Genomic DNA, 72,089 nt, shown 5'->3' with positions numbered 1-72,089 from the left:
TTCCAATCCAAGAACATGGTATATCTCTCCATCTATTTGTATCATGTTTAATTTCTTTCATCAGTGTCTTATAATTTTCTGCATACAGGTCTTTTGTCTCCTTAGGTAGGTTTATTCCTAGATATTTAATTCTTTTTGATGCAATGGTAAATGGGAGTGTTTTCTTAATTTCACTTTCAGATTTTTCATCATTAGTGTATAAGAATGCCAGGGATTTCCGTGCACTAATTTGGTATCCAGCTACTTTACCAAATTCATTGATTAGCTCTAGTAGTTTTCTGCTAGCATCTTTAGGATTCTTTATGTATAGTATCATGTCATCTGAAAACAGTGACAGCTTTACTTATTTTCCGATTTGGATTCCTTTTATTTCTTTTTCTTCTCTGATTGCTGTGGCTAGAACTTCCAAAACTATGTTGAATAAGAGTGGTGAGAGTGGGCAACCTTGTCTTGTTCCTGATCTTAGTGGAAATGGTTTCAGTTTTTCACCATTGAGGACGATGCTGGCTGTGGGTTTATCATATATGGCCTTTATTATGTTGAGGAAAGTTCCCTCTATGCCAACTTTCTGCAGGGTTTTTATCATAAATGGGTGTTGAATTTTGTCGAAAGCTTTCTCTGCATCTATTGAGATGATCATATGGTTTTTCTCCTTCAGTTTGTTAATATGGTATATCACGTTGATTGATTTGCGTATATTGAAGAATCCTTTCATTCCTGGAATAAACCCCACTTGATCATGGTGTATGATCCTTTTAATGTGCTGTTGGATTCTGTTTGCTAGTATTTTGTTGAGGATTTTTGCATCTATGTTCATCAGTGATATTGGCCTGCAGTTTTTTTTCTTTGTGACATCTTTGTCTGGTTTTGGTATTAGGGTGATGGTGGCTTCATAGAATGAATTTGGGAGTGTTCCTCCCTCTGCTGTATTTTGGAAGAGTTTGAGAAGGATAGGTATTAGTCTTCTCTAAATGTTTGATAGAATTTGCCTGTGAAGCCATTTGGTCCTGGGCTTTTGTTTGTTGGAAGTTTTTTTTTTTTTTTTTTTTTTTTTTCCCGTACAAGGGCCTCTCACTGCTGTGGCCTCTCCTATCGCGGAGCACAGGCTCCGGACGCGCAGGCTCAGCGGCCATGACTCATGGGCCCAGCCGCTCCGCAGCATGCGGGATCCTCCCGGACCAGGGCACGAACCCGTGTCCCCTGCATTGGCAGGCAGACTCAACCACTGCGCCACCAGGGAAGCCCTGTTGGATGATTTTTAATCGCAGTTTCAATTTCAATGCTTGTGATTGGTCTATTCATATTTTCTATTTCTTCCTGAGTCAGTCTTGGCAGGTTGTGCATTTCTAAGAATTTGTCCATTTCTTCCAGGTTGTCCATTTTATTGGCATAGAGTTGCTTGTAGTAATCTCTCATGATCTTTCGTATTTCTGCAGTATCAGTTGTTACTTCTCCTTTTTCATTTCTAATTCTATTGATTTGAGTCTTCTCCCTTTTTTTCTTGATGAGTCTGGCTAATGGTTTATCAATTTTGTTTATCTTCTCAAAGAACCAGCTTTTAGTTTTATTGATCTTTGTTATCATTTCCTTTTCATTTATTTCTGATCTGATCTTTATGATTTCTTTCCTTCTGCTAAATTTGGAGTTTTTTTGTTCTTCTTTCTCTAATTGCTTTAGGTGCAAGGTTAAGTTGTTTATTTGAGGTGTTTCCTGTTTCTTAAGGTAGGATTGTATTGCTATAAACTTCCCTCTTAGAACTGCTTTTGCTGCATCCCATAGGTTTTGGGTCGTCGTGTCTCCATTGTCATTTGTTTCTAGGTATTTTTTTATTTCCTCTTTGATTTCTTCAGTGATCACTTCGTTATTAAGTAGTGGTTTTTTGTTTTTTTTTTTTTTTTTGCGGTACGCGGGCCTCTCATTGTTGTGGCCTCTCCCATTTTGGAGCACAGGCTCCGGACGTGCAGGCTGAGTGGCCATGGCTCACGGGCCCAGCTGCTCCACGGCATGTGGGATCCTCCCGGACCGGGGCATGAACCCATGTCCCCTGCATCGGCAGGCAGACTTTCAACCACTGCGCCACCAGGGAAGGCCAAGTAGTGTATTTTTTAGCCTCCATGTGTTTGTATTTTTTACATACCTTTTCCTGTAATTGATATCTAGTCTCATAGCATTGTGGTCAGGAAAGATACTTGATACAATTTCAATTTTCTTAAATTTACCGGGGCTAGATTTGTGACCCAAGATATGAGCTATCCTGGAGAATGTTCCATGAGCATTTGAGAAAAGTGTGTATTCTGTTGTTTTTGGATGGAATGTCCTATAAATATCAATTAAGTCCATCTTGTTTAATGTATCGTTTAAAGCTTGTGTTTCCTTATTTATTTTCATTTTGGATGATCTGTCCATTGGTGAAAGTGGGGTGTTGAAGTCCCCTACTATGATTGTGTTACTGTCGATTTCCCCTTTTATGGCTGTTAGTATTTGCCTCATGTATTGAGGTGCTCCTATTTTGGATGCATAAATATTTACAATTGTTATATCTTCTTCTTGGATTGATCCCTTGATCATTATGTAGTGTCCTTCTTTGTCTCTTGTAATAGTCTTTATTTTAAAGTCTGTTTTGTCTGATACGAGAATTGCTACTCCAGCTTTCTTCTGATTTCCATTTGCATGGAATATCTTTTTCCATCCCCTCACTTTCAGTCTGTATGTGTCCCTGGGTCTGAAGTGGGTCTCTTGTAGAAAGCATATATATGGGTCTTGGTTTTTTTTTTTGGGGTACGCGAGCCTCTCACTGTTCTGGCCTCTCCCGTTGCAGAGCACAGGCTCCGGTCACAAAGGCTCAGCAGCCATGGCTAACGGGCCTAGCTGCTCCGCGGCATGTGGGATCTTCCCGGACCGGGGCACGAACCCATGTCGCCTGCATCGGCAGGAGGACTCTCAACCACTGCGCCACCAGGGAAGCCCCGGGTCTTGTTTTTGTATCCATTCAGCCAGTCTGTGTCTTTTGGTGGGAGCATTTAATCCATTTACATTTAAGGTAATTATCGATATGTATGTTCCTATTCCCATATACTGAATTGTTTTCGGTTTGTTGTTGTAGGTCTTTTCCTTCTCTTGTGTTTCTTGCCTAGAGAAGTTCCTTTAGCATTTGTTGTAAAGCTGGTTTGGTGGTGCTGAAGTCTCTCAGCTTTTGCTTGTCTGTAAAGGTTTAAATTTCTCCATCAAATCTGAATGAGATCCTTGCTGGGTAGAGTAATCTTGGTGGTAGGTTTTTCTCCTTCATCACTTTAAATATGTCCTGCCACTCCCGTCTGGCTTGCAGAGTTTCTGCTGAAAGATCAGCTGTTAACCTTATGGGAATTCCCTTGTGTGTTATTTGTTGTTTTTCCCTTGCTGCTTTGAATATGTTTCCTTTGTATTTAGTTTTTGATAGTTTGATTAATATGTGTCTTGGCTTGTTTCTCCTTGGATTTATCCTGTATGGGACTCTCTGTGCTTCCTAGACTTGATTAACTATTTCCTTTCCCATATTAGGGAAGTTTCCAACTATAATCTCTTCAAATATTTTCTCAGTCCCTTTCTTTTTCTCTTCTTCTTCTGGTACCCCTATAATTCGAATGTTGGTGCATTTAATGTTGTCCCAGAGGTCTCTGAGACTGTCCTCAGTTCTTTTCATTCTTTTTTGTTTATTCTGCTCTGCAGTAGTTATTTCCACTATTTTATCTTCCAGGTCACTTATCCGTTCTTCCTCCTCAGTTATTCTGCTATTGATCCCTTCTAGAGTATTTTTCATTTCATTTATTGTGTTGTTCATCATTGCTTGTTTCCTGTTTAGTTCTTCTAGGTCCTTGTTAAATGTTTCTTGCATTTTCTCTATTCTATTTCCAAGATTTTGGATCATCTTTGGTTTTGTTTTTTTTTTTTGCGGTACACGGGCCTCTCACTGTTGTGGCCTCTCCCTTTGCGGAGCACAGGCTCTGGACGCACAGGCTTAGTGGCCATGGCTCATGGGCCCAGCCGCTCCACGGCATGTGGGATCCTCCCGGACCGGGGCACGAACCCGTGTTCCCTGCATCGGCAGGCGGACTCTCAACCACTGTGCCACCAGGGAAGCCCTTTGGATCGTCTTTACTATCATTATTCTGAATTCTTTTTCAGGTAGATTGCCTATTTCCTCTTCATTTGTTAGGTCTGGTGGGTTTTTATCTTGCTCCTTCTCCTGCTGTGTGTTTTTCTGTCTTTTCATTTTGCTTATCTTACTGTGTTTGGTGTCTCCTTTTTGCAGGCTGCAGGTTTGTAGTTCCCGTTGTTTTTGGTGTCTGCCCCCAGTGGCTAAGGTTGGTTCAGTGAATTGTGTACGTTTACTGGTGGAGGGGACTAGTGCCTGTGTTCTGGTGGATGAGCCTGGATATTGTCTTTCTGGTAGGCAGGTCCATGTCTGGTGGTGTCTTTTGGGGTGTCTGTAGCCTTATTATGATTTTAGGCAGCCTCTCTGCTAATGGATGGGGCTGTGTTCCTGTCTTGCTAGTTGTTTGGCGTAGGGTGTCTAGCACTGTAGCTTGGTGGTCGTTGACTGAAGCTGGGTCTTGGCATTGAGATGGAGATCTCTGGGAGGTTTTTGCCATTTGATATTACATGGAGCTGGGAGGTCTCTTGTGGACCAGTGTCCTGAAGTTGGCTCTCCTACCTCAGAGGCACAGCAGTGACTCCTGGCTGGAATACCAAGAGCCTGTCCTCCACATGGCTCAGAATAAAAGGGAGGAAAAAGAGAAAGGAAGAAAGAAAGAGGATAAAATAAAGTAAGATAAAATAAAATAAAGTTATTAAAATAAAAAGTAAAAAATAATTATTAAGAAAAAAATTTTTTTAAGTAAAAGAAAAAAATACCGGATGGTCAGAACCCTAGGATAAATGGTGAAAGCAAAGCTATACAGACAAAATCACACATAGAAGCATATACATACACACTCACAAAAAGAGGAAAAGGGGAAAAAATAATATATCTTGCTCCCAAAGTCCGCCTCCTGAATTTGCGATGATTCGTTGTCTCTTCAGTTATTCCACAGATGCAGGGTACATCAAGTTGATTATGGAGATTTCATCCGCTGCTCCTGAGGCTGCTGGGAGAAATTTCCCTTTCTCTTCTTTGTTCGCACAGCTCCCGGGGTTCAGCTTTGGATTTGGACCCGCCTCTGCGTTTAGGTCACCGGAGGGCGTCTGTTGTTTGCTCAGACAGGATGGGGTTAAAGAAGCCGCTGAATCGGGGGCTCTGGCTCAGTCAGGCCGGGGGTAGGGAGGGGTACGGATGCGGGGCGAGCCTGCGGCGGCAGAGGCCAGCGTGACGTTGCACCAGCCTGAGGCGCGCCGTGCGTTCTCCCGGGGAAGTTGTCCCTAGGCCACGGGACCCTGGCAGTGGCGGACTGCACCAGGCTCCTGGGTGCAGAGGTGTGGATAGTGACCTGTGCTTGCACACAGGCTTCTTGGTGGCTGCAGCAGCAGCCTTAGCTTCTCATGCCCGTCTCTGGGGGAAGAGGATATTTACATGGTCTCAAACTCTCTTCTGAATCAGGAACTCTGGGGCTGGAACCCAGTCATCTGTGTTTTCACAGGTCCTCCTGGGGATTCTGATGCACGCTAGACAAAATATGAGAACCAGTGATCTGCTAGTGTTGCAGGGCCTCCTGAAGAGGCGGGGGGTGGCTGTGCCTCACCGTGAGGACAAGAACACTGGTAGAAGAAGTTCTGGGAAGTACTCCTTGGCATGAGCCCTCCCGGAGTCCGCCATTAGCCTCACCAAGGAGCCTGTAGCCTTCAGTGCTGGGTTGCCTCAGGTCGCCCAAACTACCCTATTGTGTTTTTTTGGGAATCCATCTTTGCCCTTTGTGATCCAGTCAAGGACATAATCTTGGCTTCAGTCTCCAGGGGAAGTATTCTGTATGTTCTGTGAGTGTTGATTTCAGGAAGAACACAGCTAGATATTTCTGTAGGGGATTAATTTTTCTTATTCTAAGGATAGTTGTATGATGGATATTAAACTGATTATTTTCTTGGACTGAATAAGAACTGCATGTCACTACAGATATGAGTAGGACCTAAAAGTCTTGTCTTGCTGAAATCTGAAATCTTGATTAGCCTATACTGAGCTGCCAGATATATATAGGATCCTCACTCCCTCAGCAGTCAAGATGGCATAATACACTTGTTTTTCTCTGGAGAATAGTGGGCAGTGACTGAAAATTTCTCAAGGATCACTCATGATGGGGTTGTACCTCTCCATCTTGAAATTTCTGAAAATCATTTAGTTAAAAGATAAAAAACATGTTGCAAGGGCATTCGTACTTCTGGCCATGATAGAGTAACTGAGACCTATCTAACCTTCCTGAATAGATAAATAGAAGTAGATGAAATTTGTGAAACTACTACTTTCAGAAATTGGACACCAGGCAGTGCAGGACTCTGATCCCCAAGAGAAAGGAAAATAGCAATGAACCACATACAACCACCACTTTCAGGCTTTCTCTTGGGAGGCTATCTTAGCTTGGGCTGCCATAACAAAATCCCACAGACTGGGTGCCTGGAGCAACAGGAATTTATGTTCTCACAGTTCTGGAGACTAGAAAGAAGTAGTCAAGGTGCTATCAGGGTTGGTTTCTGGTGAGGCTTGTAGGTAACCGTCTTCTCACTATGTCCTCACATGACCTTTCTTCTCTGCCTATGTGGAGAGAGAGATCTGTTATCTCTTACAAGGACACCAAGCCTATAGGATTGGGGCTCTACATTTATGAATTTGTTTAACTTTACCTCCCTGAAGGCCCTCTCTCTGATGTATAGTCACAGTGAGTGTTAGGGCTTCAACATGAATTTCAGGGGAAGACAATTCAGTTCATAACAAAGGCACTTTCCAGGCTAAGATGCAGAGAAGGGGGATCCCCATCAAAGCACAGTCATGTTACTAAGTTGAGGCAGATTGGAATTCATGGAGGGGGCTAGAATTTGTAGGGCAGACAGCCATAGAAGAAGGAGCTATGCAAAGAAACGGCCACAAAAGTCTCCATAGGAGTTTCCTTGAGTGTATTGCTGAAACCTCATAAGACTGGGCAAAGAATGGGGCGTTGGCAAGCTGAACAATTACCTGAGCTCAAAAAGGCTGGGAAACATTCATGTTCTGAGCTGCTAGAATGGAGAGTTATACATTTAGGGCATTCAGTAGAGACCTCATAAGGGTCACATCTTGGCAGTAGGGCTAAACTGCCCAGAGTAAAGATTATCTTAAACTCACAGCCATGAATTTAATAACAGGCCTTGAAAGGTTCAACATGATCCAAAAGTAACCAAACTGCCTCACTGAACAGTCTTACACCTTTTGAAGGAATCAACAAAATTCAACACTCCCCAGTGCAGAATTTGCAATGTCAATCCATTAAAAATTTACTATACATAGAAAGAAGCTGGAAAATGTGAACCATAGCAGAAAAACTAATAAATAGAAAGCACCCAGAAATGACTAATGATAGGATTAGCAGACAAAGATTTTAAAATAGCTTTTATACATATGCTCAGATACTTAAAGAGAAACATGAACACAATGATAAGAGGAATTGGAGATACAAAAATGGAACCAAATGGAACTTCTAGCAGTGAAACCATACAATATCTTATATGAATAATTCCCTGGAGGGGCTTAAAAGAATATTAGATACTGATGAAAAAGATCAATGAACTTGAAGACATAGCAAAAGAAAGTAAACTGAAGAAAGAAAAATCCAAAGTGGCTACACCAGTTTACATTCTTACCAGCAGTGTTCCAATTTATCTACATATTCACCAACACTTGTTATTTTATCTGACTTTTTGATTGTAGCCATCCTAGTGTCAGTGAAGTGGTAGTTCATTGTGGTTTTATCCGAAATTTTGATAACTAATGATGTTGAAAATATTTTCATGTGCTTATTGGCCATTGTATATCTTACTTGAAGAAATGTCTATTCATATCTTTTGCCCATTTTTAATTGGGTTGTTACTTATTAAGTTATAAGAGTTCTTTATATATTCTACATTCTAGACTTCTATCAGATATATGATTTGCAGGTTTTCTTTTTTTCATGGGTTGTCTTTTTTACTTAATTGTGTCCTTCTAAGCACAAAAATTTTTAATATTGGTGAAGTTCAATTTATCTTTTTTTGTTGTTACTTTGCTTTTGGCATCATATCTGAAAAACCATTGCCTAATTCAAGGTCATCAAGATTTATGCCTATTTTTTTTGTAAGAGTTTTATAGTTTTAGTTCTTAAAGTTGGGTCTTTGATCCATTTTGCATTAATTTTTGTATATGGTTTAAGGAGGGTTCCAACTTCATTTTTTGCATGTGGAATACATTTGCTGAAAAGATTGTTGTTTCCTCATTGAATTGTGTCGTCACCTTGTCAAAATCCCTTGACCATTCTCAATTCTATTCCATTGTCTAGCCTTATACCATTAGGGCACTATCTTGATTACTGTAGCTTTATAGTATGTTTTGAATAGGGTTTGATGAGTCTTCCAACTTTGTTCTTCCTTTTCAAGATCGTCTGGGCTATTCTGGGTCCCTTGGCATTTCCATATGAGCTTTAGGATCAACTTGTCAGTTTCTGCAAAAAAACTAGCCAGGATCTTGATAGAGATTGTTAATCTGTAGATTATGTTAAATCAGTTTGAAGAGTATTGTCGTCTTAACAATATCAAGTCTCCTGATCTGAGAACATGGGTGTCATTCCATTTATTTAGGTCTTTAATTTTTTTCAACAATGTTTTTGTAGTTTTCAGTGTACAGGTCTTGAATTCTTTTGTTAAAATGGTACCCAGATATTTTATTGATGGTATCATAAATGGAATTGTTTTCTTAATTTCATACTTAGAATGTTCATTGCTAGTGTGTAGAAATACAATTTATTTTTGTACATTAATCCTATATTCTATAACTTTGCTTAACTCATTTATTGGTTCTAATATTTGCGTGTGTGTGTGGATTACTTAGGGTTTTCTATGTATAAGATCATTCCATCTGCAGATAGAGATAGTTTTACTTCTTTTCTTTCAGATCTGGATGCCTTTTCTTTCTTTCTCTTGTCCTGACGAGAACCTCTCGTACAGTGCTAAGCAGGAGTGGCCAGAGCAGACATCCTTGCATGTTCTTGATTTTGGTGGAAAGCATCCAGTCTTTCACCATTAAGTATGATGTTACTTAAAGCTGTGAAGTTCTCATAGATGTCCTTTATCAGGGTGAGGAAGTTCCCTGCTTTTTCTGCATTTATTTAAACCATCATGTCTCTTCCTCCCCCCTTACTCTACACTATTGTCTGTTATATTAATTGATTTCCAGATGTTAAACCAACCTCATATTCCTGGGATAAATTTCATTTGGCCATGGTGTGGTGTATAATCTTCTTTATATGTTACTAGATTTGGTTTGCTAGTATTTATTGAGAATTTTTGCATCACTATTCATAAACAATATAGATCTTTAGTTTCTCTTCTTGTGCTATCTTTGATTTGGTATCAGGGTAAAACTGGCCTCATAGAATGTGTTGGGAGCTGTCTGCTCCTCTTCTGTTTTTCAGATCAATTTGTGAAGAATTTGTATCAATTCTTTTCTGGATGTTTGGTAAAATTCACTAGTGAAGCCATCTGGGCCTCAGCTTTTCTTCGTGGAAATTTAAAAACTACTAATTTTATCTCTTGTAGGCCAAGTCATATTTTCCGTTTCTTCTTATATCAGTTTCAGTATTTTGTGTATTCCTGGGAATTTGTGCATTTCATATATCTATTTTGTTAGCATAGTCCATAGTATTCCCTTATAATCCTTTTCATATCTGTAAGTTTCATGTCTCCTCTTTTGTTCCTGTTTTAGGTAATTTGAGTCTTTTCTGTTTTTTCCCTTGGCTGGTCTAACTCAAGGCTTGTCAATTTTGTTGATATTTTCAAGGAAACAACTTTTGGTTTATTGATTTTTTTTCTGTTGTTTTTCTATCTGCTGAAAACCAATAATAAAGAGAAAAACCTTATAAAGCAGCCAGAGGAAAACAAGACACATTGCTTATAGAGGAAGAGGAAGCCCTCCAATACAGAAGATAAGGACACTACACTTAAAATGAATGCATTGAATTTCTTGTAAAAATTTGGTTTAAAAAAAACACAACACGTTTCCTTTGAGTCTGAATACTGTCAGTTTGATCTCTGCATGAGACAGTATGCTTTACAGGGAAGAGCCCTTTCCCTGTCCCCGAATTCCCAGACAATACCATGTCCCAGAGTTCTTCATGGTGGAGGTGATGGTTTTACCTTCCAGTACAAAAGGAAAAAACAACAACAAAAAAAGCAGGCCCTGCTGAGTGTAGGCAGGAGTCTGTGCTGATTATGATGCTTTTAGGGAATTTTTTTTCTCCCTTCTTTTAGCCCTAATCCAGTCATTATCAGCCTCAGCTGCACTTTAGAATCAGCTGGGGAGCTTTAAAAAACTACTGAAGCCGATCTCCATCCTAGACCAACTTAAATTTAGAATCAGATGGTGGAGCCAGCCATCTGAGGTGTGTGTGTCTCTGTGTGTGTATAAATATAAAATATATGTATGTGTATATATAAATATAAAATATATGTGTATATTTTGTGTATATATAAATATAAAATATATATGTATATTTTATATGTATGTATATGTATATTGTGGTTTTTTCACTTACATGAAAATTTTTAAATATATACTGAAGAGGTAAGAGTAGTGATCTTTAAACTGGGGATATGAGGACACCCAGGGGTGAAGGATTCTCCAGGGGATCAGCTTTAGCTGAATATCCAGGGTAGAATTGACACCCCAAATATACTTTGTCCAGTTTCCCCACCATATGAGGTGCAAAATGGAGATGGTTCTTGGTCATGAAACATATACTATTACACATACACGCACAAACACTGTTGGGAGGAAAAATTTCCTTTTGTCACCTTAGGTCCTAGTGGTTGGGGCCTGTGTATTAATTGACAGCCACCAGTTTGAAGATCACTGTCAAGGGGTTTGCAATTCTTTGCTTTAAATCAAATTTGAAAAGGGTGAGTCATAAATTTCCACTGAAATTTTACTTTCAATTAAAATTTGTCATGTTGTTTTGATCAATTATATGTTACTAGTAATGGTAATGTTAACTCAAAATAATTTTTTTGAACACTTAAAACCTTAAGATCATAGGAAGTGAAGTTTAAAAATTTTTTAAATATATACTTTTGTAGTCAAGAAGTATGAGCAGATGATCAGTAGTAGATCTTCAAGCATAAAAATATATCACAGTCCAGTAAACTTCTTTGAAGGAAATAGGGTGAAAGTGTAAGTTCAAAAAGAAAAAAAAAGAATGATGTTAAGAAGAGTTAGTTCAGGGACTTCCCTGTTGGCGCAGTGGTTAAGAATCCGCCTCCCAATGCAGGGGACACGGGTTTGAGCCCTGGTCCAGGAAGATTCCACATGCTGCAGAGCAACTAAGCCCGAGCACCACAACTACTGAGCCTGCACTCTAGAGCCCCCCGAGCCACAACTACCGAGCCCATGTGCCACAACTACTGAAGCCCGTGTGCCTGGAGCCTGTGCTCTGCAACAAGAGAGGCCACCGCAATGAGAAGCCCGCGCACCGCAATGAAGAATAGCCTCTGCTCGCTGCAATTAGAGAAAGCCTGCGCGCAGCAACGAAGACCCAATGCAGCCAAAAATAAATAAAAATTTTAAAAATTCATATATTTTTAATGGATAGTGACGGGTATCATATTGCTATGGTATTTAAATTCCACTGGATTCATTTCAGAAAGTAATGTTATTTCAAAATGTTAAGATTTATAATACATTGGAAATTAGATTCTTTGCAACTGCTTAAACTTGTGATGAATCATTATAGATGTCAACTGAAAAATGTACAAGGGAGAACATGCATTAAAAGTTTTTTTTAAGGGCTTGAGAAGGGAAAAGTGAAGATCACTGCTCTAGATGGATTGCTTCGTTTCCTTCTGGAGGGCCAAGGACCATTCACTAGAAGGTAATTTATTTTAAACCTTGTCTTCGTAGTTTAATGAAGCAGAAGTTGATTCATACTAAACAGCTTCATCTGTATTAGGACTGATAACTAATAAACGCTGCAAAAAAAAAAGTGTGCTTATGGAAATTACGTGGATGTGTTTTGTATGTGCACTGCATTTTCTATCCATTCTCTGTCCGTGAAAGACAAATATGTCTGTATAGTACAAAGTTACTTTTGCTGTTGTCAGTACTTATCAACATAGCTTATGTCATAGCAATAATTAAATCATTCACTCTGACATCAGCCTCCAGTTCCTGTTAATTTTTAGTCTAATTATGTGACCTAACTATAATCTATTTTTTAAAATAAATTTTATTTATTATCAGACCTCTCGGCAGTGAAAGCGTGGAGTTGCAACCACTGGACCGCCAGGGAATTCCCTGGTATGACTTTTATTAGCAGGAATAGCTACCAGTGAAACTCACTTTGGTGTATATTGCTCACACACTATTAGAACTGCGCGGAGGCCCATACACTGGATGTGTTCTTACATCTCAGTTCCCCAAGGCTTTGCTGACACGCTTTGCTGCCAGCTTTACCTGAAGCAGGAAGTTTTCATTTCTTTACTTATTAGTTACATTGAAGTGCATATATGTATCTTCTCAAAGATGATCATTTTATCTGTTCAAAATGGTACACATAAAATGTAAAATATGCATGAACAAAATAAAAATAAAAGTGATAATCCTGAGATCAGGAATAAATGGAGACAAGGATTTGTAGTCCTACTTTAAGCTTTAAGTATATCAATAATTCTTTTGAAATTTACATCTGGAAAAACCTACACATTTAGAGTGTTCTCCCTCAATTTATGCAATATTACTATATGACAACTTTATGCCTAGAAGAGTTTAATTTTTTTTCTTTTATTGAAATATAGTTGATTTACAATATTGTGTTAATTGCAGGTGTATTGTGTTAGTTTTCAGGTGTATGGCTAGAAGAGTTTTTCTTTTATTGAAGTATAGTTGATTTACTATATTGTGTTAAGTTTCAGGTACAAAGTGTTTCGGTTATACATATCTATATATTTAAGTGTATACTTTTTAAAAATTCTTTTCCATTATAGGTTATTACAAGATATTGAATATAGTTCCTTGTGCTATACAGCAAATCCTTGTTGTTTATTTTATGTATGGTAGTGTGTTTCTGTTAATCCCTCCATCCCGTTTTCCTTTGGTAATCATAAGTTTATTTCCTATGTCTGTGAGTTTGTTTCTGTTTTGTAAATAAGTTCATTTGTACTATTTTTTAGATTCCACATATAAGTGATACCATATGATATTTGTCTTTCTCTGACTTCACTTAATATAATCTCTAGGTCCATACACGTTGCTGCAAATGGCATTATTTCATTCTTTTTTATGGATGAGTAATATTCTATTGTATATATGTACCACATCCTCTTTATCCGTTCACCTGTTGATGGACATTTAGGTTGCTTCCATGTCTTGGCTGTTGTAAATAGTGCTGCTATGAACACTGAGGTGCATGTATCTTTTCAAGTTAGAGTTTTCGTCTGTTGCAGATATATGCCCAAGAGTGGGATTGCTGGATCATATGGTAACTCTATTTTTAGTTTTTTAAAGAATCTCCATACTGTCCTCCATAGTGGCTGCACCAATTTACATTCCCACCAACAGTGTAAGAGGGTTCCCTTTTCGCCACACCCTCTTCAGCAGCATTTATTATTTGTGGACTTACTATTTGTGGCCCGTGTGAGGTGATACCTCGTCGTAGTTTTGATTTGCATTTCTCTAATAATTAGCGATGTTGAGAATCTTTTCATGCGTCTGTTGGCCATCTGTATATCTTCTTTGGAGAAATGTCTCTTTAGGTCTTCTGCCCATTTTTTGATTGGGTTGTTTGTTTTTTTAATATTGAACTGCATGAGCTGTTTGTATATTTTGGAAATTAAGCACTTGTTAGGCACATCATTTGCAAATATTTTCTCCCAGTCAGTAGGTTGTCTTTTTGTTTTGTTTATGGTTTCCTAGAAGAGATTAATTTTTTGAAGAGGTTTTTTTGTGAAAAATGAGAAGAAATAAAAACACCTCATGAATTAACAGAATAGATTATTCAAAACCAAGATTACCTGAAACAGAGAAGTGGAAAAATGGACAATGATAAATAAAATCTGTGGCATATCCCAGTGCACTTTTGGTATACATAGATACTCAAAAGTTATCATTGTTATTTTTAACAACTCAATCCGTTCAGTAAATACAGTTGCCTTGAAATATGACCATAAAAGATAGCTAGAAGTAGATATAAACATTTTCATTTTTAATACATTTTAAAGAAGCAGCATAAATTGCTTTATTACACAAATTATTTTAAATAATTTAAAATAACATTTTATTATTAAACATGAAGCAGAATTGTTGAAAGATGTTGTCTCATTATCCTACCAATCTCCAGTTAATCAAGGCCTTATTCAGTATCCACTAGGGCTCAGCACACCCAAAAATAGTTTTTAATGATGTACAAAAACAGATCCAGTTAAGGCTTTGTTGTGATTGTTACATGTTATACTGTTATATGCTATTTTTCAGAGCTATATTGAAACATATTAGCTCAATATTTCTGTCTCACTTTATAGAAAATAAAATTTCACTTATTCGTGAAAAGGAAGAGGCAAAAGGCAAAAATAAAAAAAGAGAAAGAGACATTTAGCATTGATCAAGACGTAAGCCTTGGAACCTCTTTTTCAGAAAGCAGTGGAGATTAGCAAGAATGGAAATGAAAAAAAAAGAAAATTGAATTCTCAGTGTTGACACAGTTCCTAAAAAGTAAGATAATTAAAAGCAGCTTTAAAAATTTTTTATTTATTTAATTTATTTATTTTTGGCTGCACTGGGTCTTCATTGCTGTGCGCGGGCTTTCTCTGGTTGGGGTGAGCGGGGGCCACTGTTCACCATGGTGCACGGGCCTCTCATTGCGGTGGCTTCTCCTGTTACGGAGCACGGGCTCCAGGCGCACAGGCTTCAATAGTTGTGGCACGCGGGCTTAGTTGCTCCGCGGCAAGTGGGATCCTCCCAGACCGGGGCTCCAACCCGTGTCCCCTGCATTGGCAGGCGGACTTCCAACCACTGCACCACCAGGGAAGCCCAAAGGCAGCTTAAAAAAATTTTTTTTTCTATTTTAATTTTTAAATTTTGGTTGCGCCTGGTCTTAGTTGCAGCAGGCGGGCTTCTTAGTTGTGGCTCTCTGGCTCCTTTAGTTGCGGCACGTGCTCCTTAGTTGCGGCCTGTGGGCCCCTTAGTTGTGGCATGAGAACTGTTAGTTGTGGCATGCATGTGGAATCTAGTTCCTGACCAGGGATCGAACCTGTGTCCCCTGCATTGGAAGGCAGATTCTTAACCCTGTGCCACCAGGCAAGTCCCCTAAAGCCAGCTTTAAAAAACAATTTTTTTAAAATTGAAGTATGGTTGATTCATAATGTTGTGTTAGTTTCTGGTGTATAGCAAAGCTATTCGGTTATACATATATATTTTTCATATTCTTTTCCACTATGGTTTATTACAGGATATTGAATATAGTTCCTTGTGCTATACAGTGGGGCCTTGTTGTTTATCTGTTTTGTACACAGTAGTTTGTATCTGCTAATCCCAAACTCCTAATTCATCCCTCCCCCACCTGCTTCCCCCTTTGGTAACAGTAAATTTGTTAAAGGCAACTTTAAACAAAAAGGTGGTGAATGGATTAATACCAAGACCAGCCCCTAGTCTCCCAGTAGTTCACCTGCTTCGTGCTGCCCAGCACTCAGCCCTCCCTGGGACACAGCATCCTTCCACTCTTCCTATCCCTTCCTCCTCCTCCCCATGCTTCCTCAGCGGGCTCTTAGTAGGAAAACAATATGATTTAGTACCTCACGCTAGCTGATCAATCACCGGTGGATAGGCTTAATCCCTCTTGCTACACCTTAGCACCAAATGTGTTATTCACTATAAGGAATGGCCCCTCCAACTACATTCCTCCCTCTCCCAAAGAACAGGGAGCTGAGAAGTCAGAGAAGTTCAGGAGAGGGCAGGGTTCGGCGGTCCAGTCTTTAGGGTTCTCCACATCCGACTCTCAACTCTGCTTTCTGCTCTGAAGCATCCTTATCACTGAGCAGAGGATGCTGTGCTGGGCCGTCATTGCAGATCCAGCAACATCCCTCCTCCCTCCCCTCAGAAGGGGAGATACGTATTGTTCCATAACCCTTGGCCGGCGGGAACCATTACGTCTCCCCAGGGGGAGGCAGCCGCCTGAGGTGTGAGAGGCGGGAGAGGAGCAGCAGCCATCCTTCACCTCTGGCAGGAGGGTGGACGTGGGGGTGGGGCTGGGGTAGCTGTTCGTCCTGCACCGGCTGGGATGTGAGGCTGCAACTCTTTCGAGGAGCTCCTGCCACTCGGTGCTGTGGGCTTCTTGGCTTCCTGAGATTCCCTCATTTCCCCAGCGACCTCAGGGCAGTTCCTTGACCTTCACTTTCCCAGCCTTTGGGAAGGGGAAGGTTGTGGAAGCACCTGCTCCCTCCCTGCTTTCGGTTTTCCTGATGGAACTCTGGCTGATAGGGGCACTTCGGCTGACTTGCTTGTTCTCTGCTGTCCTCAGAGTGACTTGTTAGTTTTCCCACCAAGAATGCAAACCAGTGATGACTCTGGATGTGCTCTAAATTTGTAATACAGCACATTTCTTGGTATTTCCTAGTCATTTTATACACTTTTCTTGAAATCTCCCACACCTCCTCCCGGAAAAACTCAAGAAAACAAAGGAAAGCACCATCACTGTCGTTAAATGTTTTCATTTATCAAAGCTGCTATTGTTGTTATTGTATCTTGCTTCATACCAGAATTGTGACAAAGGGCAATTAGTTTTAGAGAAAGTGAAGAAAGGTAGGAAGGTTGCTTTAATTTTTCCCAAACCTGGCTGGAGGGGAAATTCACACATCCTTCCAGTTTATGGAACAGGCGTCGGATCTTTATTAAACTGGCCAGCAGAAGAAGGTCATCCCCGTTCAGGTGTCGGAGTGCTGGAATCTCTTCAGGGTTCGGTAGCTTTTCAGGAAAGAGAGAAGGGAAGCTCAGGGTCCAGGGTGGAAATGGTGACTGCAGAAGCAGGAGGCGGGAGGAGGCGAGAGGCGACACTGATTTGGGGCTGGATTCCCTGTTGAGTCTAATTATCTATAAATAGGGGCAGTGGTGTTAATTCTAATCCGAACAGGAATGAGTTGAGATGCTCTGGAGATTTGAGAGACTAGAGCAGGCCAGACCACACAGAAATCGGATACTTTCTTTCAAATGCTCACAATGTATTCAAGTCATTTACCGGCATCTGCTGGGGGAAGCACAGAGATGCTGCAGGCACCCGGTCCCTGGGACACGCCCAGTGCGGAGAGCGTGGTGGGTGCGGGCCTAGAGGCTGGGAAGGCCCTGAGCTGGGCTTTCCAGAAGGAGCCGGGATGACTAAGGCGCCCTTCCTTCTCCTAAAGCGCGCCCCAACCTCCAGGAGGCCCTTCCACACGACCCTCCCCACGACTCTCCTTGCCCTCCACGCCCCCCGCTTCCTTACGGCCTTGAGTGAATCAGGCTGATGCTGTCTTCTCGCAGCTTCGGGAAGGTCAAGGGTCTGTTAGGGCAGCCTCGCCTGAGGTGTTTCCAAGCTGCGGCTTCGGAGGCAGCCCGGGAGGGCTGCGTAGCCACGGCGGGGCGGGGCGGGGCTAAATGCAAGCCCACCTACTACCTCCTGCAAAGCTGAGTGACCTCTTACCTGCCAGAGACGTGAGAACTCGCAGCATCTTCTGCCTTTTTATACCTCCCCGCTTTGGAAGGGAGGAAGGAGGGAGGGAGGGGGGAAGGAGGATGAGATGGCTGAGTAATGAGGATGGGTCTCCATTTTTAGTTTTCCTTCGATCCCAAATCCCATAAAATGGCAGAAAGCATTTTCAGAGAGTAAATCAATAGGAAATAGGAAAGATTTTTTTTATCAGCAGGAATAATCTTAAGGAATGCCTGAAAATCAAGAGGCAGCTGGGACCACATCCGTAGAGAGAGAAATGACCAGATGGAACCACTAATCCCAAACACACATTCTGAGCTCAAAGTCAACAGCAATGGGCGGAGGAGAGGCCTTGAGGTAAATATTGCCGTGGTCCCCTGGCCTCCCCTTTGTGTTGAGCCGCGGTGCCCACAGGCTGAGGCTGGGAGCCTGGCGCTGGAGCTCGCCTTCCACCCCTCAGCAGCACATGCCACTCCTCCACAGTTAGCAGGACACTTCGGTAAGGAGAACATGCAGGAAAACGGGGAGTCTCAATGAGAGGCACCAGATTTACCTATCAGAGATGCTAATATTCAGGGAAACAGACCTTGGTGGGGGGGGGGAATGTGTATGTGTGTGTGTGTGTGTGTGTGTGTGTGTGTGTGTGTGTGTGTATAGTTAATATTTTCTGAGGGATTTGGGAGAATTATTGTCAAGGAAAATAGAGGATTTGGAACTTAGTTCTATGCATATAGAAAAAAGATACGTTAATTTTAGAATAACCATTAAAATATAACGTATTAAAAGATCAAGTCTGGTAGGTTGAGGAAAGCAACGAAAGTTAAATGTGTTTGCAGGGACACATCTAACTCAAAACTACATAAAAAGGTTGCAAATCAAAGGATGAAAAAAAGATGAATGAAGCCAGTGCAAACTAAAAGAAAGCAGGTGTAGCAATTTAACATCATATGAAGTAGCATTTAAGGCAAAGACCATTAAGAGGGAAACTGGGAATAATACATATTGATGACATTAAACTTTTTTGTCAAAATAGAAACAAAAACCCTCAGTGATATGCTGAGTCATGTAATGGGCACAGCTGAAGGGCAAATAAGTGAGGTGGCCCAGGGGTGAAAAGTATAACTCACCATGAAGACAGTCGACACCTTTAATTTCTTAACCATAGAGCTTCAAGACAGATAAAGCAAAACCTGATAGAAATTGTAGGAAAAATGTACTAATTCAGTCATATTGGGAGACATTCATACATCTCTCAGAAATAAATCAACCATAATAAAAAGAAAAGGATATAGAGAAGTGTAAATAGAACATTTAGACATATACAGTTTTGTGCTAATAAACAGTAAACGTTTTGGAGAGGTCAAATATACATGGAACAGTCATAAATTATGTCATCAACCACCAAGAAAATATCAGTACATTTTAAACAGCAGGGAAAAAATGCAAGCCATATTCCTTGACCATTTAGAAGTTAACAAGAAAAGGATAGCAAAAATTTAAGAAATCTATTTGAAAATTCAATAACTACTGAGTTGAAGAAATCAGAATACAAATCATAAGCCCTTTAGAGGTGAAAGAAAATGGGAGCCCTACATATGAGAACCTGTGGCATATATATATATGGCCAAAGGGGCACTCAGAGTGCCAGGGTAGAGGTGGGGGTCGTGCGAGTTTACACGGGGTGTTCAGGAAAGGACTCCGAGAGCAGAAACCTGAGGGAAGTGCAGCAGCTATGTGCTAAATGGGGGAGGAATATTTTGAGTGAATAGCAAGTGCAAAAGCCCTGTGGCAGCAACATTCCTGGCATTGTCTAGCAACGGCAAAAAGGCCAGGGTGGCCGAAACAGAGTGGGTAGGAAAAGAGGACCACAGAGGAAACGTTAATAGAAGGCAGGCCAGATCACATACAGTATTGCAGTTATAGGATCTTGGCTTTTACTCTGAGTAAGGTTAGAAGTCGCCAGTTTTGACCAGACTTTTGTTTTCAAAATATCACCCCCACTACCGTGGCAGAATTGACTTTGGGAAGACGGGAAGCAGGGAGAATTAGGAGGAGGCTACTGTAATAATTTAAACAAGAGATGGTTTAGGTACATGAGGCAGATAAGGGTGGTAGTATTCAAGGATGCCAGGAGTGTTAGAGTCTGGAGATACGTTGGTGGTAGAGTTTATAGGACTTGCAGATGAAAGACGTGGGGTTGTGAAACAGAGAGGAGGGTAACAACCCCGAAGTTTTGGGTCTGAGCAACTGAAAGAAAGCAGTTGCCATTTCCTAAGATGGAGAAGACCCAAGGTAGAGCACGCTTTCAAATGTCATTTTGCTCTGTGAAGTTTCTAATGCCCTTTAGACACCAGATGGAGATGGAGGGTTGGAATCAGATCTGCAAGTTTAGAGTTCCTGGGAGATCCACCTGGAGATAAATGGAGGGGTCATCAGCAAGCAGATGGTATTTCAGGACAGAAAACTAATGAGATCACCTAGGGAGTGAGTATAGCTAGAGAAAAGATGAGCCCAACGACAAGCGCTGGAGCCCCTCAATATTTAGAAAAAGGCGGGGGTGAAGAAAATAGGCAAAGAAAAATGAGAAGGAGTAGCCCTTGAGGTAGAAGTAAAATCAAGGGAGAGCAGGTCCTGGAAGCAAGGGAGGAAACACTTCTAGGGGGAGGAAGTGAGCAACTGTGCCCAATGCCGCTGAGAAGGGATTAGATTCAACATAAATTAACTATAGTACATAGGAAATATTACATAGCAACAGAATAGACAAATATGCTTGGATATGTAGACATGAAAGGATCTTTAACACATGTTAAATGGAAAACAAAAACAAATAGAACAAGCCTAATAATACAATCAGTGTAGTCTGATCCAATTTTTATCTTAAAAAGATGTATGTGAATAATTTATAAGTACATAGAAAAGAGAAGTACACACCAAATTTTCAGTGGTGATTACCTTTGGGAAGAGAATTAGAAGAAAGGATGAAGGGGGGTATCTCATTTTTTTACTTTATATTTCTGTATTATTTGAATCTTCAAATATGAGAATGTATTCACATATCACTTTTGGAATTTTAAAAAAATTAAAGGGTGATCATGAGGATGATGAGAAAAGCAATCTTTTTTTTTTTTTTTTCCCGGTACGCGGGCCTCTCACTGCTGTGGCCTCTCCCGTTGCGGAGCACAGGCTCCGGACGCGCAGGCTCAGCGGCCATGGCTCACGGGCCCAGCCGCTCCGCGGCATGTGGGATCCTCCCGGACCGGGGCACGAACCCGTGTCCCCTGCATCGGCAGGCGGACCCCCAACCACTGCACCACCAGGGAAGCCCAGCAATCATTTTTAACATCAAATTCTTTCGCACCAACTCTTTTTTCTGATTAAAATTCATTTCGAAGGAGGGAGGTGAGGAGAAAGAGAAAGCATTTTTGACGTTCTTGGTAAAAATGCATTTACCATGAATGTAATGAACCAAAAAAAGGCTATATTGTAAATTTCTAACCAAGGAAGAAGCTTGTTTGGAGCCTGACAGCTGACTGCAGTAGCTCGACTGACTGGAAGTAGCTCAAATAGTGCTTATTAGCACACTGTAGACCCTTGCTCCATGTTGGCTGAATCTGAAGTCTCCTTTTTGTTTGGTGTTTATGAAATATCCCTGCCTGTGTGGAATCCTGAAGTCATATTTCCACTTACTTAAACGTATAGACTTTTTAGAAGCTGAAGACATCTTTGAAGTTTGGAACAGTCTCTTCCTTGAATAATTGATGAAACAAGGTCCTCAGAGTTTAGGGGACTTATTCAAAGTCACATACTATATATGTTCTATATGTGATATAGATCTCTATTTATATCTTTCTCTACATGCCTACGTATATTTCAGCTTTACTGAGGTATAACTGACAAACTCTACATCTCTACTGAGCTATCATTTGCTAAGTACTTAGTTCCAAGCACCATGCTAAGTACTTTGCATTCTCATTGAATCTTCACAGCAGTCTGTAAGAGAGGAATCATTATCCCCATTTTGTAGAGGAGGGAACTGAAGTTCAAGTTCAGCCACTTAGCTAAGTGGCAGAGCTGAGGTTTGAAACTACATCTCTGTAACCTGAAGTCTGTGCAGCATTGCTGGTCACTGAGAGTGTACTCTGGGCCATGCCCCGGGCAGGATAAAGGAATCAGTAAGACAGATTCTGTCCTGCAGGAGCTCACCATCCAGTAGGAAAGACAGCCATGAAGGCAAGTAAGGTACATGGTTCAGCAAGTGCAGGGACAGAGGTGAGTACACGGACAACCCAGAGAAGGACACTTTCGACCCTGATTGGACAAAGGGCTAGGAGCTCTGGGAAGTGTTTCCAAGGAGATGGGGCTTGTGCTGGGTCTTGAACATGGTCAGAGCCCAGGTCTCCTGACCCAGCCAGGCGCTTTCTGCTAGAGCACAGAGAAAACTAAACCCAATACAAAATCCCAAAACCAAACCCCCAAAGCTGCACTACCTCAGTCAGAGAGTAAACACTCAGTAAATGTTATTTGGAATCAAGTCTGAACTAAAAGTTATTTCTGAGGAAGAAAAAACAGTAAGGTTGCCTCAATTCCATATGAAACTTTCACTATATGTTTTTTCATTGAACTCCAAAATTCCCAGTAGTGCACAGTGGATTACACACAAGTATAATCTATCAGTAGTAACACTAACAAACATTGCTTTACTCTTATTATTCTAAATGCTTTCAACTGTTTATAAAAATGTACCTACCTTCACTTTGGTTCCGACACTGATTCTCGCCTGTTGGCCCATTGCTAGAAAAGTGATTGAAATCTTGTCTTGTTCTAAGATGCGGATTCCAACATAATGGTTCAAAGCCAGAAAGACAGGTTTAAATGAAACAAAGGGTGAGGAAGTGACGGAACTTGACCAATTCCAAGCCCTTACTCTGTTGCCAGCTTGATCTGAACATTGACCGCCCAAGATATTGATGTATACCCTGGACAGAAAGGAAATTAAAAATCATAAACAGTAACATTATAATTCAACCTTGAATGAGCCCACTCACTTGCTAACCAAAGGGAATAGCAGTTTATACTAGCCAATAGCATATGAATAGTGGAAAACCTCAGATAATCTTAGGAGCAATAATACCGTGACCGAATTATATACTAATTTGAAGTACTGGGTATGGTTTAAGATGTAGTAATAAACCAAAATGGGTCCAAAGGCTGGAACCAGGATGGTAAAGGGATCTGGAAAATGATGTGCTGGGGAGGGTGAGCACAGAGGGAGCACAGAAAGTTTAGTTTGGATAAGAAGAAATATGGGAGAGCAGGCTCCACCTGGAAGAGGGGAGAAGACTCGTACTTAGATTTTCCCTGTGTCAAAATGAAGATCAGTGAGTGTAAGTTCTGGGAAAGGCCAAATTGGCCTCAGTACAGAGACCTGTTTTCTAACAGTACCCAGCAACTGGGGACCAGGAGTCCTTCTAGGAGGCCTCTCGTCAGGGCCAGTGTGGGCAGGAGAGGCTCAGGGATCATCTCTGAGATCACTGTAGTTTAGAAAAGTTTGGTAATGGAGCAGAAGGGGGGACTAAGGCCAGCAGGGCCTCCCCAAGCTCTTAGAGTTGTTAATGCCACATTTTACCACATTCCCTACAGATGTAGCCCTGCACAATCTGAGATCTAGTAGCACCAGTGACTGCCATCCTACTCCATGAGCTCCTTTGCATACCCTCTCACTTTCTTCCATCTGGGGTCACCATCTCTTTCTCGAGGAGAGAGGATAGGTAGAGTTCTGGGTACTTAGCTGGCTTAACTTGATAATAAATGATTTTTTTTTAAACCAGATGAATTGGCCAGGAGGGCTCCCTAGAGTAAGGTAACTCACATCGTATTTTCCCAGCTTTGATGAGTCGCAGTAATCTGATAACAAAAGTACAACTGAGAAATTGAGGTGATTATCTTTGTTTCTGGGAGGAGGGAGATTTAGTCTTATCTTGGTACGTGGGTGAAAATAACATTTGGCTGAAATTATCTAGATAAATTGTTTATTTAATAAACTTTCTCTGAGTCTATGCCATGTACAGATACATGTTACGTAGTGGCAAAGATGCAGGGTGTGTCTTCAAGGGACTTCAGTCCCGCAGGGGAGGTGGGCTTGCTACACAAGAAGCCAGCAAGAGGGGCTATGAGAGTGTCAAGGAGTCATGCCAGGGGGCCCAGGAGTTCAGTCGGTGGCTGGGAGGTCTTTGCTGTTAAAGGGAGAAGTCCTAGAAGCCAGTGAATATCTGGTGACAATTGATATAGTGCCCCACCAGATGAGATGCAGAGCTGCTACTGAACCCTGAAGGATAAGCAGAAAGTCTCCAATAGACTTGGAGGTAATGGATTGACTACTGCTTTGAACTAAAAGTACAAATATCTCCCTGTGTCCTAACTTTCTCAAGTACTGGCAGAGTGTTCAAACTTTTGTCAATTATTGGCAGAGTGTCTCAAGATAAGATTGTTATACCTGTAAATAAGTTAAAGGGAGAGAATATCTCATTCTGAAAAGCTTCAAAAGATTAAATTGTATTTGAAGTTAGAACCCAAATTTTACTTTCTCAGACTAAATGAAATAATAGGAAGTCACAGAGTGTATAAGTTAGTAGATCGAAGGCATTAGGACCTTCATTTCTCTAGAGATTTTGTTTGTATATTATTGTTGTTGGTTGCGGCTATGGGAAGCCTACTTGTTAGGGATATATCTCAAACAGTAACAACACAGTATGGCAGCTGTCCATTGCGAATTATTTCCATAGATGAAGCCAGGATAACATTATCAGGGCATAGCCTCTAGAGAGACTGCCTGGATTCATATCTCAGATCCCTAGGATGGCCATATAATTAGAGATTTTTTTCTAATATTAAAATTGTATAGTTTATATTTTCTTTCTGTTTATAGAAAAAAATATGATGAGCTTTGTTTTACCTAGTTGCCTGGGATTTTTCCACTAAGCAGCATATGGAATGACATAAATCAAAAATTTATCTGAGTTGAACATTACTATTAGTTGAACATAACATTAAAGACCACTAATATAAATAAATCTTCTTAAAGCTATTTTTGTCCTTCTAGTTAGAAGATGAATAAGATCTGGGGATCTAATGTATAGCATAGTGATTATAGTTAACACTGTATTAAAAACTTGAAAGTTGCTAAGAGAGTATATCTTAAATGTTCTCAACACAAAAAAGAAATGGTAATTATGTGACATGTTGCCAGTGTTAGCTAATGCTATAGAGGTAATCATTTTGCACCATATAAGTGTATCAAATCAACACGCTATACACTTTTAACTTACACAGTATATGTCAATTATATCTCAATAAAGTTGAAAAAATAAAAGGAAAAATAAAATTTCACAAAACCCGAGAAACAAAATGACAGCAGGAGGAGCCTAGAAGCCTACCAGACATTTCCATTGGGATGATAGCAGGAACTTCTACCCGAAGAATCTAGCACTGCCAGAATTGCAGGGTTAGTGGGCATGTCTTCTTGGACTATGCAAGTGAAGCCATTTATCTTATTGGGCACTCGGATGATGGCTAGGTTTCCAGATGGGTAGCTGAGATCAGATAAGGTCATTTGAGTTATTCTAATGGTCTTCATACTGGGAATAAATTCAATTTATAAGAGAGCCCTTTGAAACTATAAAGCATTCTGAAAATGGGAGGGTTATTACAAAATAATTTCATGCTTTTTATGTGGATCAAAATATATTTATGAGACACAAAAATCCTCAATAAAAATACCAGCAAATGGAATCTAGCAACATATAAAAAGGATTATGTATCATGACAAAGTGGAGTTTATTCCAGGAATGCAAGGTTTGTTTACCATCTAAAAATAAATTAATGAAACATACTATATTGATAGAATAAAGAGCAAAAAACAGATGATCATCTCAATAGATGCAGAAAAAGCATCTGACAAAATCCAATACCTTTTCATGATAAATGACTCAATGAACTAGGAATAGAAGGGAGCCTCCTCAACCTGATAAAGAATGTCTAACAAAACCCCAGAGCTAACATCATACTTAATGATGAAAGACTAGGTGTTTTCACCCTAAGATCAGGAACTAAACAAAAATGTTCCCTCTTTCCACTGCTGTTCAACCTCACATTGGAGGTTCCAGTCAGGAAAATTTTGTGAAAGAAAAAGAAATGAAGACATTCAGATTGGAAATGGAAGAAGTAAAACTATCTCTATTTGTAGATAACATGCTCTTGTATGTAGAAAATCCTAAGAAATCTACAAAATAATGTTAGAACTAACAAAAGAGTTCAGTAGGGTTGTAGGCTAAAAGATCAATATATAAAAATAAGTTGTATTTCTATACACTAACAGTGAACATTATGAAAATGAAATTAAAATTATTCCACTTACAATAGCATCAAAAAGTATAAAATATACTGAGGATAATTCACTAACTGTTAATATTCAGTCCTATCTCAGCTGATTGGAAGTCCAGAGGTGAAGTAAACACAAAATTGATTCTGAATCATTTTGAAAATCAGCCATAGCCTTCAAAGGTGTGAAAACGAATTAAAGCCAGGGCAGGAAATGATAACTAATGATACAAGCTGGGGAAGTTATTTAAAATTTTTTGATATAATTAAAACAAAAAACCTACACTCTTTCTCAAAGGGCCTAGGGAACTAAAACTTCATTACACTTCCTATGCCATGAAAGCCATTTTTCTGGTTTCTTACTGGGGTTTGACTAAACATTTAGGCAACTATGACTAAAAATGACTTTCTCCTACAAAATGAGGCCCTTGGTTTGCCAAAAAGTCCTTCTCATTTCATAGTTTTGTTTTGTTTTACTTTCCTGGAGATATTAAATGGCCTTTGGGTCAAAATAGCAAATGGTCTGTTCATCAGGCAGAAGTTCAAGTGATCAATACTGAGTGTTCCATAAAATGGATATTGAATTTTTTATTAAAAAATATTAAATAACATGCTGCTCATGGATGTGTAAACTGGTACATATTTTCTGGGGGGCAAAATCTATTAAACCTTTAAAATGTCCATAATTTCTTACCCAGAATTTCTATCCCTAGGTATTTAATTCAAGGAAGTAAGTGATAAGTGTGCAGCGAAGTATGCACAAAGCTGTTCATGTAGCTGTTGTATAAAACAGCCAAAAATTGTGAAACCACTTTTGATTAGTAATAGGGGATAGATGAAAGGAATTACAGTACATCACTGTGATGGAATGCCATGTGCTTATAAAGATGGTGTTGTATCTCTATATTTATTGCATATTATATACTCATAACATTTATGAGTATTTACTGTATAATATTGTATAATATTATGTAAAGGGAGCAAGTTATAAAATATGAATAACTAGTTGAAGAATTAATATTTAAAGAATTATATAATTACTCTTAGGAAAAAAGTAAGGCAAGATGTTTAAAAAGATGTTAACAGCTTTGCTCTGGGTGGTAGGATTTGGTAATAACTATTTTTTTTCCTTCATATTTTTCAATCTATTTTTTCTTTGTCTTTCTTTTTGTGAAGAAATAAAGCTAATGAAAATAAGTTGTTGAAAGAAAGGATACAATATTTGTGTTGTCCCGTCTGGAAATGAAGTCAGAAACTTGCTCCCATGTTTGTAGTGCTTTTCAAAGAGCTCATTTGTCATGATCTATACACCGTAGAAAACAAAAGGACAGTTACATGATGACAACAGACATCCTTTGCTTGCTAGACACTCACACAAACCATTTCTTAAATTTTTGATCCTGAATCAGCAACAGGGAACAGTCCTTAGGAATCATTAAAGATTGTCCCTAACCCCTGCAGATAACCTGATTAAACCTTTCTGGCAGGAATCTGACATTACTTATCTGTTTCAAGAGTGTTTTTTTTTTTTTGGTCTTTATTTAAAAATTAAAAACAATTTTTATTCAATAGAACAAGACAGAAGAGAGTGCTCAGGCTTCAGTCAGAATTATATTTTAAGTAATCATCATCATCATAACAGCAAACACTTAAAAAGAACTTATCATATGGTAGGTAAGTTTTTTAATTGAAATATAGTTGATGTGCAATATTATATAAGTTTCAGGCGAACAACATAGTGATTCACAATTTTTAAAGGTTGTACTTCACTTATAGTTATTATAAAATATTGGCTATATTCTCTGTGCTGTACAATATATACTTGTAGCTTATCTATTTTATACATAGCAGTTTGTACCTCTTAACCCCCTACCCCTATCTTGCCCCTCCCCACTTCCCTCTCCCCACTAGAAAATACTAGTTTGTTCTCCATGTCTGTGAGTCTGTTTTCTTTTTTGTTATATTCACTAGTTTGTTTTCTTTTAGATTCTACATATAAATGATATAATGCAGTATTTGTCTTTCTCCGACTTATTTCACTTAGCCAAATACCCTCCATCCATGTTGTTGCAAATGGCAAAATTTCATTCTTTTTTATGGCTGAGTAGTATTCCCACATATATGTGTGTATGTATGTTTTATATATATATACAAAACACACACACACACACACACACACACACCACATCTTCTTTATCTATTTGTTGATGGACACTTAGGTTGCTTCCATATCTTGGCTATTGTAAAAAATGCTGCTATGAACATTGGGGTGCATGTATGTTTTCAAATTAGTGTTTTCATTTTTTTCAGATATACACCAAAGAGTGGAATTGCTGGGTCATACAGTAGTTCTATTTTTAGTTTTTTAGGAACCTCCATACTGTTTTCTACAGTGGCTGCACCAATGTGCATTCCCACTAACAGTGCACAAAGGTTCCCTTTTCTCCACATCCTTGTCAACATTTGTTATTTGTGTTATTTTGATGACAGCCATTCTGACAGGTGTGAGGTGATATCTCGTGGTTTTAATTTGCATTTCCCTGATGATTAATGATGTTGGCCATCTGTATGTCTTCTTTAAAAAAATGCCTATTCAGGTCTTATGCCAATTTTTCAATCAGGTTTATTTTTTATTTATCTACTTTTACTTTATATGCATATTGTTACAAAAACAAAAGAAGATTAAAAAAAAAAAACCCAGCCCTAGCACAGTGGAGATATTCTGTGTCCTGGTTGTAGTGGTGATTTCATAACTGTCAAAATTAATGGAGCTGTACATATAAGAAGGTGAATTTTACTATAAATTACACTTCAATAAACTGACTTTACACTCCAGTATAAGCTGCAGCATCTGGTGTCTTTTCAAGGTTGCTCTTGAAGTTCATTTGAGAAAAACACTAGTGGAATATGGGAAGATGAAGAAAGAAATACAAAGAGATATTCCTTGTACCTCTAAGCTTAACTATTTTACTTTCTGTGTAATACTCAATAGGGGAATGAATTTGTAGCCAACAGTGTTTTATTTTTAATTTTTTATAGACATGTCTTTTTTTAAAAATTAACTTATTTTGGCTGCATTGGGTCTTCGTTGCTGTGGGCGGGCTTTCTCTAGTTGCGGCGAGCGGGGGCTGCTCTTTGTTGCAGTGCGTGGGCTTCTCATTGCAGTGGCTTCTCTTGTTGCGGAGCACGGGCTCTAGGCACGCGGGCTTCAATAGTTATCCTCGCGGACTCTAGAGTGCAGGCTCAGTAGTTGTGGCGCACGGGCTTAGCTGCTCTGTGGCATGTGGGATCTTCCCGGACCAGGGCTCGAACCCGTGTTCCCTGCATTGGCAGGCGGATTCTTAACCAATGTGCCACCAGGGAAGCCCCCAACAATGTTTTGAAATGAACTAAAGATTCAGTTGAATTCTGTTTCTTCCTAATCTTGAATTGTAATAAAATGAATACAAGAATTCCTAGGGCTAAACAATGAAACAATCTAAATTTTCATGTAAATGTTGCCATTTATTTTGAAAGATAATACATTTTTCACTTTTATGAAATATAAAATACATTCAGATAAGCACTAAAATATGCTCTTTTGTTAATGAGTAATTATAATGTGAACACCCATGTTATCACCATCTGGGTCAAGAAATAGAACAATGCTGATACTCTAGAAGTTCCCTCTGTGCTACCCCAAAGTCAGTGTTGTGTAATCTCTAAACAATATAGTTTAATTTTTCCCATTTTGAATTTTACATAAATGGAATCGAACATTATGAATTTTTAATACTTTGTTTCTTTTAGTCAACATTATGTTTGTAAGATTCATACATGTCCGAGTGGATAGTTGTAGTCCAATTACTTCCATTTGTGTATAGGATTGTATTGTATGACTTCATCATTATTTACTTATCCATTCTATTGTTAATGGATATCTGGGTTGTTCCCAGTTTTTGGCTTATAAACAATGATACTCTGAACTGTTTTTTGCATGTATGCTGGTACCCAGTTACTCTCAGATCTTATACCCAGAGATAGAATTGCTGAACCCCAAGATATGCCTGTCTCTCACTTTACAAGGTACTGCCAAAATGATTTTCAAGTTGTACCAATTTGCATTCCCACTAGAGGCAAATTATAGGGACTGTTATTCTATATCCTTTCCAACACTCAGTAATATCAGACTTTACAATTTTTTTTTTGCCAATATTATAGGTATGTACTGATCTCTAATTGTGGTTTCAATTTTCCTCTCCCAGGTTACTAATGAGGTTGAACACCTTTTCATATGTTTATTGATCATTTGAGTTTTCTCCTTGGAGAAGTGGTCAAGTCTTTTTAAGTTCATTTTTCTATTAGGTAGACTTTTTTTTCATGTGGATTTATAAAAGTTCTTTATACATTTAGGATAAAAGCCCTTTGTATATCATATGTACTGCAAATATCTCCCTTCTTGGCTTGTCTTTCAAATTTTAATTTTTTTTTTTTTTTTTTTCTTTTTTGTGGTATGCGGGCCTCTCACTGTTGTGGCCTCTCCCGTTGCGGAGCACAGGCTCCGGATGCGCAGGCCCAGCGGCCATGGCTCACGGGCCCAGCCGCTCCGCGGCATATGGGATCCTCCCAGACCGGGGCACGAACCCGTATCCCCTGCATCGGCAGGCGGACTCTCAACCACTGCGCCACCAGGGAGGCCCTCAAATTTTAATTTTTTAAAATATTTAATTTATTTATTTGGTTGCACCAGGTCTTAGTTGCAGCAGGTGGGCTCCTTAGTTGTGGCTCACCTGCTCCTTAGTTGCAGCTCACTGGCTCCTTAGTTGTGGCATGCACGTGGGATCTAGTTCCCTGACCTGGGATCGAACCCAGGCCCCCTGCATTGGGAGCGTGGAGTCTTAACCACTGCACCACCAGGGAAGTCCCCCAGATTTTAAGTTTAATTTATCAACTACTTTATGGATACTGCTTTTTTTTTTTTTTTTTTTTTTTTTTTTTTTTTGCTGTACGCGGGCCTCTCACTGCTGTGGCCTCTCCCGTTGCGGAGCACAGGCTCCGGACACACAGTCCCCGCGGCCATGGCTCGCGGGCCCAGCCGCTCCGCGGCACGTGGGATCCTCCGGGATCGGGGCACGAACCCGTGTCCCCTGCATCGGCAGGCGGACTCTCAACCACTGCGCCACCAGGGAGGCCCGGATACTGCTTTTTAAAATTGGTTAGTAAATCTTTCCCTAACCTGAAGTAATAAAGCTAGTCTCCTATTTAAAAAAAAATCATTGTAGTTTTGCATTTCACATTTAGGTCTTTAATCCACTGGAATTGATTTTTATATGATGAGAGGTATGATTCCAATTTCATTAAAAAATATGGCTATCCGATTGTCCCAGCAGTATGTATTAGAAAGATTTTCCTTTCTCCATTACTGTGCAGTGCCACTGCTGGCATAGATCAGAAGTCTGTGTGTGTATAAATCCGATTCTGAACTATTCTGTATCATGGATTTCTTTGTTTATCCTGCCCCAACACTACACTGTCTTAATTACTATATTTTGTAATAGATCTCAGTATCTGATAGAGCGTGTTCCCCTCCCTCCCAGGCTTCTTCTTTAAGAAAGTCTTGGCTCTTCTAGGTTTTTTATATTTCCATGTAAATCTTAGCATCAGCTTGTCAAGACCTTCCTTCCCACTGCACACGCAAATATACAACCTTGTTAGAATTTGAATTACAGTTGCATTGGATCTATAGATCAATTTGGGAAGAATGTCATATTTAAAATATTTACTCTTCCAATCCATGAATATTAGGTCAAATTTTTTAAATGGGTTGTTCAAATATTCTATTGTATTACTGCTGTTTTTTTTTTTTTTTTGGTCTAATAGTCCTCTCAATTATTGAGAGACGCAGGCTAAAGTATCCCATTATGATTATGGATTAAAATTTTTTTCGTTTTACTTCCGTGAAATTTTGCTTTATATTTTTTGAGGCTATGTTAATAGGGGAAACATATTTTGTAACATTATACCTTTCTGGTGGATTAAAACTTCTGTCACTGTGAAGTGGTCCTCTATCTCACTGATGTTCTTTAATATTTTCATGATACATCATTTTTGTTTATTTATATTTAATCTTTTTGTATCCTTTTATTTTATTTTTTATTTATTTTATTTTATTTTTGGCTGTGTTGGGTCTTTGTTGCTGCTCACAGGCTTTCTCTAGTTGCAGTGAGCGGGGGCTACTCTTCGTTGTGGTGCATGGGCTTTTCATTGCTGTGGCTTCTCTTGTTGTGGAGCACGGGCTTTAGGCGCACAGGCTTCAGTAGTTGCAGCACACGGGCTCAGTTGTGCCTCGTGGGCTGTAGAGCGCAGGCTTAGTAGTTGTGGTGCATGGACTTAGTTGCTCCACGGCATGTGGGATCTTCCCGGACCAGGGATCAAACCCATGTTCCCTGCGCTGGCAGGCGGATTCTCAACCACTGTGCCACCAGGGAAGCCCCTATCCTTATATTTTAGATATAGTCTCTTGTAATCAGTATATGGTTGGAATTTTTCCTTAAAAAAATTGTCTGACACTCTTTGTTTATTAACTGAAGCATTTACTCTATTTACGTATAACTACTGACATTCCTTGATGTGTTCTATTTGTCCTCTGTTATGTGTTTTTCTTTTCCCTTATCCTTTCTTATCTTTTGGGGGGCATTTAAAGTGAATTATTCTAAATTTTTTGCTCTGCCTCTGATAGCTTGGAAGTTATACTCTCTACTTGTTATTTTTCTGGCTACCCAAGAAATTTCAGCAAGCAAAATTAATTTATCAAAGTCTGAGTTTAAACTATGTGTTTGCCCTTCTCCCAAACCAAGGACTTTTAGAACACTATAATTGCATTTAGCTTTCTTGCCAAATCATGTACTATTTTTTCAAGCATTTTTACTCTATTTCTGTTTCTTGAAAGTCCTTGAGCCATTATTATTATTATTGTTTTATCAGTCAACTTTTAGTTTTATACATATATGCCATGAACGCTTTTCTTTGCTCTTCATCTTTCTTGAATCTCATACTATCCAACTACACAAAGAACATTCTTTAGAATTCCTTTTAGTCAGAGGCTACTAGTGACAAACTGTTTTGCCAGACCATGTCTTTTGGGGGCATATTTTAATGAAAGATATTTTAACTGGATATAGGCTTCTAGACTGACTGTTATTTTCTTTCAGCATACTGAAGACATTATACTGGCTTCCATTGTTGCTGTTGGGAGGTTATCTGATTTCTAACTGTTCTCTTTTAAATGTAAGCAGACTTCTTTTTCTCTGCTAATCTTTAGATTTTCTTTTTGTCTTTGGTGTTTTGCAGTTTCACTATACTGTGTCTAGGATTTATTTATTTATTTTTATTTATTTATTTATTTATTTTTTGCGGTATGCGGGCCTCTCACTGCTGTGGCCTCCCCCGTTGCGGAGCACAGGCTCCGGACGCGCAGGCTCCGGACGCGCAGGCTCAGCGGCCATGGCTCACGGGCCCAGCCGCTCCGCGGCATATGGGATCCTCCCAGACCGGGGCACGAACCCGTATCCCCTGCATCGGCAGGCGGACTCTCAACCACTTGCGCCACCAGGGAGGCCCTAGGATTTATTTTTAGTTTACTTTATTTTATTTTTTTAATTCATCCTGCTTGGGATTCATTGGGATTCTTAAATCTGTGAATACATCTCTTTTATCAGTTTTGGAAAATTATCATCCATTATCTCTTCAAATACTGCCTCTGCCTGATTATCTTTTTCCTCTCCTTCTGGGATTCTGAACAAATACATTTTAGACCCCTCATTCTATTTTCATATTATACACACTTTTCTGTATTCCTTACATTTTTTTACCCCCATGTAAATTTTGGGGTAAATTTTGATAGTTTTCTTTTAACCTTTCTTTCAGGTCATTAGTTCTTTCTTTAGTTGGGTCTAACCTGCATTTAACTCTTATCTTTTAAGTTTTTAATTTCAGTTTTTGTATTTTTCATTTATCGAAGTTCATTGTTTTCTTTTCAATTGTATGTCCCTTTATAGTTTTCTGTTCCCTCCATATATCTTCAAGCTGATTTTTTGTTTTCATAAACATAGTTAGATTACTTCAGTTTTCGAAGTCTTTGTAGATCTTTTCTTATTGATACTAATCCTCTGAGTTTTCAATTGTGTTGAGTTTCCTTATGTTCTTAATTATTTTTCACTGTGTGCTGGTAATTGAACTTGAAAGATAATTTGTAGGAGTGATTTCAGGGCTAGATAAGCGACCTTCCTTCAGACAGGATTTGGATTTGATTCTGTCAGAATCTCAGTTCACTGCCATGCCTTAAATTCTATATCACCCAGGAGAAACAAAACTGGTCTCAGGAGTTTAATTTCTAGGGATCTATTCTGGGGAACTATATTTAGTATAGTGTAAATTTATACACAAAGATATTGAAAGCAATGGTTAAACTATATGAAAAGACACATAGATATTAAAATGATGTTAATATAAGCTATGTAATATCATGGAAAAATTGTTGATAATTAAGTTAAAGGGATAAAAATTACATGTGTAATATAATTACAAGTGTGTTAACAGAAACCTATGCTTAAAAGCTCTAGAACAGTGCTGTCTAATAGAACTTGTAGTGACCATAAAAATTTTCTATTTCTGCCCTGCAATATGGTTGCCTTTAGTCACACACAGCTATTTAACACTTGAAGTGTGGCTAGCATGACTGAAGAATTACATTTTATTTACTTATTTAATTTTAATTATTTTAAATAAGTTATTTAATTTTAATTATTTTAAATTTGGATAGCCATGTGGAGTATTTGTTACCATATTGGGCAGTGCAGGTCTAGATAATATTGAAATAATAATGATTTTGGGGATGTGGGTGAGACTTCTGATGATTTCCTCCCATTCTTTTTAGTTTTCTAAAGGGTTCCAAATGTTCCTTATACACTGATCACATTTTAAAGTAAAAAGGCTTTAACCAAAATACCCCCTCATAAAACATATGTAAAGCATTGTTATAAAGTCTAATATAAGTTAAAAGGCCAAGTCCATACCAATTCTTTTTGACAAATAGTTAAATGTGTCATGTAGTCAAGCTGCCATATTCATCATGATAGCTTTTATAATTTTAGGTAAAACTGATTTTTTTTTTTTTTTTTGCGGTACGTGGGCCTCTCACTGTTGTGGCCTCTCCCGTTGCGGAGCACAGGCTCCGGGCGCACAGGCTCAGTGGCCATGGCTCACAGGCCCAGCTGCTCCGTGGCACGTGGGATCTTCCCAGACTGGGGCATGAACCCGTGTCCCCTGCATTGGCAGGCAGACTCTCAACCACTCCGCCGCCAGGGAAGCCCGGTAAAACTGATTTTTAAAGAGTAGCAAATAAAAAAAATTACAAGCTAATTACCTTTCCACATGCTATCCTAGAATCACAACAAACAATGGATATATTTCTTTTGTCTAGTTGATAATCAGTTAGTTCTTCCTTAGCTGACTCTACTTCTGGAATATCCATGGAAAGTTGATAAGAAATTGTTTTAAACTGCTTTGCATCTAATGGGAAAAGAATCACATGAAATACATATATGATGTTTAAAACTTTACAAAACCTCTCTTCTAAAATGAAATTTTAAACTCTGTTATGGATGCGTTGATTCATTGGACATTTTTTTAATGGAAGAAAAATGAGGACCTCCCTCTTTTGTTTAAAAAAATGAGAAATTCTCATTTGGTTGAAAGAAAAATAATGATGATTTTCATTACGTGGAGTTTTCTGGCCTTAGGTTTAGTAGAAAACAGTTGAATACCAAGGAATTTTATACTAGGGGTTTAGTTGAAAAAAAATCTTCTCTAAGTATCTTTTCAATGGCTCTGAGTCATAGAGGAGGAGCCTGATGCTCAGAAATATTAAATAATTTATTCCCAATTGGGCAGCCTATGAGGAGAAAAGCAAGGACGTAAATCCAGAACTTCTGATTCTAAAATCAGTGCCCCTTCAGTTGTACCAGGTACTACAGCTATACTGGCCAGCTGACCGATGGGGTCAGCTATATAAGGGAATCTGATTTATTTTTGACAGATTTTCCATATCCTAGCTTGAAACAAAATGGGATGTATGTTTGATAAAACGAGAGACAATGAACTCAAAAGCTCTTTCTAGCTATCTGTAAAGTGCTCTATAGATGTTGCTAATTTATTTCAATCAGTAACAACAGTGAGCTGAAGACTAAAAACTTCAAAAGCCAGATGACGGAAAAGCGGGATTTTCTGAGCCATTTTGGCTGATGTATGATTTCATTTTGACCAAAAAGAAAAATTTTAATGTTATTTTTAGAATACATCAATTTTTGCTCTTGGTCAAACATATGAGCTTTCTGATCTATAACATCAGCGTTAAGGAACTTACCTTCTTCAGAGAAAGCAGTCTGTTCTTTTGTTAATATTGCATAGTGTTTGGCCATTTGTCGCTCCTGTTTTCTACAAAATCAAAAAATATGATGCATAAGTCAAATATGTTGGAAGTTTAAAACAGTATACTATAAATTTTTACTGTTTAAACGCTCTTCCTTGTTATTTTTATCTGTTATTACTTGTGAATCAAGTCATTTACTCAGTGTGCGTGTGTTTCTACTATATTTAGTGGACAGATTTCTCCAATATAGGAATTCTGAATTGCCCTGAGAATTTTGGGTTGGCAAATTTCTACTCTTAAGTCAGTGAGTTCACTGAGTTTCTGAAATCTGACTCTTACAATGTCCACCAGGAATTGCAATAGGTTTGCTTTGGCCAATTTTTGTTTCTTCACTGGGAATTCATCTTCAAAATTATCTATTTTGAGAAAATGAGGTTCATTTTACAAAAAACTCTCTAACTAAGTGGGCCTATCTGAGTTTCAATATCAAAGGCTCACTGTTACCTCTGCAAAGCTTTTTCCTTTGCTTTGAGTCTGTCACCTTCACTGCCGTGGGCGGCATGAGGGTCAATACAGATTAATTCAGCTTTAGAGCTTTGGATTTTTTGTTTTTTCTCATAGATGTAGTCAATCAGGTTTTGGAAATAACTACAACAGGAGGTCTGAAAAACAGAGTTCATTTTCATCTCATCAGTCCTAGATGAAGATAATTACAGGAGGGAAAAAAACCAAAAAATGGTAATGGGGTTTTGGATAACAATCTATCATAACATTTTTTTGGTAACAGTTTTATTGAGATATAATTCACATATCATACAATTCACCCATATAAAGTGTACAAGTCAATGGTTTTTAGTGTTGGGTTGGCCAAAAAGTTCGCTCAGGTTTTTCCATAACATTGTAGGAAAAGCCCGAATGAACTTTTTGGCCAGCCCAATATAGTCACAGAATTTTGCAAACACCACAACAATCAATTTTAGAAACTGAAACCTGTACCCATTAACAGTTACTCCTTATTCTCCTCTCCTCTCAGCCCCTGGCAGCCACTAATCTATTTACTGTCTTTATAGATTTGCCTGTTCTGTACAGTTCATGTAAATGGAATCATACAACATGTGGTACTTTGTGACTTGCTTCTTTCACTTAGCATAATATTTTCATATATGTCGTAGCATGTATAAGTACTTCACTTCTTTTTATGGCTGCATAATATTTCATTGTATGGATACCCCACATTTATTTACCCTTTCATCAGTTGATAAATGTCTGGGTTGTTTTCACTTTTTGGCTGTTATGAATCATGCTGCTGTGAACATTTGTATACACATTTCTGGGTGGACATATGTTGTGAATTTTCGTGGGTATATACCTAGGAATGGAATTGTTTGTTGGGTTATATGGTATCTGTATGTTTAACTTTTTGAGGAATTGCCCAACTGTTTTCCAAAGCAGCTGCATCGTTTTATATTCCGCTTCAGGGGTGTATGAGGGTTCCAGTGTCTCTACATCCTTGCTCACACTTGTTATTATCTGTCTTTTGGGTTATAGCCATCCTAGTGGGTGTGAAATTGTATCCCATTGTGGTTATGATTTGCATTGCCCTGACGGCTAACACATAACTCTCTTAAGAATGGCAATGCAGGGAATCCTCTGGCAGTGCAGTGGTTAGGATTCTGGGCTTTCACTGCCAGGGTCCCAGGTTCAATCCCTGGAGAGGAAACTAGGATCCCACAAGCCATGCGGTGCAGCCAAAAAAAAAAAAAAAAGAAAGAAAAAGAAAGGCAATGCAGTGGAAAGGTGCAGAAGAAAATACTACTTATGCTTAAATTAGTGTCTAAAAGTAACACTATTTCCTCAGTGAACCTGCTTTAGAACTTACATGTTCTACTAGTTCAGAGCTATTGTAGTCACAGGAAAGATCCACATTGGAGAGAAATGTTCTTAGATCGCTCCCACAGAATTCACACGTGGGCGATACCTCCTCCTCTTCTCTCTTCAGAAAGGAGACAAAAAATGAAGACATGCCCACAAGGAGGCCCAGAGCCTCTCAGAGCAGGCGGAGCCAGAGCCCTGGACAGGGCCAGCGAATGTCCAGTCAGACAACAGGGGTGATGAGGGATGTACAGACCTGCTTGAGAACTCCTGTCAGACAACATGAGGGCTCCCAGCGATGGTTAGTAGGGAACTTTCAGGGGTCTGAGAACCTATATCAGAAGGCACCAAGCCAGCAGGATCTGTATATTCCAGAAATGAGACATCATTTCCATTCAAGGGCTGTTAAGGGCTGGGGAGGCTGAAGTGGTGTTTTGGGGGCCTCTGTCTGGTGCAGCTCGGTGGGGTGCAGCTGAGCCCATCAGGAGCTCTTTGGGTCCTTGGGACGCCTCCTCAGTGTAAGAAGAAAGTTGCAGAAATGATTTTACTGTTGACATCAGTGTCCCTTGTCGAGCAGGGGGATGTACAGTGTGTGACTAGATGCGGGACACAAAGGATAACACGTGTTTGATTTTGTGTAAATGGTCTAAGGTGTTTAAATACCATAAACTCTTCCAAGAAGCTTCAACTAAGGGCTTCCCTGGTGGCGCAGTAGTTGAGAGTCCACCTGTCGATGCAGGGGACACGGGTTCGTGCCCCGGTCCGGGAAGATCCCACATGCCGCGGAGCGGCTGGGCCCGTGAGCCATGGCCACTGAGCCTGCGCGTCCAGAGCCTGTGCTCCGCAGCGGGAGAGGCCACAGCAGTGAGAGGCCCGTGTACCGCAAAAATAAATAAATAAATAAATAAAAATAAAAAAAGAAGTGTCAGCTAAGAAAAAGTTTTGACATTACTATGTAGGCCACTGTTTACAATGCTCAACTTTCTAAAATAAATTAGAGTCCTTTCTCAAGGGAAGCCCCAGTTGGGGCACCACATTCTCCTGTCTGTGCTGTGAAGGTAATCCAGGACGGGGAGGGGAGGCTAGGGGATGCAAGAGGAGGCTGGGAGTTACGGGCGCAGGTGACTTAGTGAGGGGTGGATGCACTATGGCCCTCTTAGTGCTCTGAGGTCATGGCTGTGACTGCAGAGGCTCCTGGCATGTGAGCAGCCAAGCCTCAGCACAGGCCTCCAGGAAAAGACCCAGATCATGACTTGCATGTCATGAAACCACCAGGGCACCTGTAGTTGCCATGGAAACCATTCTCCGAGCCTGGCAAAATGACCACCATGGGGCCAAAGGGTGACTGAGATGGCCGGTGCAGCCAGGGACCCTAGAGTACAGTCCAGTATAATTAGGCCATGGAAAGTACCCGATAATAAGTACTGCACATCGCTGAAAACAACACTGAGGGAGGAAAGCCTGTAAGAGAGAGATGGTGGTGACGAATCCAGGACAGCTACCAAATGATGGAATGGGCAGGAAGAGCTTGGCACCACCAGGCCAGCTACAGACTGTGCCGCCAGCATCTCGGTAGTGAACTCCTCTGCCCGTGGCCCCTTCACCCCTTCACCTGGGGGCAAAGTAAGTAAAGATGCTTCAAAAGACATGAGTGGGGGTGGAATTTCCACCTCAAGAGGGTGTGGCTGAAGAGGAGAGCTGGCCAACCAGCTGCTGCTGCCCCCGAACTAGACCAGTGTCCAGGCCCATCTCAGAAGACCTGAAAGGTGGGCCCAGGGATGCAGGTGGAGCCAGCCCTGTCCAGGGGCCAGTATAGGGACAGCTCTGTGGAAGGAGGTCCCCAAGGCCTTCCTCATGTTCAGGCGCATCTCTGGGTGTCAGGGGAAGAGAGCTCAAGAAACTTCCTGGATACAAGCCTTTGTGCTTCAGAAAAAGGAAGGTGCTATGTTTGAAGAAAGAATTTCAGCCTGAAGAGTCTATAAGGTGACCATAAAAGTTAGAAACCTGGGCAAATATAAACAGTAAATGTTGACTCATATTACGTTACGTTATGTATTTAATATGTTACCAGGCATTAGAATCACATAGTTCAACGTGCTGCACAAAATGACAATGAACGCCAACCACACTGGTGCGTCCACACGGCGTTCCCGTCAACTCCTGCACACACATCTGTGCCGTCCTGCCTCACATGATTGGTATCTCTTATTTCAGTGAATAAGCCTGTACCTTTAGTGTACCCCAAAAGAAGTAATCAAGGAGGTTCCAGTCTGGGGAGTGTGCAGCTCTCTCCACAGGGCCATGCCGTGCAAGTTTGGAAATAATCATACCACCGGTCAGTCCCTTACCTCTGTGGCAAAGCAGGGTGGTTTGTATCCTGTTGGAATTACTAAGGTGACCTCTCCCTTGCCCACTGAATGCAGACATTAATTGGTTACTTAATGTGACCAAATATAGCTAACGTTCTCCTGTGCTGCCAGGCTTTATGACCACTGTTATAGGTTGAGTTGTGCTCCCCCAAAGGCTCTGTTGAATTTCTAACCCCTGGTACCTGTGAATGTGGCCTGACTTAGAAACGGGGTCTTTGCAGATGGATTCAAGTTAAGATGAGGTCATTAGGGTGGGCGCTAATCCAGTATGACTGGTGTCCTTGGAGAAGAGGGACATTTGGACAGAGACACACAGAGCATGCTGGGACAACCAAGGCAGAAATTGGAGTGATGCAGCCGCAAGCCAAGGAATGCCAAGGATTGACAGCTACCACCAGAAGTTCAGAAGAGGCAAGGAGGGACTCTCCCCTCCAGGTTAGACTTGCTGACACCTTGATTTTGGACTTCCAGCCTTCAGAACTGTGAGACAATACTTTTCTGTCGCTGTAAGCCACCTAGTTTCTGGTATTTTGTTACAGCAGCCCTAGGGAGCGAATACAGCCACCCTAAGTGCTATTCCAAGTAAATGAGCTCTTTGCCTTTTTTTTGTAAAAGTATGTTCACTGTCTTTTGTGCAGATCATCATGTGGCTTTTTATACAATTTATTACAGTAAAAGCAAAAAGAAATATAAATGAAAATTACCTTGAACTTAATGCCTAAATTGGAACTCTCTTGTCTGAATGTGAGAATAGATGGTGGCCCGATGCTGGGTAATGTTCTCAGAGAGGGCTCAAAAAGTGTTATGAAGTCGTCCTTAAACTAGATTTTAAAAAGAGGGAGAAAGAAAAAAGTTGAAGATTGAATAAGTGATTTTTACCATGAGTTCAGTGTACTAGTTGGACTGATAAATATTTCTTACCTCCAGCTCACATAAAATATTTAGTTTTGGCTCTTCTGGGTTAATTACCCATTGTGCTGAAGACAAAAGACAGATTTAGAAGGAATGTTTGAAAACTCTGTGCAGTGTATTCCATTTTCTCTAGTTTGAAGATCCTAGCCCATGACACACACTCACTCACATACACACACACACACACACACACACACACGTGCTGTCTAAATGCCCTGAAACCCTACCTTCACCACCTTCTTGCATATACTCTTAGGGGAACTCTTTTCTAAAGGGGTTGGACACCATCCAAGTTAAGGCTGGTTCCCTAAGGGCAGTTTGCCTTTGCCAGCAGAGGGGATGACGCCAAACATCCAGTTACCTCTTAATTTAGAAGCTAGATTTTCAGGTTCATCTTCCTTCTTTACAGAGGGCACTTCCTTCTCTGTAAAAAGAGTGTACATTTGTCATCAATCCTGACAAAGGATGAAAGAAGTCTAATAGAAAAGAAAATATGCCTCTTGGAAAAATAAGTGCCCTTTTTGTGTTTTATTTTTAATTTAAAAAATTTTTTGCCTTTTCCCAAATAACATTTTGTCAACAGTAAGTAACAAATAGAGAAGACTCACCACTAATGAATCACATTTAAAAATGCTTCCTTGCTTCTTTTTAGTCTTAGAATGCTACACGAATGCATATTTTATTTGATTATAATCATGGTTTGCAGACCCTTTTGTGTTCTGCCTTTTAAAATTACTATTCTGTCTAATTTATGACTATTATTCTGCAAAAGATTTTTCAGAGAGAAGAGTGCTCTCATGGGGTGAGAGGGCAGTTCCCAGTTCAAGACAGTGAACTAAACCACCAGAATAATTCCCTCTGCAGATTCCAGGGCAATACTGGAAATGGGGAAGACAGCCATCTATCAACACATGAGCCACTTGGAGTAAATGTCTGGAAAGGTAAGCAGACAGGACTGGGATGATGAAAAACCAATCAGAACAACCTACAGTGAGACAGAGGTAAAGGGAGAGGGCAGACCCATTTTCCCTGTATAGCCAGGGCTGGTGCTGGAGAAAGAGGTGGGCTTCAGAAGATGACATACTTCCTACGTTGAGTACCTGAACAATTTAAAAATATGTTTTGGGCACGTTGCCCAACAGAAATGCCAGCACAGGTATTTAAAAAAAAAAAAAAAACGAATGAACAAGACTTTCATTAAGGCATTATTTGTCATAGAGAAGAGGTCAAAACACAAAACCAAACCAAACCAAACAACCCTGCAACATCTAACAATCAGATGTATTACATAAGTCACAGTAACTGTAGGTATATAAGGCAATACTACATAGTCATTTCAAGGAATTAGATCAATATTTCCTGACATGGAAAGATGTCCCTGATACACTGCTAAGTAAAAAAAAATTAAAGAAGAGATAAAACTGCTGTTATTCACAGGAAATGTAATTGTCTAGTGGACTTTTAACTGATAAAATATTAGAATAAGAAAGTTCAGCAGGGGAATCAGATACAAGATTAATGCATTGAAATCAATAGTTTTCCTATACATTGACAAGAACCAATTAGAAAATATAATAGGAAAAAAAAGATTCCAATTATTACATCAATAAAAGACAACTGTAAAACACCTAGGAATAAACTAATAAGAGGTGCATATCAGTTCTCTATTAAAAAAACCTACAAAAAAGATATGAAAAAATTGAAAAGGTACATTAGGTTCCTGCTGTTAAAGTAATCAAACAAGGAAGCCATTAGATGAGGGGGCTCTAATGCCTTGGTAGCCAATCGTTAAGCAAAGTGAAACCTAAGCCAGAGTCAATTCCTCAAGGTTAGTGCCTCAAGGTTAAGAACAACTCATAGCAAACAGCCAACCGGGCTTTCCCAAATACAGTTAAGTCCTCTACATACGAACCTTCAAACTGCGAACTTTCAAAGATATGAACGTGCCTTCCCACGTCCAATCACATAAATTAGTTCACGTGTCTGGCGTACATTGTCACGTGCATGCATCCTCTACAAGTGGTTGTGCTTTTGTGTACTGTACTGTACAGTACTGTTGGCTGTGCAACACGAGGAGCTGACTAATGAAGACCTGATGGAATTGGAGGCCCAGAGAAAGGACGAAGAGAGACAAGAGGAAGAAGTAACTGAAGAATCGAAGAGATTGACGACGCAGGAGATGGCAAGGGGATTTTCTTTATTTGAGGAGGCGCTGTTAGCTTTTGAGGCACAGGATGGTGCACGAAGGTTGCAGCAGCCGTTCAGAATGCAGTCCAGTGCTACCGTGTCATCTATGACAAGAAAAAAAGAGCTACTACCCAGACATCGCTGGATCCTTTTTGCAACAGGGTAGATAGAACTGAATCTGGCAAGGAACCAGAACCTGTGCCATCCACGTCTGGCATGAGTGAAATTGCCCTCCGTCTCCTATGGCTGACGATCCTTCATCTCTACCACCTCCCACCTCGTCTCCCTCCTCCAGTCAGTAACTCTTCTTGCCTGTTCCCTCGATGCCAGCCCAAGTATCCCAGCTGTTGTACTGGACTACTGTACTTTTCAACGTACTGTACTGTAAGATTTAAAATGTTTATTTTTTGTTTGTTTTTTATATAGTATTTGTGTGAAAAGTATTATAAACCTATTACAGTACAGTACTACATAGCCGATTGTGTTAGTTGGGTACCTAGGCTAACTTCGTTGGACTTTGAACAAATTGGACTTACGAACACGCTGTCGGAGTGCAACTCGCTTATATGTAGGTGACCTACTGTAATGCAACCTTGAGCAATAGCCAATCAAATGATTTCCTTGCTTTGCTCCCACAACTTCTCTATAAAAACCTCTCCTTAGCTCTTGTCTGTGGAGTGCTCCTAACCACTTCTGGTTTGGCGCTGCCAGTTTCCAATCCACATGTGCTCAAATAAACTCTTAAAAATTTGAAAATGCCTCATCTTCTCTTTGAACGCTGCAGAGCAGGACCAAAGAATCAACTTGTCAAACTCCACTGAAAAAATATTCACTGGAGAAAATATTTGCAAATGAAGCAACTGACAAAGGATTAATCTCCAAAATTTATAAGCAGCTCAGGCAGCTCAATAACAAAAAAACAAACAACCCAATCCAAAAATGGGCAGAAGGCCTAAATAGACATTTCTCCACAGAAGATACACAGACTGCCAACAAACACATGAAAGGATGCTCAACATCTTTACTCATTAGAGAAATGCAAATCAAAACTACAATGAGATATCATCTCACACCAGTCAGAATGGCCATCATCAAAAAATCTAGAAACAATAAATGCTGGAGAGGGTGTGGAAAAAAGGGAACACTCTTGCACTGCTGGTGGGAATGTGAATTGGTACAGCCACTATGGAGAACGGTATGGAGGTTCCTTAAAAAACTACAAATAGAACTACCATATGACCCAGCAATCCCACTACTGGGCATATACCCTGAGAAAACCATAATTCAAAAAGAGACATGTACCAAAATGTTCATAGCAGCCCTATTTACAATAGCCCGGAGATGGAAACAACCTAAGTGTCCATCATCGGATGAATGGATAAAGAAGATGTGGCACATATATACAATGGAATATTACTCAGCCATAAAAAGAAATGAAATTGAGCTATTTGTAATGAGGTGGATGGACCTAGAGTCTGTCATACAGAGTGAAGTAAGTCAGAAAGACAAAGACAAATACTGTATGCTGACACATATATATGGAATTTAAGAAAAAAATGTCATCAAGAACATAGGGGTAAGACAGGAATAAAGACACAGACCTACTAGAGCATGGACTTGAGGATATGGGGAGGGGGAAGGGTAAGCTGTGACAAAGTGAAAGAGCGGCATGGACATATATACACTACCAAACGTAAGGTAGATAGCTAGTGGGAAGCAGCCGCATAGTACAGGGAGATCAGCTCGGTGCTTTGTGACCGCCTGGAGGGGTGGGATAGGGAGGGCGGGAGGGAGATGCAAAAGGGAGGGGATATGGGAACATATGTATATATATAACTGATTAAATTTGTTATAAAGCAAAAAATAAAAATAAATAAATAAATAAATAAGTAAAAACTCCACTGAAAAACTTCATCACAATTACATTGAATATATAGATTAATTTGGGAATAATTAACATGTTTTTAATATTAGGTTTAATATTATATTAATATTAATATTATACGTCTAATTTTTAATTTTCTTTAAAAAATTATTTATTTATTTTTGGCTGTGTTAGGTCTTTGTTTCTGTGCGAGGGATTTCTCTAGTTGCGGTGAGCAGGGGCCACTCTTCATCGCGGTGCGCGGGCCTCTCACTATCGCCACCTCTCTTGTTGCGGAGCACAGGCTCCAGACGCGCAGGCTCAGTAGTTATGGATCACAGGCCTAGTTGCTCCACGGCATGTGGGATCTTCCTGGACCAGGGCTCGAACCTGTGTCCCCTGCATTGGCAGGCGGATTCTCAACCACTGCACCACCAGGGAAGCCCAAATTTTTAATTTTTATGTTAGATTGTGTCACTCCTCTGTGCAGACCCTCCAGTGACTTCCCACTTCATTCTCATTGAGTAAGATTTGGTCCTTGTTGTCTCTCTGATTTCTTCCCGTCGGGCTCACCTCCTTACTTACCCCACTGCAGCCAAGCTGGCTGCCTCCTTGTTCTAGAAGGAAGCACTTGTTCTTCCCTGTGCCTGGAACACTCTTCCCCCAGAGATCATTATCACTCTCTCTCCTCCTTGAGGTCTTTACTCAAATATTTCAGCTTCTCAGTGAAGATTTCCCTCAGCATCCTGGGTAAGCTTGTACCCATCTACCCAACATCTCCCATCCCTCTCCCTGCTTTATTTTCCTCCTTAGCACTTAGATTATGTAAGATATTGTGTATTTACTTATTTTATGTATCATTTATCTCACTATTATTTCCACCTCCCACACTTTAATAGAAGACCATTGAGACAGGGGGTTTGTCTGCTTTATTCATTGCTGTTACCTTAGAACAGGAAACTGACCTATGACAGGTGCTTGGTGTGTGCTCAATAAACATCCCATGAATAAGTGATATAACATAAAACAAATGGTATAATTGAAAGGAAAGGCTATTCATAACGACCACTTCTGAGGAATATACTGGGATAAGTTAAAAACTTAATGTTTACATTATATTTTTCTTAATGGTTTGATGTTTAAAAAACAGCACACATGTTACTTCTATAATAAAAAATAAAGATGTGTTTCAAAAATATGATGGCAGATTATTTCTTGGTGTGAACACAGGTGCTACCATTTGTTAAAGGCTCAGTGCCAAGGAGTTTAAATGTTGAGTTTCATTTTGATCTTCATAACAGTCCTGTTACAGAAGGATTATTATGGCCAACAGAGAAAGAAACAGAGTCAATGAGGTTAAGTGACTTGCCCAGTTGTCATGGTGTTAGTTTGTTTGGGGGCTGGGATTCAATCCTAGCTCTCCTGCCCATCTACACCAGTGCCCTTTCCAGTGTACAATCCCATCTCCCAGCAAAAGCTAAAAAACCAAACTACTCACTCGGCTGCTCCATGCCTGACAATTCTTGAAGCCAACTTTCTTCTGTTTGTACTGATGTTGGAATTCTTGGATACAGATTGTGATAGACAGCCCTGAAATTTAGACAAAATGTTATTTTTCAGTATACCTATAGAGTTGTTAGCAGTTCTTCTAAATCTAGTACATTTAACAATCAAATAACAGATGTTCTTAGAAGATCCTGATTTCTTTTTCCTTTGAAATATTTTCTTCCGTTCTTATGTCTTCAGTAAAGTCAGGCACAGTGTGTTTGCATCATATCTGTTCTTTGCAAAGCACTCCTCTCTCAATCTTGGAGGCTCCCAATACCGTATTATTTCTCTCACGGAGTAAATTACTGCCCCTCTATCTGTGCTGTGTGTTGGTGGTGGTGGCGGCGATGATGGTATGTGTGTTTAAACATTTACTTGAATTTAAATTAGAACGTGTTGTTCATTTTAAAATAGCTTTAAAATAATCCAAGCTCTTTTTAAAGGGCTGAAGTTAAATGCGTGGTAATTTAGCAATCTGTATTCTTTCCACAAGCAGTTTAATCATTTAGTTATCATCTACATGATAGGAAGCAGGAATTTATTGACTTTTACTAGCTAAAATGACTGTTACTGGTAATGGTAACAAGTAAACAATACCTATTGCTTTTCAAGTTCCTTTGCCTCTTTGAATTTCAATTTTTTTGCCATAATTTGCTGGCTCTTCTAAAATTATCAAACAAAAATTTCCCAAATAATTTAGTCAACTTTAGGATTGTCACTTTTTCACCTTTCTCAGTTATTTCATGTCTCCACCTTCCTTTTTTGGTGCTTTGTTCCTTGAAACATTGTGTGTTGAGAACTCCTCTGCAAAAGCCACCTGAACAAGTCTCTGGGGGAGTCCTATTTGTCTAAGTTCCCATGGAAAAAAGTTATGGGACCAAGAGTAAAGGAACATTGACGAGCAATCCCTAGACAACGTTTTACATTTCAGTGTTTTCCCAATACAGTAGTTAACAAAATCAATACATAAGTCATCTAGGTCTCTACCTCCCTTGAACCAACATGAAAGATTGTTTCTGAAATTCTGTGTAAAGATGGCAGACATCGGAGGATAAGAACAAAATTAACATTTCCTGAGAACTTACTGCATTGTAGTAGATACATAGTAGTTGCTTTACTTACATTACTTCATTTATCTTTACAAAAACCAATCAAGGTAGGAATTAGTATACCCTTTCCTTTTTTTTTTTTTTTTTTTTTTGGTACGCGGGCCTCTCACTGTTGTGGCCTCTCCCGTTGCGGAGCACAGGCTCCGGACGCGCAGGCTCAGCGGCCATGGCTTACGGGCCCAGCCGCTCCGCGGCATATGGGATCCTCCCAGACCGGGGCACGAACCCGTATCCCCTGCATCGGCAGGCGGACTCTCAACCACTGCGCCACCAGGGAGGCCCTACCCTTTCCTTTTTAAAAAAATTTTTATTGGAGTATAGTTGATTTACAATGTTGTGTTAATTTCAGGTGTACAACAAAGTCAATCAGTTATATATATACATACTTCCACTTTTTTTTTTTAGATTCTTTCCCCATATAGGCCATTACAGAGTATTGAGTAGAGTCCCCTGTGCTATACAGCAGGTAGTATTCCTTTTCTATAGGCAAGGAAATCGAGGCTCTGGGGGGCCCCTCTCAAAATCAAACATGGCAGAGGCAGATGGGGCCCAGACCTATTTGGCTTCAAAACCTGTGTTTCTCCAGATTCATCTGCCTCCTAAAGTTTGCCCCAGAATAGTAATAGGGCAATTAAAAGTAGAAATTGAGCCAATATTGGTTGCATTTCTGTGTCTTTTAAGGACAGATTTCCTTAAAAACACAATCTCACCACATTCACCAGAGAATGCTTTGAAGTATAGAAGAAGCATCTTCTTAGGAAGATTTATGAGGAGAAATTAAGAATTTGATTTAGGAAAGAGAGGTTCCCATATGATAGTCCAGGTCAAGATGGCACCTGAACACACAATTCTCCCCTTCCATCCAAGATCTTATTGAACTAACAAACACTTCAAACCCACAAACAGCCATAGCCCTGGAAAACAAGCAATAGCCCTGGAAAACAAGAGCGGTGTCATCAGTAGCCAAATAATATTGAAGAAGTCCTTAAAAGAAAGAAAATAAATGGCCTCAGGTTGATGGGAAACTAGAGCAGAGACCACCACAGCTCAAGATAAGAGACAAAGTTCTTCCAGAGGGAACACCTGAGAAGCTCCTACCCTGGACTCGACCAAATGCAGAGGGGAGGGGGCTGGAGACAGCCATCAGGGTAGTTCAAGGAGTGAACATGGAACAGCTGGCCAGTCAGACCCCTTCCTCTCCTCTTACACAGGGCAGTTGGCAGCAGTTGTGTTTATTTCCAGATGAAGCCCAAAGAACTGGTTTCTAAAAAGCCTGCCTGGGGAAGTTTTAGGTCTGAAAGAGAAGCAGAGTGCAGGATGAGTTACTCAGGACCTACCCAACAGGCTTGGGTGAAAAAGGAGGAAGGGAGAGTCCCAGGAAAGAAATGCATGAGGAACTCCAACCACACAGTAAAGTGTCCTTATCATAACTAGTAATAGTGGGCTTACCCACCTTGCCTGCTCCCTGCCGACACCCCACAGGAAGCTGGCTGTGACTGCCTTACCCACTCACGCAGGACTCACAGTCAACCTTCCCCTGCCAGCCCAGTCAGGAAACAGAACTACTTGGCTGCAGGACTCCTATCCTAGTTTTAGCTACCTATCAGTCATTCATTGATAAATGCAATTGGATAACCAAGGATTACCAGCCACTTAAGGACAATCCATAGCATGGAATAGATGGACCAAGAAAAACAAACAGAACAAGTGATCTTGAAAGAAAAAAGAAGAAATACAAAAAACAAAGGAGAACTTTAGTATTTTGTAACAGTATCCTCAAAGAGATTTAAACACACACACACACACACACACACACACACACACACACACCTATTCAGAGAGTAAGAATCGGTTCTTGGAAATTATATGAACCCCCAAATAAAAAATTCTGTACAAAGTCTACATCGTAGCATGTAAACACCAAAAATCTTGACGATATCCAAGAAGTCCAACAGCCAGCTAGTAGGAGTTCCGAAGGAAAGAATAGAGAAAATGAATGGAAGGAAATAAATATCAGAAGGGTTTGAAAATCAGACTGATCAGCAATACTGGATACTAGAAGGCAATGAAGCAATGTCTTCGGAGCTCTGAGGGGAAATGGTTTTAAACCTATTCTTTTATGCCAGGTTATATTATTAATAAAGTATGAGGGCAAAAGGAAGAAATTTCAAGACAGGCAAGAACTCAGAAATTTGACTACCCATGAGATCAATATGAAATAATTACCTGAGGAGTTTCTCCAGCAAAAAGAAAAGGAATAAAAGAAAGAAAACAATATGGAAAACAAGATAGTATGGCCGTTGAGCCCAACTCAGAAAAATTGAAGACAACTAAAAACAACTGAGAGTTGAGAAGTTCTTCTTTTAGGAGCCAAGTTTTACAGACATAGGATTTCATTTTCTTGTGCATGAATGCAATCACATCATTGGATTCTTAGCAGGAAATTATGAGTATTGGTTATTGGTCTTCAATTTTTAGAATCAACTTGTACCCAAAGCACTAAGAGCTAATTATAATTACAAAATATGCAAACACTATAAAACTTGGTAAAGTAATATGACTTTATAGGACTATATATTATATATTTTAATAAAGTCTGTTAAATAATTTGTTGTTAATTGGGAGAGGAAAGGGTGAGAGGAGAAAAAGAAGGAAGTAGAAGTGCATTAAGGTGTTAATTTTTCAAAATAGAGTTAATAGTTACTAAAATTGATAAATCAAGCAGTAGAGGTTTAAATCCTTTAAAGTCCTAAAGGTTAGAAAATATAAAAATAATCTAACTACTGAAAATGGAGAGGAGGGAAGTAGTGTGTTACATTCCTCAGCTTTCATGGTGGGAAGTCAGTAGCTATGTCAGAAATTAATAAATCAAGGAATGAAAATATGCTACTTAAATTATACTGGAAACAAAACAAGCTGTTAACTATGTTACCTCTGGTGAGTGGAAGTAGGAGCAGAGAAGGGTACAGAAATTTTAAATTTTATAGCTTTGTCTACTTTATTGTTTTAACCATGTACATATATTATCTTTTATTAAAATGTTGACTTGGATAAATAAAAACATATAAGTGGGGCAGAACAATTCTCTTTCTGCTTAAAAATGGAAACTTGCTTATCAAAGCAAAACTGAGGTGAACAATAATGTGAGATTGTGGACCCATGTTTGGTGTGAGGTTTCAGAGAAGACTGATAAAGATATTCCAAATGTGTTTCTCTGGTGTCTTCCTGTTATAGTTAGAAGGGCTTGGAGGCTAATAGCAATAACAACAACAAGAAAAAGAAACCGTACTGGCCACTCTCCACCACAGGTGTCCCTGATCACTCCTAAATTTAGCCAATAGAGACTTATGTCCTAAAGCCTCATAGCACTTACTGTTGTGCACATGCCATTTATGATCTCATGCTATATTAGTAAGTAGACATGTCATCTCTGCAGGTAGATAATAAGCCAGTGATGGGCAGGGACCCTGTCTATCTCCTCCAAAGTGTCTAAGAGTGTAGATTAAAAAACACCTTTTTGAATAAATTGGTTGTAAGTGCCCTGGATGATTTTACTCTACTTCCTGACGTGTTTATTCCAAAAGTAAACATCATCAGCTTCAAAAAATAATAATAGAGAACACTGAAAACAATTTCTTACCTATCTAAATTCGTTTCAGACGTGTCTTTCTTAAATGTCTGAAATATTTTAGGAAAACCTGTTGAATGAAACATTAAACAATTTAGCCATTCCCTTTAAATCAGTGGCTCTCAAAAGGACACTTTTGCCCCCCAGGAAACATTTAGCAACGTTTAAAGACGTTTTTGATTGTCACAAAGCCCGGTAGGGGCTAACTGGCATGGTCAGAAGTAGAGGCCAGGGATGCTGCTAAACATCCTGTAATGCGTAGGACAGTCCATCCTCCTGCCCTCAACACACGCGGCCCCAACAAAGAATGATCCTGACCAAAATGTCCATGCTGGGAGATGGACAAATCTACTGTAAGAAACTGCTGTGCCTCTCTTTTTAAGGAAGTGGCTGGAGTGGTTTCAGTCCAGGAAGTTAAGCACAAAAGTGAATTGGTTTTGGCTGGGCTGTTTCAGTAGCAGAGCGCCCTTAAAGCACTACTCTTCTTCAGGAGTGGCGCGCGCGAGCGTGTGTGCGTGTGTGCGTGTGTGCGCGCGCGCGCGTGTTTGAGGGGGGCGGCGGGGGGAGAGAATGGATGTAAGAGGACGCGATCACTGAATGCACGAAGTGGTATAAAATGAGCACTCCGTACAGCACTGCCTGTTTCCAGTTTGACGAGGCGTTTCCCCTTTATACTCAGCTGTGGACCATCACAAGCGCTCAGTCAAGATTTCAGTGTCTTGAGGGACTGAGATAAGGGTGTGTGTGAAGTCTTGTGTGTATTTGGAAACAGACTGCCGGGTAGACGAAGGCTCTAGAGGAGTTGGACCTGCCCTCCCCTAGGGACAGGGAAGCCTTCGAGGAACGGGCTGGGCGGGCCGGGGAGCGGTACTTTTTTGGGAGGAGGTGCTGGAGGGTGCACTCTCGCTGGCCACCGACGTCTGGCTCCACCTCATGCTCGGCGTTCGGCTGAGGGTCGGCGTCGGGCTCAGGCTGGGGCTGACGACGCCGGCTAAGTGGGGGCGAAAGGCTTTGCATTCTTCCTCATCGCCATCTGCGAAGGCCAAAAGCTTCCATAAGTGCTCCTCGCTGAACCTCCCGTGGAGCTCCAGCTCCTTGTCCTGGTCCGCCGCCGCCGTGTCCTCCTCGTCCTCCTCCTCGGGCTTTCTGAAGCTGTGATGCGAGTGCATGTTGGCCGCGGCGGGCGGGAAGCGAGATCGCGTCTAGCTCAGGGGACACCGGCGGGTCCAGGCCTGGGGCGCGCGAGGCCTCCTGTGCGTCCGTCTCCCTGGGCAACGGCCGGCCGCGCGGCCCCCGAATCTGGAGATTAAAGTCGCAGGACCCTTCAGGCCGGAGGACTGGCGCTGCGGGGAGGGGGGCGGAGAGGCACGGAGCGACCATGGGGAGCCAGGACCACTGAAAGCTCCTTTCGCACCTGCTCTCCGGAGTCTCGGAGAACCCTAGCGGCCTGCCGTGAACTGATCTTCCTTTCCAATCTCTCTCAGCTCCTTTGGAGCCAGTCTTTCAAATTTTTTTAAAATTTAAAAAATGGAGGTATCGTTGACTTACACTATTATATGAGTTTCTAGTGTACAACATAATGATTCCATATTTTTGTAGACCATACTCCATTTAACTTTATTATAAAATATTGGGGAGCCAGTCTTTTTTCTTTTTTGGACTGGGGGAGGGGGAGTGGCTACTAGCTATGGGCACCCATAAGGCCTCTTGGTAGTGCTGATGCCGGCGTTTGGATGCTTGCTGGAGCTTATGATAAAACTTTATTTACAAAAGCTGGCACTTGTCCTTGGTCGTAGTTTGCTGGCTTGGTTTTTTAAAACACTGCCTTAAATATTGTTTATCTTGATTAGTGAGATTTTTTTTTTTTTTTTTTTTTGCGGTACGCGGGCCTCTCACTGCTGTGGCCTCTCCCGCTGCGGAGCACAGGCTCCGGACGCGCAGGCTCAGCGGCCATGGCTCATGGGCCCAGCCGCTCCGCGGCATGTGGGATCTTCGCGGACGGGGGCACGAATCCGTGTCCCCTGCATCGGCAGGCGGACTCTCAACCACTGCGCCACCAGAGAAGCCCTGATTAGTGAGATTTTTGATGCCACTTACATTTTGCGACCGAGGTGAGTGACTTGCTCTAGTCCAGGGCCTGATTGATGCTTGTTTCATCCGTCCATCCAGGAGGTGGAAAAAGCTTGAGGCATCTGGCCACCAAGGCATCTCCTGTGTCTTTCTGGGGCTTTGTTTTCAGCTCGTTGTACTTGTTACCCCCGGAGCCAGAAACCAACTCAGGTTTGGCTGCTCATTGTTCAAAAGTCAATGGTCAAGAAGCAAGGGTAGGTGGAAAAAGAAAGGTGCTCTGTTCAGGAAGCTGGCAACCTGGGGAGGTGGCGAACTAGTGTCCCCCAAACAATCCCCCAATGGCTAGATCAGAGTGCAAGAGCCTTTAAAGGAAGCTTCAAGGATGTGCAGGCGGGGGCTATGTGCAGAGCAGCACAGTCAGCTCTGACCATCATCTTGAAACTGGTCATGCGGTGGTCTGGTCAGCGTCATCTTGATTGTTTTAAGCACAGTAAATCTTCAGCTCCAGGATCGGTGTGTTGCCATTTTCTTGAGGCCAGTCCCTGGAATTGAGCTAGCCATAGGTTCAGTACTGCTCAGGATGGAGCAGCTTATATTATGAGTATAGTCTGGTCATCATGCAGTTAGCTTTTTCCCTCTTGTGGTTGTTATAGTATCTACAAAACAACTCAGGAATGTGTCTCAGATATTGTTACCTATGTCCTTCAGGGAGAACTAAAGATTCTGTGACTGCTATTTGGCTGATTTCCTGTTTATTTATTTATTTATTTTTGGCTGCGTTGGGTCTTCGTTGCTGCACACGGGCTTTCTCTAGTTGTGGCGAGCGGGGGCTACTCTTCGTTGCGGTGCGCGGGCTTCTCATTGTGGTGGCTTCTCTTGTTGCACAGCACAGGTTCTAGGCATGTGGGCTTCAGTAGTTGCAGCATGCGGGCTCAGTAGCTGTGGCACTCGGGCCCTAGAGCACAGGCTCAGTAGTTGTGGCACACGGGCTTAGTTGCTCCTTGGCTTGTGGGATCTTCCCAGACCAGGGATCGAATCTGTGTCCCCTGCATTGGCAGGCAGATTCTTAACCACTGCACCACCAGGGAAGTCCCGATTTCCTGTTTAAATTGTTACCAGTTCTCTAGGCCTAATTGCTATTTTTGTCACTACATGTCTACATCCTTTCAATCATAAATTCTTGAACCAGGCTTTTGTGACTCAGGGGAGGCTCCTAGGAGACTAAAGCCTTCTTCTACAAACAAGAAACAGGGGACATGGAAGAACTTTTGTACCTGGGAGGGTCCCACAGGATCCTGCTTGGTTTCATACTTGCTAAAATTTGTGTAAGATATTTGTATACACAAAAAAAAGTATACAGAATAATATAATGGACATCTGTTTACCTACTACTCAGACTGGAAGCTATAACTTCACCGTACCGTTCAGCTTCTTTTTAAAAGCCTGTTAAGACTGAGAAGGGTTCCTGGTGGGAGGGATTGTGTCCCTGATATTTGACTTCAGCTCTAAGTAAAGGATGCCAACTGAGATTCTATGTGGCTGAGGACATCTGGATGTTGTGAAAAGGGTCTGGATTGATCCTTATATTAAGTGACCAGGAGTAGGCCTAGAAGTCCCCTTGTATGATCTCTGCTAAATAAACCTACATTTTCCAGCCTCAGTTTCCCTGGGAGTAAATTGGGAATCATAATACTTACCCTTAAGACGTATGTGGAGACGATAACAGGGCTTTCAAGGAAGCAGGAAGTGAAAAGTTAAGTGTCGAGAATCACTAAGCAATATTTTATGATGATCAGATCAAACTAATATTTATTGAGGACCATGAGCCAGCTCTCTGTTGGGTGCTGAGCCATGAGTGAGCAGGAGAAGTGTGTTCTGCCCTCACTACCTGCCAGCAGTACCTGAGCATGGGGCAAGGGTCCAGCAAGCTCTCAGGCACTGGGACAGAACACGGCAGGTGAGAGGCACAAAATTGCAGTGCACTTCAGGGAGTCAGAGAGAAAACACACAGAATATTGTTGGAAGAAGAGCTCTTGCAGGCTACTGGAGCAGTCACCACAGATGAGAGGACTTTTGAGCTGCTTTGGAAGCAAGGGGAAAAGGTGGGTGTTTGGAGAGGAGAGTGAAAACCATTCAGGAGCATTCCAGCTCACCCAGGGCAGGAAAGGGGGCCAGCGCAGGGCAGTATGGGTGGAGATGTCAAGACACAATTAAGATAAATGGATTGAAAAATTACCCAACCCTTTTCTGGGCAATAAAAGCCTTTTGATGCTGGAAGGGATCCTAAAAGTCATGAAACTCAGCTGGCCACTTCTACTGAAGGGAAGTGACTTGTTTGAGGAGAGGCAAGTTTGTTTGTTTCCAGAGTCCTCAGAGAGCAGGATGGGAATCAGGATGTGGGCTGGGGGAAAGCAAGGGTAAAAGTGTTTATTTTCATGGCGGCCACAACCTGCTCAAAGCCACCTTCCTCTTTGCAGTCTCTGATTCCTCTCCTGGAACTTAACTGTGGTCTTCCCAGAGGAATTTTTGTCACTCCATCCAAGCACCTAGCAGGTGGTGTTATTGAGAAGGACAACAGTGGCATGATGAAGGACATGGATTGGAGGAGCAAGGCTACATGGGTTTAAATCCTGGCCTCCAAACTGACTGGCTGCACTATCTGACTTCTCAATGCCTCAGTCTCCACCTCTGCAAAATGAAAATAATATTTTAATCTTCCTGGCAAGCGCATGAAGTGGGCACTAATATTCTTTGAAACTGGTTTATAGGCTGGTCACGAGGGTTCAATGAGTTAATGTACATAATAAGTTAGAACAGCTCCTGGCACACTGTAAATATTGCATTATCGATTCACATTTTAGAGTGTTCATTGTCTGGCCATGAGAGTGAAATTAAAGTTTGTGGCCAGAGGCAGCCATGTGGATGCCCCTTTCAAAGCTTGTCATCGATCCGAAAAATAAGTGAGAAGGTTAAGAAGAGAGAGATTTAAATAGGCATAGATGATAAATACCCAAGTGTACTTATAGGCTGAGAAGGAAGCGGCAGATGGATTGGAAACTCCTTTCCAAATCGGATTCTCCTCCACTTGTTAGCTCCCTACTGTCTGGAATTTTTTAGCCAATGAGCAACTGAATAAATGATAGCTGACCCTATAGGAATGTTACATGTGGGAAGAGCGTAGAGGTGCAACATCTGTGAGTAGGGAGATATGCCCAGGTTTGCTCTTTACTCTATTTTCTGGATTATAGTTTTTATTTTCATCCTTACATTCCAGTAAGTGCTGACAATCCACCAGGCCTTGGACATCTGAGAGTAGCTGGCCATGGGGTTAAAGATCTTGCTTTATTTCCTAGTGCAGCTTTAATGAGGAGGGTAGGGTGTACAGCCTGTTGGTTCAGGAGAGGCCGTCTGAGGGTGTCTCAGGAGTCTGGGTCGTGTTTCTATGTTCACCTTGTCCCATCAATGACTTATATCAGTGAACAGGGCAGCCAGGGTTTGGGTGGAGGCTGATTTTGTAAGCTGTGGCCCTATTTCTCCAGTGATGTCTCATTAGACTCTTACCCACTCCTGTGTTCAGGTCCTACTGGTGTCTTTGCAGTCCTTGAATCTACTGTGTGCCTCTCCCCTCAGGGCTTGCAGCATGTGTTCCTACTCCTGTTCCTACTCCCCTTGCCTTAGCTGGCTAACACCTACTCGTCTTTCAGGGTTTCCAGGAGGTGCCCCCTCCCCCATCGCCCCTGATGCTACTCCCTTCAGAGACTGCACAGATCACAGGCATTTCTGCTTGTGTATTTGTCTATTTGCACTTACTAGGTTCTAAGTCCCACCAGGGCAGGAAATGTATCTATTTTGTCCTCCACTGTGTTCAGAGGGCTTAGTAGATACTTAATAAAAGTGGGTGGATCACATAAAAGTAAATGGGTTTTAGGTATAATTTAAAATAACCGCTAACCTCACAGGTGAACAACTCGGACTCAAAGATACTTGATGGTTTATCTTAGCCCAAAACTAGTTAGTGGCTGCATGGGAACTAAAACTCAAGTCACCTGGTTCCCAGGACAATGCTATTTTCACAAAACCAGAAAAACTTCATGCCCTTGGCACTTTTATGATCAACCTGGGGCAATTATTAAAAATGCAAACTTTTAGTTAAAATACACATGCAGTCTACAGTCATAGAGAGCAAACGTATGGATGCCAAGGGAGAAAGGGGGGAGGTGGGACGAATTGGGATATTGGGATTGACATATAAACACTATTGATACTATGTATAAAATAGATAACTAATGAGAACCTGCTGTATAGCACAGGGATCTCTACTCAATGTTCTGGGTTGACCTAAATGGGAAGGAAATCCAAAAAAGAGGGGGTATATGTATATGTATAGCTGTTTCACTTTACTGTAGAAACTAACACAACCTTGTAAAGCAACTATACTCCAATAAAAATTTTTTTAAATTATTGAAAGAAAAAATAAAATAAAATACACATGCAGAAAAGTGTATCAATTATAAATGTACAGCTTGGCAAATTTCATGAAGTAAACACATTAGGACAAGTTTTAGTGACTAAACATTAACTAAAATATGTATAATTAATATAAGCCTCTCCATAAACTTGGTGGGAAAGTGGTCACACTCACTGTCTTTTCCAAGTTAATCACTTAAGCCCTTACCTGCCTGGTTGGCACAATCTCAACCGCGCAGGCTGCTGCCCTGAGTTTTCCAGAGAGGATAAGCCACATCCTGGTTGCTAAGTGTCCCTCGCTTGGGTTCACAAACTTACAGCTCTTATTCCATTCGGTTCCCATCATAGCTGCCCCAGACCAGGCCCCAGTACCCACCCCGCTCAGACCCAGAACCACTGTCTGCCTTCCCTCCCAGGCTCTGCCCTTGAGGGAGGAGTTTTCCCTTAAACACTCAGAGCACAAGGAATCTGAAAAGGAGGTGTGCCTTTCCCCTAGACACTGAACTTCTTGCCCTTCTGACCAGGTGAAATAGCATCTCAGAGAGACATCCCTAGGAATTCCCAGCCGCCCTACACATGCCCTTAGGGAGTCTGGTCCCTTGAATAGGTGGCTACAAATTCCTTCCCTCCCCTCCTCTGTAATGTACCTGTAACTTTGCGGCTTCTCCCCTCAAGAGGTGGAGTCCATTTCTCCACTCCTTGAAATTGGTTCTGGTCACGTGATTTGCTGTGGCCAATGGAGTATTAGCAAACATGACGTAAGCAGAAGTAGAAAAGCACTCCTGCCTTGGAAGGCTTGCCTGTTTCTGTTGCTGGGAACCCTGAAGTCTCCATGTGCCTGGGCTAAGCTGCTGGGGCCCGGCCCAGCTATTGCAGCTGTGGGCCCTGCATCCCCCAGTCAGCCAGCCAGCCAGCTGCCTGTGAATGAGCGTTCCAGCCCACCCACCAGCTGACCACAGGGAAGAACCAGCTGGCCTAGGTCAGAACCGCACAGCTGAACTCCAGAATTGTAAACGAAGTAAAATGGTGAGTGTCCTGGTTTTTTTTTAAGTCATTACGGTTGGGGGTGGTTTGTTATATGGCAATGGATGACGGAGTTAAAAGTGGTTTTCTCTTCTAGCCTAGAGAGTTCAGTAGCTGAAACTTCTCTAAAGAAAGGAACAAACACACATGTGATGCCCCTCAGGTACGGCAGGCAGCACCCTAGATACAGATGGAGATAAACACACATGCATACACATACATGCAGGAGAGGGCTGGCTTTTTGTTTTAAATGTTAAAAACAAATTCCTCTAGGAAGCAGGAATGAATGGGGGTGGGGTGGGAGAGTGAAGAAGTCCTTTAACTTCAGCTCTATGTATACCTGTAATATAGATATTTTGCAACAAATGTGTGTTTACAATATTACCCGAGTTATTTTGAGAAGTAAGTACATACCCATATCATGCTGAGGAGCTTTCATGATGTCCCCAGCTGGTGGCCTGGAGGACTAAGTCCCCGTCCCTCTCAGCCATAGCCCTGTGGGGTTGCCTTTCCCTCAGGAGGTGAGAGGAAACATGCCCAAACATGGCTCAGTATGGGAGGCCTCGCAGCAGCTGGGAAGCTCCCTGCTCTCCTTTCACCTGCTGTGGGCACTGGTGGAAGCCGGGGTGAGCAGTGGGTGTGGGCAGCAGAGAGAAGCTGGGGAGAAGGAGATGGAGGAGGAGTAGAAATGTGTTCTGCTGTTTCCATATGCAAAGCAATAACCTCAGGTCTTTGAGGGCAGTGCCTAGGACCTTGTTCTGGTCTGTCCCGTCATCGCATTTGCTGACCCAGAAGCTCCTTCCAAATCTCACTGGATGGCGCAGTAGAAAAGTGTGGGAGCTTAGGTTTCGAATGCAGAACAGAAAAGTTGCAAACAGACAGGGTCTGGGCTTCTGGAGACAAAAGAAAAAGCAGGGGTTTGTATAGGAAAAGAACATGGCTTGAGTAGAGAGGAAAATCTGATAGCTGAAGTTTTATACTAGGGATGAGTTTGATATGGAAACATTATGAAAGTTCATGTTTCCCTTGGTTTAATTTCACGATCTGTCTGCTTTCCATCTGGTACTCGTGGTTATAAAGCCTTCTGGTGGACAGTGATTGCTGAGATTTCTTCTCTCTGCTCCTTCTTGTGGAGAACCCATTTCATGGGATTTCCATGAGGAGGATTTCTCAAAACTTCTCGCCATAATCAGGGGTTGGCACATGGTTTCCTAATTCTAGAATTTCGACTGGGAAATTATATGGAATATAGAATATACATTAAAAAATCTTCTCTGTTCTTCATATTTTAATATTTTTGAATTGAAATTTTCAGACTCGTCTTTCGTCTCCTTTAACATTGTAGGCATAGTTATGTTTAAGCCTATGTCTGAGAGCTCCCATATCCAGAATCCTCTAGGTCTGTTTCTATCGTTTCTTTTTCTGCTCATTTGTTGTTGTTGTTATTGTTCATGTAATCTTGTCACTTGGTTATTTTTTATTACATGCCAGACATTGTTATTTGAAAAAATTGTAGAAGTAATTTGAGGTTTAGGATTATGTAATGTGTCTCTGGAGAGGAATTACATTTGCTGTAGGAAGGAGCCTAGAAGAGCTCGTAATCCAGGATCACCTCAATCCAATTTCAGTGATTGCCAGGATTTCATGCTAGGTTGCACCCCTACAAGGGTTATTCTATTTCCACTTCAACCTGTGCTTAGAATGCAGGCTTCAGTGTCCCCGTCTCAAGTGTGGGGTTACTGGCACCTCTCTCTCAGACTTGGTGGGCTTAGACTCTTATTTTATTTTTTTAGCCCCTTAGCCCATTTAAGGCTGTCAAAAATCTTGCTTGGCCTCTCAGTTGCCTCTTCTAGAATTGGCAAGTACCCAGGAAAATAGCAAGTCCAAATGCATCTCTGGATTTCCCCCTTCTCCATTTTCTTAATTTATTTTACCTGCCTTGCTAGCTCTTCAATGCCTTTAAGTAGATTTTTAAAATTAATTGCACCTGGCTTTCGTAGAGGTCCTCAGTGGGAAAGTTGGTCCAAATTACCTAGCCCGTCAGTAGTGGAAGTAGAAGTCCTTTATGTAAAGTGGCAACTTGTTTTGGATGGAAACATATATAAAAGGTGGATTTATGGGGACAAATGCAGAAATCTCAGCCTTAGGAAAGGAAATAGGATTATAACTCTAGGAAGGAAGCTCTGCTCTCTAAAGAAGGTACAGGCTAGGTTATGACAAAGAGAAATACAGTAGTTCAAACAATGTCACAGTGCGTTTATTTCTCTCTCACATAATACTTTTTTTTTTTTTTTTTTTTTTTTTTTGCGGTACGCGGGCCTCTCACTGTTGTGGCCCCTCCCGTTGTGGAGCACAGGCTCCGGACGCGCAGGCTCAGCGGCCATGGCTCACGGGCCCAGCCGCTCCGCAGCACGTGGGATCTTCCCGGGCCGGGGCACGAACCTGTGTCCCCTGCATTGGCAGGCGGACTCTCAACCACTGCGCCAGGGAAGCCCCCACATAATACTTCAGAAGAAGGTAGGTTAGGTTCTTGAGGCAGCTCTGATCGAGGAGTCTCTAAGGACCCAGGTTACGTCTGTCCTTTTGCTCCCCCAAAGCAATGTGGTCCTCATCCTCGTAGCCAAATATCGTATTAGCATTCCAGTTGGGGAGGAGGGGAAAAAGAAGAGGAAGGCAACCAGGTTTGTTTGTTTTTTAAAGATATAATCTGGAGGTCGCAGGCATCACTTTCATTTATATACTCTTGGTCCAAACTAATTTTTTGCAGAGCCGTATCTAGAGGCAAGAGAGGATTAGATATGTAGCTTCCCGCTTGTATTAGTAGGAGAGAGAAGAGTGGAATGGATCCTGAACAATTCATAGTCTCTGTCGTGGGTCCTGGATAAGAGAGGAAGAATGACATCTCATACCCAGGATGGGCTAATGGGACAAGGAGGAGAGACATCAGTATGACTTCACACAAAAATAAGGGCACCTGGGCTTCCCTGGTGGCGCAGTGGTTGAGAGTCCGCCTGCCGATGCACGGGACACGGGTTTGTGCCCCGGTCCGGGAGGATCCCACGTGCCGCGGAGCGGCTGGGCCCGTGAGCCATGGCCGCTGATCCTGCGCGTCCGGAGCCTGTTCTCCGCAACGGGAGAGGCCACAACAGTGAGAGGCCCGCGTACCGGAAAAAAAAAAAAAATAATAAGGGCACCTGATGTCTCTTGTGTGTTGGGGAGGATGAATTCGAGTGGCTGTTGTCAGATCTGAGCATGCGTCAGAATTGTCTAAAAGGCTTGTTAAAATATAGGCTGCTTGGTAGTGCCTCCCCAGAGTTTTGATTCGGTGAATCTTGGGTAGATCTGCGAATTTTCATTTCTAACAATTATCTGATGTTGATGGTACTCGTCCAGGGATCAAACTTTGAGAACACTGCATCTTGGGCAGGACTAGCTTAGATCAGCTTTGTTTCTGAGAGTTGACAGAAAGGGTTGCGTATAACAGTAATAATATAATTGAGCACTGCGTTTTCAGTTGTAAAGTTCTGGAATCCTCCACCATGGTATTATGGACGGGATTATGCAGTCTAGACTAGGTAAACTCCTTAACGTAGACGAGCATAACCATTTTACTTTTGACTTCCAAATACCCGGTTTCTCTCTCCCTGCTAATTCCAATAGAATATCCTGGAAAGCCGCTTAAAGCTTTTCACTTGAAGCCTCTCTGATAAGCAGATTTCACTGTGTGTTTACTTCACTAAGATATGTGCAGCATATTATTTTTGCAGCTTTTTATTTACATTTTAATGAGAATTTTATGAATATAGGTCTTGGTTCTTCAGGACAAAATGAAACATGATTTATTTATTTTTATTGGAATAAAATTGCTTTACAATGTTGTGTTAGCTTCTGCTGTACAATGAAGTGAATCAGCTATATGTATACCTGTATCCCCTCCCTCTTGGACCTCCCTCCCATCGCCCCCTCCATCCCACCCACCTAGGTCGTCACAGAGTGATTTATTTAGTTGCTTCCTCCTCCTTAAAAAAAATTAGGAAAGATTGTATTTACTAAGTGAGGGACCTGAATTTCTGTATACTATTTATAGAATGGAATTGAGGGAATTCCCTGGCAGTCCAGTGGTTAGGACTCAGCACTTTCACTGCCGGGGCCCAGGCTCAATCCCTGGCAATGCGGCCAAAAAAAAAAAAAAAAGGAATTGAAAACAAGGACAGATCAATTTGAAAATAATTGTTTCCTGAGGAAATTACCAAAGACTGGATGGAATGGATGGAATCTATTTACAGGCTTCATTTTTTATTATTGATTTCCACCACTTGGCTGAGCTTTGGGTGGGGTTTTATTTCAAATTCCAAATGGCATTTAGCAGGCAAGTGGGGAAAAGAGAGAAGGGTGATCTTTAACCCTGCAGTATGGCAGTTGACCCTGAGCAGGACATTAGGGGACACAACTGGGAAAATGGGAAGGATCCCAAGTATGAAGAGAATAAGAAGTGTGGGAAGCAAGGCCAGGGAGGAGGCCACCATTCAGGTCAACTCCCAAGCAGCACGCGGCTCACCCAGGGCAGTTCTCGCTTTCTCAAATCTAATATGGTGGAAACAAGCTGGAGGTACAGTTTGAAAGAAAATTTGGTAAAAATCCTTATGTTAGTTTCAGAGCTAGATTACTGCAGTCATTCTGTCAGAAATCCAGGCAGAGATCCGGAATGGAGAGAAAAAGTCAAGAGACCTATGCAGGAGAAGGTCAGGTAGGACTATGGCCACCACCCAACAGTGTCTCTGAAACATTCAGGCATTTAGATATCATGCGGAGAAGTAACTGTCAATCCACTAGTTTTCTGGGCAAGCATGTTGTAGAGAAGGTCAGAACAGTTTCTTGGCCGTTAGATGCTATTTCAAACACTGCCTGGGCTGACCAAGTGACTCTCCCTGGGGCTGAGGTTTTTTGGATACCCAGGCTGAATCAGGAAGGTGCTTTCTTTTTTTAAAAATTTATTTTAATTTATTTTAATTTTTTCTGGCTGTGTTTGGGTCTTCGTTTCTGTGTGAGGGCTTTCTCCAGTTGTGGCGAGTGGGGGCCACTCTTCATCGTGGTGCGCGGGCCTCTGACTGTCGCGGCCTCTGGAGCACAGGCTCCAGACGCGCAGGCTCAGTAGTTGTGGCTCACGGGCCCAGTTGCTCCGCGGCATGTGGGATCCCCCCAGACGAGGGCTTGAACCCGTGTCCCCTGCATTGGCAGGCAGACTCTCAACCACTGTGCCACCAGGGAAGCCCAGGTGCTTTTTTTAAAGCTACCTATTCAAATATCTTAACTAAATGGAAGACCGCAAATCCTGAGAAGACTCAAGAGTCTTTTCCTCTGAAAAGTGGTGCCTCTTAAACGCCTTTCTTAGAGTCTGGGGTTATTGCCTTTGTAGGAACAATGCAAAAACCTATTGCTACTTTGCATCTCAGAATGTATGTACTTACTTCCCTAACATGATAAAGGAACTTGAACTTGAAAGATGGCCGTGGGACGTATTAAGAAGTATTTTTTCCAAATATATATGTCCTTTATAGAATGTTCTTTTAAAAATTATTATTAAAGTACATATTCGTGACCTCCCCAGGAAATGCCCCTTTTGTCCAGCCCTCCCCTACTTCCAGTCACTACTCACCCCCAAGGGGAATCCCTGTCTTGATATCTAACAGTATTGATTAGTTTTGTCAGTTTTGTCCTTTATATAAGTAGAATCATATAACATATACTCTTTTGTATCTGGCTTCTTTCATTTTTATCATTGTGTGTAGTTGTGGATTGTATATTCTCATTGCTGTAAGTATTCATTGTCTGAATATACCAGTTTGTTTCCTGATTATTCTGTGGATGGATTTTGAGGTGGCTTCCAATTTGAGGCTATTATGAGTCACACTGCTGTGAACTTTCTAGTTTATGACTTTAGGTAAGCACACGTTCACATTCTGTTGGTACTTTTTTAAAAATTAACTTTTATTGGAGTATAGTTAATTTACAATGTTGTGTTAGTTTCTGCTGTACAGCAAAGTGAATCAGTTATACATATGCATATATCCACTCTTATTTATTTTTTAAATTTTAAAAAATATTATTTATTTATTTATTTATTTTGACTGCGCTGGTTCTTAGTTGTGGCGGACTTCTTAGTTGTGGCATGTGGACTCTTAGTTGCAGCATGCATGTGGGATTTAGTTCCCCGACCAGGGGTCAAACCCGGGCCCCCTGCATTGGCAATGTGGAGTATTATCCACTGGACCACCAGGGAAGTCCACCACTCTTTTTATGATTCTATTCACATGTAGGTCATTACAGAGTATTGAGTAGAGTTCCCTGTGCTATACAGCAGGTTTCTTATTAGTTATCTATTTTATATATAGTAATGTGCATACGTCAATCCCAATCTCCCAACTTATCCCTCTCCCTTCCCTTGGCATTTTATTTATTTATTTTAAAAAATATTTATTTATTTATTTATTTGGCTGCACCGGGTCTTAGTTGCGGCACGCAGAATCTTCATTGCCACGTGTGAGATCTTCGTTGCTGCAGGTGGGATCTAGTTCCCTGAGCAGGGATCGAACCCGGACCCACTGCATTGGGAGAGCAGAGTCTTAGCCATTGGACCACCAGGGAAGTCCTAGGCACTTTATTTTAATTGTAGAAATAGTTTATCATCACCAACATCCTCTTTGAATCAGGAATTATATGGTAGATGCTGTGAAGAATTAAAAGGCAGCAAATGTGTGTCTCTAATGGCAAAGCTCAGGTGAGGGGTGAAAATAGTCAATGTGGCTTTGGAATCCTGCATTGGCAAAGTGACTCTATCCAAACCTCAGCTCTTCCCATATATGCTTTTATTTAACACTCCCAACGGAAGCTCCATTTTTTCTCCATTTTACAGATGAGAAAACTGAGGCATAAAGAGGCCAAATACCCTGATCCAAGCCACACAGGCAGCAAATGGAGAAGCCAGAATTGAACCCAAGTGGTCTAGCTCTAGAAGCCAGACCACTTGGGTTGTCACTCAGCTTTGTTGCCTTTCTGTATCTTCATCTTCCCATCTCTACCAGTAGGATGGATTCTTCTCATTCACATTTAAATATGCCTCATCTTACCATCTTAAATTCAACTCTCCCTTGACCTCACATCTCCTTCCAGCTACTCCCCCTCTTCTGCTCTTTACCTCCATAGTTCTTGAAGGAGTTGCCTACTTGCATCATCTCTGTTTCCTCACCTCCCACACACCCCTCACCTCACTCCAGCCTGGCTTCAGCCCCTACTGCCCAGCCATGTTAGATCTTGCTGAGGTCAGCAACGACCTCTGTAGCTAAATTCAATGCGTGTCATGTTGTACATCTCGGCGGTTTCCAATATTGCTGATCACTATCTCCTCAAAAATGTCTCATCTCTTGACTTGAATAACTTTCCCATTTCTCATCCTACCGGTTTACTCTCTCCACAGCCTCCCTCTTCTACTGGCGAATCCTCATCCTGTATGACCTTTAAATATTGCAGTGATACATGGGCTCCCTCATCCCTGGGCTCCCTTCTCTTCTAATTCTATACCTTTCCTTAAAAAGCTCACCTTGGGCTTCCCTGGTGGCATAGTGGTTAAGAATCTGCCTGCCGATGCAGGGGACATGGGTTCGAGCCCTGGTCTGGGAAGATCCCACAGGCTGTGGAGCACCTAAGCCTGCAAGCCGCAACTACTGAGCCCCCGAGCCATGACTACTGAAGCTCTCACGTCTAGAGCCCGTGCTCCACAACAAGAGAAGCCACCGCAGTGAGAAGCCTGCGCACCACAATGAAGAGTAGCCCCGCTCATCGCAACTAGAGGAAGCCCACGTGCAGCAACGAAGACCCAATGCAGGCAATAAATAAATAAGTAAATTAATTTATATATATATTAAAAAAGCTCATCTCCACCCAAGGCCACATTTACCATCAACACCCTGAGTATCCCACATGGGTACCTCTAGCTTGGCTCTTTCCTCTGAGTTCTAAACTTTCATATCAGACTGCCTACTCCGCCTCTCCACCTGGTGTTTCCTGGGCACCTAACTTTAGCTTCTCAGAAATGAACTCATGATCTTTCTCATCCCCAACCTGCTCCCTCCCTGGGGTTTCCATGATCAAGTCTATGGTTCCATCTTCTATCCAACTGCAGAATCACCCTTGACTGTTCCACTTCCTAGCCCCCAAATCTAATTATTCACCAAGTTTCTTTAACATTTCTCCTGATTATCTCTCACGTCTCTCTACTGTTTCCAGCCCTAGACTTCAGTTACCTTTCTCTCTGGCCTGGAATAGTTAAAATCGCTTCTTGAAAGGTCTGCTTACAGTCCCTCTTTGCATTCTTCAAATTGTAGCCAGAGCCATCATTGGAAATCCTATCCTATCCAGTTCTAACACCTGCTCCCCAACTTAAAACCCTTTAAAAAAAATGACTTCTTGTTGTGCTTGGGGAAAAGGTTGAAACCCTGAACACTAGTCGTAATGCTTTGCGTGACCTGGCTTGCTTTGCCAGCCTCTCCTCACCTCAGTGTCTCCACCCAGTCCTCACACCTGCTCAGCCTCCCCCGAGCCCTCACCACTTCGGCGCCTCCTGACGCCACAGCTCCCCTTCCTGTGACAGCGAACCCACCCTGCAGATCCCCACTTGAACTTCCCTCCTCTGAGAAGCCTTCCCTGAGCCCGCAGACGAAGTCAGGACCCTCTGTTAGATGTCTCACAGCCTCCGTTACCTCTCTTTCACAGAGATTTTCATGACTGTAATGACTTCATTATGTAAATTGGTGCTTAGTCGGTCTCCCCTGATAGACTGTTAAACTCCAGGACAGAAACTGCCCCTGTGTGGCTGTCCGCCCCGTTCCCAGCACCCAGAGCAGTCTCTTCCCTCTAACAGGGACTCAAATGAAGGAATAAATGAATGACTGGCCATCTTCAGAATTTTCAACTCCATCTCCTCTCATTATTCCTTACTCATATTTTATCTGGGGTGTTTAGACTGTTAATAAAAGTAAAACTAGATGCTATTAATTTGGCCTTTGTGGCTACTGTATTACTAGTATCAGAAAAAGTGATTTTATACACTCAACATCATTAGCCATCAGAGACACACAAAACAAAACCACACTGAGACACTACTTCACATTCACTAAAGCTGACGATAGTGAAAAAGACGTGTGTTGGGAAGAATATGCAGAAATTGAACTCTCATAGGCACTGACGGGAATGAAAAACGGTGCAGCCACTTTGGAAAACAGTCTGGCAGTTCCTTGATAGGTTAAACGCGGAGTCACCATATGACCCAGAAATTCCACTCCTAGGTATATGCCCAAGAGAAATGAAAACATATGTTCACATAAAAACTTGTACATGAATGTTCATGTCAACATTATTCATAATATATATATATATATGTTTTTTTTTGTTTTTTTTGTTTTTTTTTGCGGTACACGGGCCTCTCACTGTTGTGGCCTCTGCCGTTGCGGAGCACAGGCTCCGGACGCACAGGCCCAGCGGCCATGGCTCACGGGCCCAGCCGCTCCACGGCATGTGGAATCTTCCCGGACCGGGGCACGAACCCGTGTCCCCTGCATCGGCAGGCGGACTCCCAACCACTGCGCTACCAGGGAAGCCTCATAATATATTTTTGACTATTCATAATAGTCAAAAAGTGGAAACAACCTAAATGTTCATAAACTGATAAATGGATAATTAAAATGTGGCATATCTATACAGTGGAATAGTATTCAGCAATAAAAAGAAATATAGTACTTATACATGCTACAACATGGATGAACCTTGAAAACATTATGCCCAGTGAAAGAAGCCAGTCACAAAGGACCATGTGTTGTGTGATTCCATCTTTATGAAATGTAGAATAGGCTAAATAGACAAATGTATAGAGATCGTTAGTAGATTAGTGGTCGTCTAGGATCAGTAGGGTTTGGGGAAATGGGGAGCGACTGCCTGTGGGTATGTGGTTTCTTTAAGGAGTGATAGAAATGATCGAAAATTATGGTGTTGCACGTCTCTGTGAACTTACTAAAAACCATTGAATTGTACCCTTTAAGTGGGAGAATTATATGGGATGTGAATTATATCTCAGTAAAGCTGCTAAAAGAAAAAAAGATGGTTTACTTTTGAGGGTAAACTGAAAGCACACCACCCAGACATTATTAACAATTAAACAACAGTATGGAGCACTGACCCTGCCTTCTGCATGTGGTTTTTCACTCCAGTGTCCTTGCTCTGTATATCATGTGCCCCTTTGCTTTGTTTTTTTTTTTTTTTTTTTTTGCCTTACGCGGGCCTCTCACTGTTGTGGCCTCTCCCGTTGCGGAGCACAGGCTCCGGATGTGCAGGCTCAGTGGCCATGGCTCACGGGCCTAGCTGCTCCGCGGCATGTGGGATCTCCCCGGATCAGGGCATGAACCCGTGTGCCCTGCATTGGCAGGCGGACTCTCAACCACTGCGCCACCAGGGAAGCCCGCCTTTGCTTTGTTTTGACGGGACATCTTATGTCCATCCCCTCCCTTGAATTCAAGACACTGCACGAGCTCAGAGCAACAGATTGTTCTCGCCCTTAGGATTATTATGAGGACTAAATGGGTTAATATAGGCAATGCACTTAGCATTGTGCCTGGCACATGGGAAGTGTACAATAAATATTATTTGTTATTATTATCCCAACCAAAAACTAGCAAATTTTATGTGGTTACAGAAAATATAGAGCCATGGCTTATGTTTTGCAATTGAAGTGGCAGTTATTTGAGTGCTTTTGACGGTTCTATCACACATCCGATACACTTATTTTTTCCTTCTGGGAAGCTGAAGGACCCAGACCTACCTCCCGCCTATCCTCACCCTGTTACAACAGGGTGCAATAATGTAGATGAACACTAGGGGGAGACATGCAATTGCAGTTAAAAATCACACTTGAAACTCAGACCTTAAAAAGACATAAGCTGTCTAGTGTCAAAGGAAAGTGAAATGTCTTCCTTTAATATAGTATCTTACGGTATGCTTCTATAGGAGGAAAAGATTATTATTATTATTATATCAGAGGGGTGTTGCTTCCAGAAGGATGGCTGCAGCATTACTCAGATTCTACCTATGTGTGCCTGCATAAAGAGGGCGTATAAGCATTTCCTCACATGCTACACGCTCTGTGTACCAGTTCTCTTGAGGACACTTAGCTTCTCTTGTGAGCTGGTCCGGCTTATGGGAAGTGTTTGAGAGCCCACATTACTGTAGTGCTGCCTTTCAAAGTACTTTAACATAATATCTGGTCTCTGGGAGGCCCAGTTGTGCTTCAAATCCTAGGCTTCCCTGAGATTGCTGAGGAGTTTCTGTTGAGGTGTATGTGTCCCCACTTGAGATGAGTCCCAGAAGGGCAGGGACCATATCCCCTCTTCATCTTTGTGTCCTCAGAAGTTTGCAGTGCTTGGCATGTTCCACTGAAGCTGGGTAAGTGTCTACTGGACCAAACTGCTCCATGAGCTGAAGCTGGAAAAAGAGGGAAATTAGGACCACCTTGTGCGTGAGCAATGGGACTTACTCCAGTGAAGTTCCTTTAATTATTTTATCTGTGCTATAAAAGCAGTTCATGCTCGGACTTCCCTGGATGTCCAGTGGTTAAGACTCTGAACTTCCAATGCAGGGGGTGTGGGTTTGATCCCTTGTCGAGGAACTAGGGTCCCACATGCCACGTGGTATGGCCACAAAACAAAACAAAACAAAAAGCAGTTCATGCTCGTAAGGAAAAAGCAAGCAAAAAGAACACAAATTACTCATAATTCCATCCACCCAAACCTGGGGATACCAAAGATTCCTTTCACCTTGCGTCAAAGCATAAAATATAAAATATGTGTATGTGTGTGTGTGTACATATATATAGTGTTTATATTTATGGCAGCATGGAACATAGTATTCCATTACATGATGGTATTATCTTTATTTAACTAATCCCACCCCCCTTTGGGAATTCAGGCTAGTTCTAAATTTTTGGTCTTTTAAAGAGCAGCCTAGTGAATAACCTTGTAGCAAAATCTTATCCCACATTTTTTATTAGTTCTTTAGGATAAATTCCCAGAAGAATTGCTGGGTGATGGGTAATTTACATTGTCACCAACAGTGACAGTGCCCTTGATCAGATGAAAAGTTTTAATTAAACATCACACAGAACTCTATAATCTTGTCTCAGTAATGTCATCACCACTCAAAACATTTAGTGAACTCTGTGTTTGGTGATCCAGGCTGTGACTCACACAAGAAAATAAATCTTAATCCCTCATCTTGCCTTTGATCTTGGACTACTCAGGAAAATCTAATTTACCACAAAAAGACAAAGAAAGCAACCCTGGAGGATATTCACATAAATGTGC

General features: G+C 41.3%; 1 protein-coding gene across 1 annotated transcript; it reads right to left on the bottom strand.

Moving 5' to 3' along the window:
- Positions 1-16,867: 16,867 nt before the first annotated feature.
- On the bottom strand, positions 16,868-53,294 carry ERICH6 (glutamate rich 6). The gene is made up of 14 exons (XM_060098888.1): positions 52,997-53,294; positions 52,138-52,195; positions 47,339-47,430; positions 42,151-42,213; positions 41,799-41,854; positions 41,582-41,698; positions 38,516-38,629; positions 37,141-37,298; positions 36,631-36,701; positions 35,632-35,777; positions 27,446-27,531; positions 25,286-25,441; positions 22,600-22,828; positions 16,868-17,131 (listed from the first exon to the last, which is right to left on the bottom strand). Exons 1-14 carry the CDS (start codon positions 53,292-53,294, stop codon positions 16,868-16,870), a joined length of 1,908 nt encoding a protein of 635 aa, XP_059954871.1.
- Positions 53,295-72,089: the final 18,795 nt, after the last annotated feature.

The sequence above is a fragment of the Mesoplodon densirostris genome, chromosome 5 (assembly GCF_025265405.1).
Source record: "Mesoplodon densirostris isolate mMesDen1 chromosome 5, mMesDen1 primary haplotype, whole genome shotgun sequence".
NCBI classification, from domain to species: Eukaryota; Metazoa; Chordata; class Mammalia; order Artiodactyla; family Ziphiidae; genus Mesoplodon; species Mesoplodon densirostris.
Note: the sequence above shows the minus strand (reverse complement) of the source record. Positions and strands in the feature narration are given on the sequence as shown.

Coding starts and splice junctions, on each gene's coding strand:
- ERICH6 (XM_060098888.1), bottom strand. CDS start 53,294: ATGCACTCGCATCACAGCTTCAGAAAGCCCGAGGAGGAGGACGAGGAG. Junction 42,214..47,338: donor GTCAGGCATGGAGCAGCCGA/GTGAGTAGTTTG, acceptor CTCTTTTTACAG/AGAAGGAAGTGCCCTCTGTA. Junction 25,442..27,445: donor GACGGGACAACACAAATATT/GTATCCTTTCTT, acceptor ATCTGATCTCAG/CTACCCATCTGGAAACCTAG.